Source organism: Oncorhynchus gorbuscha, linkage group LG24 (assembly GCF_021184085.1).
Source record: "Oncorhynchus gorbuscha isolate QuinsamMale2020 ecotype Even-year linkage group LG24, OgorEven_v1.0, whole genome shotgun sequence".
NCBI classification, from domain to species: Eukaryota; Metazoa; Chordata; class Actinopteri; order Salmoniformes; family Salmonidae; genus Oncorhynchus; species Oncorhynchus gorbuscha.
In genome coordinates, this window is record NC_060196.1 from 42,312,533 (window position 1) to 42,383,855 (window position 71,323).

Sequence of the window (71,323 nt, forward strand, 5' to 3'; positions counted from 1 at the left end):
TCACTGCTCTAGTCAATGCCCATAGAGACTTCACTCCTCTAGTCAATGCCCATTAGAGACTTCACTCCTCTAGTCAATGCCCATTAGAGACTTCACTCCTCTAGTCAATGCCCATTAGAGACTTCACTCCTCTAGTCAATGCCCATTAGAGACTTCACTCCTCTAGTCAATGCCCATTAGAGACTTCACTCCTCTAGTCAATGCCCATTAGAGACTTCACTCCTCTAGTCAATGCCCATTAGAGACTTCACTCCTCTAGTCAATGCCCATTAGAGACTTCACTGCCCTCTAGTCTAGTCAATGCCCATTAGAGACTTCACTCCTCTAGTCAATGCCCATTAGAGACTTCACTCCTCTAGTCAATGCCCATTAGAGACTTCACTCCTCTAGTCAATCCTCTAGTCAATGCCCATTAGAGACTTCACTGCTCTAGTCAATGCCCATTAGAGACTTCACTCCTCTAGTCAATGCCCATTAGAGACTTCACTCCTCTAGTCAATGCCCATTAGAGACTTCACTCCTCTAGTCAATGCCCATTAGAGACTTCACTCCTCTAGTCAATGCCCATTAGAGACTTCACTGCTCTAGTCAATGCCCATCAGAGACTTCACTGCTCTTAGCAATGCCCATTAGAGACTTCACTCCTCTAGTCAATGCCCATTAGAGACTTCACTCCTCTAGTCAATGCCCATTAGAGACTTCACTCCTCTAGTCAATGCCCATCAGAGACTTCACTCCTCTAGTCAATGCCCATTAGAGACTTCACTCCTCTAGTCAATGCCCATTAGAGACTTCACTCCTCTAGTCAATGCCCATCAGAGACTTCACTCCTCTAGTCAATGCCCATTAGAGACTTCACTCCTCTAGTCAATGCCCATTAGAGACTCAATGCCCATTAGAGACTCCTCTAGTCAATGCCCATTAGAGACTTCACTCCTCTAGTCAATGCCCATTAGAGACTTCACTCCTCTAGTCAATGCCCATTAGAGACTTCACTCCTCTAGTCAATGCCCATTAGAGACTTCACTCCTCTAGTCAATGCCCATTAGAGACTCCTCTAGTCAATGCCCATTAGAGACTTCACTGCTCTAGTCAATGCCCATTAGAGACTTCACTCCTCTAGTCAATGCCCATTAGAGACTTCACTCCTCTAGTCAATGCCCATTAGAGACTTCACTCCTCTAGTCAATGCCCATTAGAGACTTCACTCCTCTAGTCAATGCCCATTAGAGACTTCACTCCTCTAGTCAATGCCCATTAGAGACTTCACTCCTCTAGTCAATGCCCATTAGAGACTTCACTCCTCTAGTCAATGCCCATTAGAGACTTCACTCCTCTAGTCAATGCCCATTAGAGACTTCACTAGTCAATGCCCATTAGAGACTTCACTCCTCTAGTCAATGCCCATTAGAGACTTCACTCCTCTAGTCAATGCCCATTAGAGACTTCACTCCTCTAGTCAATGCCCATTAGAGACTTCACTCCTCTAGTCAATGCCCATCAGAGACTTCACTCCTCTAGTCAATGCCCATTAGAGACTTCACTCCTCTAGTCAATGCCCATTAGAGACTTCACTCCTCTAGTCAATGCCCATTAGAGACTCCTCTAGTCAATGCCCATTAGAGACTTCACTCCTCTAGTCAATGCCCATTAGAGACTTCACTCCTCTAGTCAATGCCCATTAGAGACTTCACTCCTCTAGTCAATGCCCATTAGAGACTTCACTCCTCTAGTCAATGCCCATTAGAGACTTCACTCCTCTAGTCAATGCCCATTAGAGACTCACTCTAGTCAATGCCCATCAGAGACTTCAGCTCTAGTCAATGCCCATTAGAGACTTCACTCCTCTAGTCAATGCCCATTAGAGACTTCACTCCTCTAGTCAATGCCCATTAGAGACTTCACTCCTCTCTAGCCTAGTCAATCAATGCCCATTAGAGACTCCTCTAGTCAATGCCCATTAGAGACTTCACTCCTCTAGTCAATGCCCATTAGAGACTTCACTCCTCTAGTCAATGCCCATTAGAGACTTCACTCCTCTAGTCAATGCCCATTAGAGACTTCACTCCTCTAGTCAATGCCCATTAGAGACTTCACTCTAGTCTCTAGTCAAATTAGAGCCCTAGTCAATGCCCATTAGAGACTTCACTCCTCTAGTCAATGCCCATTAGAGACTTCACTCCTCTAGTCAATGCCCATTAGAGACTTCACTCCTCTAGTCAATGCCCATTAGAGATGCCCATCAATGCCCATCAGAGACTTCACTCCTCTAGTCAATGCCCATTAGAGACTCAATGCCCATTAGAGACTTCACTCCTCTAGTCAATGCCCATTAGAGACTTCACTCCTCTAGTCAATGCCCATTAGAGACTTCACCTCTAGTCAATGCCCATTAGAGACTTCACTCCTCTAGTCAATGCCCATTAGAGACTTCACTCCTCTAGTCAATGCCCATTAGAGACTCCTCTAGTCAATGCCCATTAGAGACTTCACTCCTCTAGTCAATGCCCATTAGAGACTTCACTCCTCTAGTCAATGCCCATTAGAGACTTCACTCCTCTAGTCAATGCCCATTAGAGACTTCACTCCTCTAGTCAATGCCCATTCCTCTAGAGACTTCACTCCTCTAGTCAATGCCCATTAGAGACTTCACTCCTCTAGTCAATGCCCATTAGAGACTTCACTCCTCTAGTCAATGCCCATTAGAGACTTCACTCCTCTAGTCAATGCCCATTAGAGACTTCACTCCTCTAGTCAATGCCCATTAGAGACTTCACTGCTCTAGTCAATGCCCATTAGAGACTTCACTCCTCTAGTCAATGCCCATTAGAGACTTCACTCCTCTAGTCAATGCCCATTAGAGACTTCACTAGAGACTCTAGTCAATGCCCATTAGAGACTTCACTCCTCTAGTCAATGCCCATTAGAGACTTCACTGCTCTAGTCAATGCCCATTAGAGACTTCACTCCTCTAGTCAATGCCCATTAGAGACTTCTCCTCTAGTCAATGCCCATTAGAGACTTCACTTCACTCCTCTAGTCAATGCCCATTAGAGACTTCACTGCTCTAGTCAATGCCCATTAGAGACTTCACTCCTCTAGTCAATGCCCATTAGAGACTTCACTCCTCTAGTCAATGCCCATTAGAGACTTCACTCCTCTAGTCAATGCCCATTAGAGACTTCACTCCTCTAGTCAATGCCCATTAGAGACTTCACTCCTCTAGTCAATGCCCATTAGAGACTTCACTCCTCTAGTCAATGCCCATTAGAGACTTCACTCCTCTAGTCAATGCCCATCAGAGACTTCACTCCTCTAGTCAATGCCCATTAGAGACTTCACTCCTCTAGTCAATGCCCATTAGAGACTAGTCAATGCCCATTAGAGACTCCTCTAGTCAATGCCCATTAGAGACTTCACTCCTCTAGTCAATGCCCATCAGAGACTTCACTCCTCTAGTCAATGCCCATCAGAGACTTCACTCCTCTAGTCAATGCCCATTAGAGACTTCACTCCTCTAGTCAATGCCCATTAGAGACTTCACTCCTCTAGTCAATGCCCATTAGAGACTTCACTCCTCTAGTCAATGCCCATTAGAGACTTCACTCCTCTAGTCAATGCCCATTAGAGACTTCACTCCTCTAGTCAATGCCCATTAGAGACTTCACTCCTCTAGTCAATGCCCATTAGAGACTTCACTCCTCTAGTCAATGCCCATTAGAGACTCCTCTAGTCAATGCCCATTAGAGACTTCACTCCTCTAGTCAATGCCCATTAGAGACTTCACTCCTCTAGTCAATGCCCATTAGAGACTTCACTCCTCTAGTCAATGCCCTCTAGTCAATGCCCATTAGAGACTTCACTCCTCTAGTCAATGCCCATTAGAGACTTCACTCCTCTAGTCAATGCCCATTAGAGACTTCACTCCTGCTCTTAGTCAATGCCCATTAGAGACTTCACTCCTCTAGTCAATGCCCTAGAGACTTACTCCTCTAGTCAATGCCCATTAGAGACTTCACTCCTCTAGTCAATGCCCATTAGAGACTTCACTCCCTCTAGTCAATGCCCATTAGAGACTTCACTCCTCTAGTCAATGCCCATTAGAGACTTCACTCCTCTAGTCAATGCCCATTAGAGACTTCACTCCTCTAGTCAATGCCCATTAGAGACTTCACTCCTCTAGTCAATGCCCATTAGAGACTCTAGTCAATGCCCATTAGAGACTTCACTCCTCTAGTCAATGCCCATTAGAGACTTCACCTCTAGTCAATGCCCATTAGAGACTTCACTCCTCTAGTCAATGCCCATTAGAGACTTCACTCCTCTAGTCAATGCCCATTAGAGACTTCACTCCTCTAGTCAATGCCCATCAGAGACTTCACTCCTCTAGTCAATGCCCATTAGAGACTTCACTCCTCTAGTCAATGCCCATTAGAGACTTCACTCCTCTAGTCAATGCCCATTAGAGACTTCACTCCTCTAGTCAATGCCCATTAGAGACTTCACTCCTCTAGTCAATCTCCTCTAGTCAATGCCCATTAGAGACTTCACTCCTCTAGTCAATGCCCAAGAGACTTCACTCCTCTAGTCAATGCCCATTAGAGACTTCACTCCTCTAGTCTAGTCAATGCCCATTAGAGACTTCACTCCTCTAGTCAATGCCCATTAGAGACTCCTCTAGTCAATGCCCATTAGAGACTTCACTCCTCTAGTCAATGCCCATTAGAGCCTCTAGTCAATGCCCATTAGAGACTTCACTCCTCTAGTCAATGCCCATTAGAGACTTCACTCCTCTAGTCAATGCCCATTAGAGACTTCACTCCTCTAGTCAATGCCCATTAGAGACTTCACTCCTCTAGTCAATGCCCATCAGAGACTTCACTCCTCTAGTCAATGCCCACTCCTCTAGTCAATGCCCATTAGAGACTTCACTCCTCTAGTCAATGCCCATTAGAGACTTCACTCCTCTAGTCAATGCCCATTAGAGACTTCACTCCTCTAGTCAATGCCCATTAGAGACTTCACCTCTAGTCAATGCCCATTAGAGACTTCACTCCTCTAGTCAATGCCCATTAGAGACTTGCCTCTAGTCAATGCCCATTAGAGACTTCACTCCTCTAGTCAATGCCCATTAGAGACTTCACTCCTCTAGTCAATGCCCATTAGAGACTTCACTCCTCTAGTCAATGCCCATTAGAGACTTCTCCTCTAGTCAATGCCCATTAGAGACTTCACTCCTCTAGTCAATGCCCATTAGAGACTTCACTCCTCTAGTCAATGCCCATTAGAGACTTCACTCCTCTAGTCAATGCCCATTAGAGACTTCACTCCTCTAGTCAATGCCCATTAGAGACTTCACTCCTCTAGTCAATGCCCATAGAGCTCTAGTCAATTAGAGACTTCACTCCTCTAGTCAATGCCCATTAGAGACTTCACTCTCTAGTCAATGCCCATTAGAGACTTCACTCCTCTAGTCAATGCCCATTAGAGACTTCACTCCTCTAGTCAATGCCCATTAGAGACTTCACTCCTCTAGTCAATGCCCATTAGAGACTTCACTCCTCTAGTCAATGCCCATTAGAGACTTCACTCCTCTAGTCAATGCCCATTAGAGCTCTAGTCAATGCCCATTAGAGACTTCACTCCTCTAGTCAATGCCCATTAGAGACTTCACTCCTCTAGTCAATGAGACCCTAGTCAATGCCCATTAGAGACTTCACTCCTCTAGTCAATGCCCATTAGAGACTTCACTCTCTAGTCAATGCCCATTAGAGACTTCACTCCTCTAGTCAATGCCCATTAGAGACACTCCTCTAGTCAATGCCCATTAGAGACTTCACTCCTCTAGTCAATGCCCATTAGAGACTTCACTCCTCTAGTCAATGCCCATTAGAGACTTCACTGCTCTAGTCAATGCCCATTAGAGACTTCACTCCTCTAGTCAATGCCCATTAGAGACTTCACTCCTCTAGTCAATGCCCATTAGAGACTTCACTCTCTAGTCAATGCCCATTAGTCAATGCCAATGCCCATTAGAGACTTCACTCCTCTAGTCAATGCCCATTAGAGACTTCACTCCTCTAGTCAATGCCCATTAGAGTCAACTTTAGAGACTTCACTCTAGTCAATGCCCATTAGAGACTTCACTCCTCTAGTCAATGCCCATTAGAGACTTCACTCCTCTAGTCAATGCCCATTAGAGACTTCACTCCTCTAGTCAATGCCCATTAGAGACTTCACTCCTCTAGTCAATCTAGTCAGTCAATGCCCATTAGAGACTTCACTCCTCTAGTCAATGCCCATTAGAGACTTCACTCCTCTAGTCAATGCCCATTAGAGACTTCACTCCTCTAGTCAATGCCCATTAGAGACTTCACTCCTCTAGTCAATGCCCATTAGAGCTCTAGTCAATGCCCATTAGAGACTTCACTCCTCTAGTCAATGCCCATAGAGCTCTAGTCAATGCCCATTAGAGACTTCACTCCTCTAGTCAATGCCCATTAGAGACTTCACTCCTCTAGTCAATGCCCATTAGAGACTTCACTCCTCTAGTCAATGCCCATTAGAGACTTCACTCCTCTAGTCAATGCCCATTAGAGACTTCACTCCTCTAGTCAATGCCCATCAGAGACTTCACTCTCTAGTCAATGCCCATTAGAGACTTCACTCCTCATTAGTCAATGCCCATTAGAGACTTCACTCCTCTAGTCAATGCCCATTAGAGACTTCACTCCTCTAGTCAATGCCCATTAGAGACTTCACTCCTCTAGTCAATGCCCATTAGAGACTCAATGCCCATTAGAGACTCCTCTAGTCAATGCCCATTAGAGACTTCACTCCTCTAGTCAATGCCCATTAGAGACTAGTTGCCCATTAGAGACTTCACCTCTAGTCAATGCCCATTAGAGACTTCACTCCTCTAGTCAATGCCCATTAGAGACTTCACTCCTCTAGTCAATGCCCATTAGAGACTTCACTTCCTCTAGTCAATGCCCATTAGAGACTTCACTCCTCTAGAGTCTAGTCAATGCCCATTAGAGACTTCACTCCTCTAGTCAATGCCCATTAGAGACTTCACTCCTCTAGTCAATGCCCATTAGAGACTTCACTCCTCTAGTCAATGCCCATTAGAGACTCCTCTAGTCAATGCCCATTAGAGACTTCACTCCTCTAGTCAATGCCCATTAGAGACTTCACTCCTCTAGTCAATGCCCATTAGAGACTTCACTCCTCTAGTCAATGCCCATTAGAGACTCAATGCCCATTAGAGACTTCACTGCTCTAGTCAATGCCCATTAGAGACTTCACTCCTCTAGTCAATGCCCATTAGAGACTTCACTCCTCTAGTCAATGCCCATTAGAGACTTCACTCCTCTAGTCAATGCCCATTAGAGACTTCACTCCTCTAGTCAATGCCCATTAGAGACTTCACTCCTCTAGTCAATGCCCATTAGAGACTTCACTCCTCTAGTCAATGCCCATTAGAGACTTCACTCCTCTAGTCAGAGACTTCACTCCTCTAGTCAATGCCCATTAGAGACTTCACTCCTCTAGTCAATGCCCATTAGAGAGTCAATGCCCATCAGAGACTTCACTCCTCTAGTCAATGCCCACTCCTCTAGTCAATGCCCATTAGAGACTTCACTCCTCTAGTCAATGCCCATTAGAGACTTCACTCCTCCTCATTAGAGACTTCACTCCTCTAGTCAATGCCCATTAGAGACTTCACTCCTCTAGTCAATGCCCATTAGAGACTTCACTCCTCTAGTCAATGCCCATTAGAGACTTCACTCCTCTAGTCAATGCCCATTAGAGACTTCACTCCTCTAGTCAATGCCCATTAGAGACTTCACTCCTCTAGTCAATGCCCATTAGAGACTTCACTCCTCTAGTCAATGCCCATTAGAGACTTCACTCCTCTAGTCAATGCTCTAGTCAATGCCCATTAGAGACTTCACTCCTCTAGTCAATGCCCATTAGAGACTTCACTCCTCTAGTCAATGCCCATTAGAGACTCCTCTAGTCAATGCCCATTAGAGACTTCACTCCTCTAGTCAATGCCCATTAGAGACTTCACTCCTCTAGTCAATGCCCATTAGAGACTTCACTCCTCTAGTCAATGCCCATTAGAGACTTCACTCCTCTAGTCAATGCCCATTAGAGACTTCACTCCTCTAGTCAATGCCCATTAGAGACTTCACTCCTCTAGTCAATGCCCATTAGAGACTTCACTCCTCTAGTCAATGCCCATTAGAGACTTCACTCCTCTAGTCAATGCCCATTAGAGACTTCACTGCCTCTAGTCAATGCCCATTAGAGACTTCACTCCTCTAGTCAATGCCCATTAGAGAGTCAATGCCCATTAGAGACTTCACTCCTCTAGTCAATGCCCATTAGAGACTTCACTCCCTGCCCTAGTCAATGCCCATCAGAGACTTCACTCCTCTAGTCAATGCCCATTAGAGACTTCACTCCTCTAGTCAATGCCCATTAGAGACTTCACTCCTCTAGTCAATGCCCATTAGAGACTTCACTCCTCTAGTCAATGCCCATTAGAGCCTCTAGTCAATGCCCATTAGAGACTTCACTCCTCTAGTCAATGCCCATTAGAGACCACTCCTCTAGAGAGACTTCACTCCTCTAGTCAATGCCCATTAGAGACTTCACTCTCTAGTCAATGCCCATTAGAGACTTCACTCCTCTAGTCAATGCCCATTAGACTTCACTGCTCTAGTCAACTTCACTTCACTCCTCTAGTCAATGCCCATCAGAGACTTCACTCCTCTAGTCAATGCCCATTAGAGACTTCACTCCTCTAGTCAATGCCCATTAGAGACTTCACTCCTCTCTAGTCAATGCCCATTAGAGACTTCACTCCTCTAGTCAATGCCCATTAGAGACTTCACTCCTCTCAATGCCCATCAGAGACTTCACTCCTCTAGTCAATGCCCATTAGAGACTTCAGCTCTTCAATGCCCATTAGAGACTTCACTCTCTAGTCAATGCCCATTAGAGACTTCACTCCTCTAGTCAATGCCCATTAGAGACTTCACTCCTCTAGTCAATGCCCATCAGAGACTTCACTCCTCTAGTCAATGCCCATTAGAGACTTCTCCTGCCCATTAGAGACTTCACTCCTCAATGCCCATTAGAGACTTCACTCCTCTAGTCAATGCCCATTAGAGACTTCACTCCTCTAGTCAATGCCCATTAGAGACTTCACTCCTCTAGTCAATGCCCATCAGAGACTTCACTCTCTCTAGTCAATGCCCATTAGAGACTTCACTCCTCTAGTCAATGCCCATTAGAGACTTCACTCCTCTAGTCAATGCCCATTAGAGACTTCACTCCTCTAGTCAATGCCCATTAGAGACTCACTGCTCTCAATGCCCATTAGACTCCTCTAGTCAATGCCCATTAGAGACTTCACTCCTCTAGTCAATGCCCATTAGAGACTTCACTCCTCTAGTCAATGCCCATTAGAGACTTCACTCCTCTAGTCAATGCCCATTAGAGACTTCACTCCTCTAGTCAATGCCCATTAGAGACTTCTCTAGTCAATGCCCATTAGAGTCACTCCTCTAGTCAATGCCCATTAGAGACTTCACTCCTCTAGTCAATGCCCATTAGAGACTTCACTCCTCTAGTCAATGCCCATTAGAGACTTCACTCCTCTAGTCAATGCCCATTAGAGACTTCACTCCTCTAGTCAATGCCCATTAGAGACTTCACTCCTCTAGTCAATGCCCATTAGTCAATGCCCATTAGAGACTTCACTCCTCTAGTCAATGCCCATTAGAGACTTCACTCCTCTAGTCAATGCCCATTAGAGACTTCACTCCTCTAGTCAATGCCCATTAGAGACTTCACTCCTCTAGTCAATGCCCATTAGAGACTTCACTGCTCTAGTCAATGCCCATTAGAGACTTCACTCCTCTAGTCAATGCCCATGCCCAGAGACTTCACTCCTCTAGTCAATGCCCATTAGAGACTTCACTCCTCTAGTCAATGCCCATTAGAGACTTCACTCCTCTAGTCAATGCCCATTAGAGACTTCACTCCTCTAGTCAATGCCCATTCTAGTCAATGAGAGACTTCACTCCTCTAGTCAATGCCCATTAGAGACTTCACTCCTCTAGTCAATGCCCATTAGAGACTTCACTCCTCTAGTCAATGCCCATTAGAGACTTCACTCCTCTAGTCAATGCCCATTAGACTCCTCTAGTCTGCCCATCAGAGACTTCACTCCTCTAGTCAATGCCCATTAGAGACTTCACTCCTCTAGTCAATGCCCATTAGAGACTTCACTCCTCTAGTCAATGCCCATTAGAGACTTCACTCCTCTAGTCAATGCCCATTAGAGACTTCTCCCTCCTCTAGTCAATGCCCATCAGAGACTTCACTCCTCTAGTCAATGCCCATTAGAGACTTCACTCCTCTAGTCAATGCCCATCAGAGACTTCACTGCTCTAGTCAATGCCCATTAGAGACTTCACTCCTCTAGTCAATGCCCATTAGAGACACTCCTCTAGTCAATGCCCATTAGAGACTTCACTCCTCTAGTCAATGCCCATTAGAGACTTCACTCCTCTAGTCAATGCCCATTAGAGACTTCACTCCTCTAGTCAATGCCCATTAGAGACTCCTCTAGTCAATGCCCATTAGAGACTTCACTCCTCTAGTCAATGCCCATTAGAGACTTCACTCCTCTAGTCAATGCCCATTAGAGACTTCACTCCTCTAGTCAATGCCCATCAGAGACTTCACTGCTCTTAGCAATGCCCATTAGAGACTTCACTGCTCTAGTCAATGCCCATTAGAGACTTCACTCCTCTAGTCAATGCCCATTAGAGACTTCACTGCTCTAGTCTCATTAGACTTCACTGCTCTTAGCAATGCCCATTAGAGACTTCACTCCTCTAGTCAATGCCCATTAGAGACTTCACTCCTCTAGTCAATGCCCATCAGAGACTTCACTCCTCTAGTCAATGCCCATTAGAGACTTCACTCCTCTAGTCAATGCCCATTAGAGACTTCACTCCTCTAGTCAATGCCCATTAGAGACTTCACTCCTCTAGTCAATGCCCATTAGAGACTTCACTCCTCTAGTCAATGCCCATTAGAGACTTCACTCCTCTAGTCAATGCCCATTAGAGACTTCACTCCTCTAGTCAATGCCCATCAGAGACTTCACTCCTCTAGTCAATGCCCATTAGAGACTTCACTCCTCTAGTCAATGCCCATCAGAGACTTCACTGCTCTTAGCAATGCCCATTAGAGACTTCACTCCTCTAGGCAATGCCCATTAGAGACTTCACTCCTCTAGTCAATGCCCATTAGAGACTTCACTCCTCTAGTCAATGCCCATTAGAGACTCCTCTAGTCAATGCCCATTAGAGACTTCACTCCTCTAGTCAATGCCCATTAGAGACTTCACTCCTCTAGTCAATGCCCATCAGAGACTTCACTCCTCTAGTCAATGCCCATTAGAGACTTCACTCCTCTAGTCAATGCCCATTAGAGACTTCACTCCTCTAGTCAATGCCCATTAGAGACTTCACTCCCTCTAGTCAATGCCCATTAGAGACTTCACTCCTCTAGTCAATGCCCATTAGAGACTTCACTCCTCTAGTCAATGCCCATTAGAGACTTCACTCCTCTAGTCAATGCCCATTAGAGACTTCACTCCTCTAGTCAATGCCCATTAGAGACTTCACTCCTCTAGTCAATGCCCATCAGAGACTTCACTCCTCTAGTCAATGCCCATTAGAGACTTCACTCCTCTAGTCAATGCCCATTAGAGACTTCACTCCTCTAGTCAATGCCCATTAGAGACTTCACTCCTCTAGTCAATGCCCATTAGAGACTTCACTCCTCTAGTCAATGCCCATTAGAGATGCCCATTAGAGACTTCACTCCTCTAGTCAATGCCCATTAGAGACTTCACTCCTCTAGTCAATGCCCATTAGAGACTTCACTCCTCTAGTCAATGCCCATTAGAGACTTCACTCCTCTAGTCAATGCCCATTAGAGACTTAGTCAATGCTCCTCTAGTCAATGCCCATTAGAGACTTCACTCCTCTAGTCAATGCCCATTAGAGACTTCACTCCTCTAGTCAATGCCCATTAGAGACTTCACTCCTCTAGTCAATGCCCATTAGAGACTTCACTCCTCTAGTCAATGCCCATTAGAGACTTCACTCCTCTAGTCAATGCCCATTAGAGACTTCACTCCTCTAGTCAATGCCCATTAGAGACTTCACTCCTCTAGTCAATGCCCATTAGAGACTTCACTCCTCTAGTCAATGCCCATTAGAGACTTCACTGCTCTTAGCAATGCCCATCAGAGACTTCACTGCTCTTAGCAATGCCCATTAGAGACTTCACTCCTCTAGTCAATGCCCATTAGAGACTTCACTCCTCTAGTCAATGCCCATTAGAGACTTCACTCCTCTAGTCAATGCCCATTAGAGACTTCACTCCTCTAGTCAATGCCCATTAGAGACTTCACTCCTCTAGTCAATGCCCATTCAGAGACTTCACTGCTCTAGTCAATGCCCATTAGAGACTTTAGTCAATGCCCATTAGAGACTTCACTCCTCTAGTCAATGCCCATTAGAGACTTCACTCTCTAGTCAATGCCCATTAGAGACTTCACTCCTCTAGTCAATGCCCATTAGAGACTTCACTCCTCTAGTCAATGCCCATCAGAGACTTCACTCTAGTCAATCTAGAGACTTCACTCCTCTAGTCAATGCCCATTAGAGACTTCAATGCCCTCAATGCCCCTCTAGTCAATGCCCATCAGAGACTTCACTCCTCTAGTCAATGCCCATTCACTCCTCTAGTCAATGCCCATTAGAGACTTCACTCCTCTAGTCAATGCCCATTAGAGACTTCACTCCTCTAGTCAATGCCCATTAGAGACTTCACTCCTCTAGTCAATGCCCATTCAGAGACTTCACTCCTCTAGTTCACTCCTCTAGTCAATGCCCATTAGAGACTTCACTCCTCTAGTCTCTAGTCAATGCCCATTAGAGACTTCACTCCTCTAGTCAATGCCCATTAGAGACTTCACTCCTCTAGTCAATGCCCATTAGAGACTTCACTCCTCTAGTCAATGCCCATTAGAGACTTCACTCCTCTAGTCAATGCCCATTAGAGACTTCACTCCTCTAGTCAATGCCCATTAGAGACTTCACTCCTCTAGTCAATGCCCATCAGAGACTTCACTCCTCTCTAGTCAATGCCCATTAGAGACTTCACTCTCTAGTCAATGCCCATTAGAGACTCAATGCCCATTAGAGACTTCACTGCTCTAGTCTCATTAGAGACTTAGTCAATGCCCATTAGAGACTTCACTCCTCTAGTCAATGCCCATTAGAGACTTCACTCCTCTAGTCAATGCCCATTAGAGACTTCACTGCTCTAGTCAATGCCCATTAGAGACTTCACTCCTCTAGTCAATGCCCATCAGAGACTTCACTGCTCTTAGCAATGCCCATTAGAGACTTCACTCCTCTAGTCAATGCCCATTAGAGACTTCACTCCTCTAGTCAATGCCCATTAGAGACTTCACTGCTCTTAGCAATGCCCATCAGAGACTTCACTGCTCTTAGCAATGCCCATCAGAGACTTCACTGCTCTAGTCAATGCCCATTAGAGACTTCACTCCTCTAGTCAATGCCCATTAGAGACTTCTCTAGTCAATGCCCATTAGAGACTCTCCTCTAGTCAATGCCCATTAGAGACTTCACTCCTCTAGTCAATGCCCATTAGAGACTTCACTCCTCTAGTCAATGCCCATTAGAGACTTCACTCCTCTGCCCAGTCAATGCCCATTAGAGACTTCACTCCTCTAGTCAATGCCCATCAGAGACTTCACTGCTCTAGTCAATGCCCATTAGAGACTTCCTCTAGTCAATGCCCATTAGAGACTTCACTCCTCTAGTCAATGCCCATTAGAGACTTCACTCCTCTAGTCAATGCCCATTAGAGACTTCACTCCTCTAGTCAATGCCCATTAGAGACTTCACTCCTCTAGTCAATGCCCATTAGAGACTTCACTCCTCTAGTCAATGCCCATCAGAGACTTCACTCCTCTAGTCAATGCCCATTAGAGACTTCACTCCTCTAGTCAATGCCCATTAGAGACTTCACTCCTCTAGTCAATGCCCATCAGAGACTTCACTCTAGTCAATGCCCATTAGAGACTTCACTCCTCTAGTCAATGCCCATTAGAGACTTCACTCCTCTAGTCAATGCCCATCAGAGACTTCACTCCTCTAGTCAATGCCCATCAGAGACTTCACTCCTCTAGTCAATGCCCATTAGAGACTTCACTCCTCTAGTCAATGCCCATTAGAGACTTCACTCCTCTAGTCAATGCCCATTAGAGACTTCACTCCTCTAGTCAATGCCCATTAGAGACTTCACTCCTCTAGTCAATGCCCATTAGAGACTTCACTGCTCTAGTCAATGCCCATTAGAGACTTCACTGCTCTTAGCAATGCCCATTAGAGACTTCACTGCTCTTAGCAATGCCCATTAGAGACTTCACTCCTCTAGTCAATGCCCATTAGAGACTTCACTCCTCTAGTCAATGCCCATCAGAGACTTCACTCCTCTAGTCAATGCCCATCAGCCCTAGTCAATGCCCAGAGACTTCACTCCTCTAGTCAATGCCCATTAGCCTAGTCATGTCAATCAGAGACTTCACTCCTCTAGTCTGCCCTAGACTTCAATCAATGCCCATTAGAGACTCCTCTAGTCAATGCCCATTAGAGACTTCACTCCTCTAGTCAAGCCCATTAGAGACTTCAATGCCCAATGCCCATTAGAGACTTCACTCCTCTAGTCAATGCCCATTAGAGACTTCACTCCTCTAGTCAATGCCCATCAGAGACTTCACTCCTCTAGTCAATGCCCATTAGAGACTTCACTCCTCTAGTCAATGCCCATTAGAGACTTCACTCCTCTAGTCAATGCCCATTAGAGACTTCACTCCTCTAGTCAATGCCCATCAGAGACTTCACTCCTCTAGTCAATGCCCATCAGAGACTTCACTCCTCTAGTCAATGCCCATCAGAGACTTCACTCCTCTAGTCAATGCCCATCAGAGACTTCACTCCTCACACTGATTGAGATGTTTAAAATCAAATCAAATCAAATCAAATTTTATTTGTCACATACACATGGTTAGCAGATGTTAATGCGAGTGTAGCGAAATGCTTGTGCTTCTAGTTCCGACAATGCAGTGATAACCAACAAGTAATCTAACTAACAATTCCAAAACTACTGTCTTATACACAGTGTAAGGGGATAAGGAACATGTACATAAGGATATATGAATGAGTGATGGTACAGAGCAGCATACAGTAGATGGTATCGAGTACAGTATATACATATGAGATGAGTGTGTAGACAAAGTAAACAAAGTGGCATAGTTAAAGTGGCTAGTGATACATGTGTTACATAAGGATGCAGTCGATGATGTAGAGTACAGTATATACATATGCATATGAGATGAATACTGTAGGGTAAGTAACATTATATAAGGTAGCATTGTTTAAAGTGGCTAGTGATATATTTACATCATTTCCCATCAATTCCCATTATTAAAATGGCTGGAGTTGGGTCAGTGTCAATGACAGTGTGTTGGCAGCAGCCACTCAATGTTAGTGGTGGCTGTTTAACAGTCTGATGGCCTTGAGATAGAAGCTGTTTTTCAGTCTCTCGGTCCCAGCTTTGATGCACCTGTACTGACCTCGCCTTCTGGATGATAGCGGGGTGAACAGGCAGTGGTTCGGGTGGTTGATGTCCTTGATGATCTTTATGGCCTTCCTGTAACAACGGGTGGTGTAGGTGTCCTGGAGGGCAGGTAGTTTGCCCCCGGTGATGCGTTGTGCAGTCCTCACTACCCTCTGGAGAGCCTTACGGTTGAGGGCGGAGCAGTTGCCGTACCAGGCGGTGATACAGCCCGCCAGGATGCTCTCGATTGTGCATCTGTAGAAGTTTGTGAGTGCTTTTGGTGACAAGCCGAATTTCTTCAGCCTCCTGAGGTTGAATAGGCGCTGCTGCGCCTTCTTCACGACGCTGTCAGTTTGAGTGGACCAATTCAGTTTGTCTGTGATGTGTATGCCGAGGAACTTAAAACTAGCTACCCTCTCCACTACTGTTCCATCGATGTGGATAGGGGGGTGTTCCCTCTGCTGTTTCCTGAAGTCCACAATGTAATGTATTGTTGAGTTCTCTCTCTTTCTTGTGCTTTTGTGCATAGCCGTTAACAAGAGTTCTGTCTGTGGTGCTGAATGCACAGTGTACTTTTCCCTCTGTGTAGTTCATTGCATGTTTAATAATGAAAATACCTACCAAAAGGAGAACATGGATGTGGTTTATTTCTGTGCATGTTAAAAAAGTAAAATAAGTAGCATATCTGGATGTGATTTACAGTAGATTTACAATATCTGTCAACACAGTCATACACATGATGTATAATCCTGTAATATGATTCTGGCCTGCTATGGCAAAAGTATATCCTAATGTGGCCCTCCATGGGAAATAGTTGCCCATGCATGGTCTGTAGGCGAGAGATTCCAGATTCAGATTCTGGATGAGCCCCCTTTTAAAAGAGTATGCAGTAGTCTAGATAGTGTAGCCTCCTAATATACTCCATATAGCATGCCTACTAAATAGTTGCTGTACCTTGTCATTGCCACGATGGAAAAAGACGTGGAAAGTCTCGAATTAGCAAGAATTTGCACAAGCCTAGTACTATTGAATAGTCAACAAAAATGTTGTGGATTTCATATAAATGTTACATGTAGAACTATCTAATCATTTACATCAGGTGTACACTTTTTTTTTAAAGTACCAAACATGTTTAATCAAAGGAATCAATATAATGTAATATATACGGTTTATATTTCAATCCAACACATTCCTCTGCACTAGGTGGCGTGGTGAGCATTCCGGATTGTAATATCCAACCTTGAAAAATACATCCCTCACGTGCGCATGCGTATTTACAGAACGGAACGCGTTACTTCGTCGACCGGAAGCTTTGACGTCCTTTCTTAAGAGGACTGCCATAATGGTGAGTTGGCCATGAAGCTTGTGGATTTAGAAAATGTTATTAAATACAATTGTCCTTATTGTTAAGCTACCTCAGTCAATATGTAAATAGATAACGTATCGCTATATTAGTGATGATTAAAATACTCTCAATGGATTTTGGACATTATTGAAATGTCGGGTGTTCAGTCTGCTACAACGTGGTGTATAGGCCGGTAATCAGGCTAACGTTCGTTAGCCCAACCATGACAATTGCGAACGCATTAGAGTTGCTATATCTTATCCTCCGGACTTTTTTTTCAAGTTTGGTTTGTCGGTCCATTTTTGTATGTACGCTAGGTTGTGGGCTACAAGCTAGTATTCACCAGGACAGCTAACTAACCTTAACGTTAGTTAGCTAGCATGCTAATTCACGGTTAGCTAGTCTAGCGTTCACGGTTTTGTGGTTTTCCACAGGCTGTCTATAATAGCCATGTTAAAGCCAGATCACATTTGTAAAACATGTAGTCAGGACAACCCATCTAAATTCATTGGGTATAAGAAACTAGTGACCACACGCCCACTGAATGGTTTTGTTCACGATCGTCTTAGCTTGCTAGTTAGAGCGCCAGTAAACAACCCACATTATTTTCCTGCAGGTGTTCAAGCGCTACGTCGAGATTGGCCGCGTCGCCTACATCTCTTTCGGACCCCATGCAGGCAGCCTAGTGGCCATCGTCGATGTCATCGACCAAAACAGAGTAAGCATTGCATTGATGTCATCCTGACTATGCTAGAGCCCAGCTCTAAATTGGTACCTGTATCTTGTAGTCTACTAGCATTTGTATGTCTATCCTCCAACCCTTCTTCGTAGTCCTTTAATCAATTACCACATCTGTTAATTTCCCGGGACCACCCATACGTAGAATGTATGCACACATGACTGTTAGTCGCTTTGGATAAAAGCGTCTGCTAAATGGCATTTATTATTATATTAATTTAAGAATGGTTCAACTTGGTATCGGCATGTTTTGTTTATTTGAACTGATGGGTGTGTTTGTCTCAGGCGCTGGTGGATGGTCCCTGCACAGGGGTGAAGAGGCAGTCGATGCCTTTCAAGTGCATGCAGCTCACTGACTACGTCATCAAAGTACCACACAGGTGATTGAGAGGACACCATGTGTGTATTCACTAGGACCTAAACAGAAGCAAACTGAATGAAAGAGGGCGGGACCTACCCCTGTCCAATAGAAACCCGTTTGCAAAATATTCAGCTGTGGTTTGCACAAATAAATAAACCCAAGTCCTCAAGGCCTTGATTGGTGCAGTCAGTTGTATTACTGCTGGGCTGGTACAACATGCACACAGACACCTCAATGAATTGACTGTGGCAGCTGCTTTGTGTTTTCAAGTGAACTTTTTCTTATTGACTATTCTTGAGTCACAGACTTACAGTAACCACACAGAATATACTACCTCACAACATGCAATTGTTTTGCTACTACTGTAAAGTTAGGACTTTTCTGTGCATATTTGGGTCCCCTGGACAATAACCCTTCCTGTATTGCAGTGCTCGTCAGAAGTTTGTGAGACGCGCCTGGGAGAAGGCCCAAGTCACCGAGAAGTGGGCAGAAAGCAACTGGGCCAAAAAGATCGAAGCCAGACAAAAGGTACTGGTATTTTGTACATTTAGATTGACCATTAGCTGTTAGTTGAAACAGCAACTCCTCCTGGGATCCACGTGTTTCTGACAGAATGGCTCTGGGGTGGGGTCTGCTTATGGGTAGCAGTTGGTTTCTCAATGGCCGGGGTTAAACATATTTTGTCAAATGGGGCACGGAAACTTCAATAGGCTTTAGATGACTCGCTGCCCACACATTTGGGAACGACATCCTTATTGTATATACTGTCAATGCCTATGTGTCCCTTCGGTCTTGCTTGGGTTGTCTTTGGGGTTTTGTTCCGAGAGTAGGTCCTGCACATCTTTAATTGATTTACAATATTTCTATACATTTGTTGACCCTTTTGGGTGTGTGGTGGAGCATCCAAATACTACTTGATCATTGATTGTGGCCTAACTCATGAGAAGGTGTTTTGGCATGCTGTGCTACTGGATTGTTCCTCCAACTTAAAGTTAAATACCATTCAAACTATCTTTTGGTATTTGTTTAATTAGTCCACTGTTGATAGTCACTAAATGTTTTGTGTGTCCGCATTCAAGGTTTCGACGTGAAGAAATTTGAAAATACTGTGACACTTTCTGTATTTTTAAAGGTGTATATCTTATCTTCAGTGCTGACATGCCAAACATCTGGGGACTTTATCCACATTTGGACTAATGAAACAAATACCAAGAGTTTGGGTGGAATTTTCCTTTTTAAGCGTGATATCCACTAAACACCAAACAGAAGCAAATGGGACAAAACAGGGAGGGACCTTCTTGAATTTGTCGAATACATAAATGTCTTGATTTCTGTTGCAGACCGTTTTGATATAGTGCTACTAATCTCTGTCCCAGTTATATAACTGTTATGTCTCTACAGAGGGCCCAGATGTCCGACTTTGACCGCTTCAAGGTGATGAAGGCCAAAAGGATGGTGAGTGGAGAACATTTATTACATCAGATTGTTACTTATGTAGAGTATTTTGGTGTGCAAATTAAATGTACATCATGGTGGAAATGAATTGAATTTTAAGAAACTTGTCACTAATGATCCATGGATTTGCTGTTTATCTCCACAGAGGAACAAGATCATCAAGCACGAGGTGAAAAAGCTGCAGAAAGAGGCAGCGAAGAAGGCATGATCTAAAATAAATCCTCTGGTTGAATTGTTCTCCTTCGTCCTCTTGTATTTACTACTGCCCACCTGTCAATCACAGGACTATCTAAAAGCTGATGACACTCACCTCTTAACATTCTACACACTTCTGAATTCACAACGTTGCACCTCCACCCGGGTCTTCATGACATTGTTCTGAACATCCTCCAAGCCACTACCCACAGCGCAATAGTCAAATCACATTTTATTCGTCACATATGCCGCATACAACAGGTGGAAACCTTAACGTGAAATGCTTAATTACAAGACCTTAACCAACCATGCAGTTTTAATAAAATATTAACTACATTTAAATAACTAAAATTAAAAGGCTATATACAGGGGATACCGGTATCGAGTCAATGTGCAGGGAACAGCCAGTAGAAGTGTAAATGCAAGAGTCCGGATGGTCATTTGAGTAATTGTTCAGCAGTCTTATGGCTTGGGGATAGAAGCTGTTGGAGCCTGTTGGAACTAGACGTGTCGCTCAGGTACCGCTTGCCGTGCAGTAGCAGTGACAAGTCTGACTTGTCTGACTTGACTGGTGGTTACCAGAGTCATTCTGAATGGGTGCCAACTACTGTTTAGTCTTAAGTTAAACTAGAGTGGGTCGAAATAAGATTACATTGATAAAGTAGTCCATTTTAGTGGGAACAAGTTTGCCAGCATTATGTCGTACAACTTACTTACGGCATGGCAATGTCATTACCTAGCACAGTAAGTCAAACATAGCTAGCTAGCAATGCTACCGTTTACTGGCTAAAATCCGGTGTCCCCTAAAGTCAATCTGGCGATATCAAAATGGTGACAACAGGTTTTCCTTATAATTACAGTATTTGCCTCCTGTGAATGGCATTGTATTTCCAAGCCACTAATGCACTTTTGATAGTGTTCATCAGCGCTCGTTGACGGTGCATTGAGTAGAATGCTCAGATGGGTATCAGTCCAAACCAAACGTGACGAAACATGCAACCAATGAACAGCATTAAGACACTGCGACGACGAACCGTTAGAAGCAGTAGGTGGCCGTATTGTCTTCACTATAATATGGAATGACATTTTCTGCTAAATTCTACACTACACACTAGTCTGTGTGTTGAATCGCCACCCAGAATTTGATCTCTAATTTACCGTGGCCATCCCCTGCTGTTATCTGTTCATTGTGGTGTGTCAATGCTAAAGCCGCATCTGTCCAGTTTCAGAAGGGTGAAACGTAATATAACCTAGAATATAGAAATACCATGAAAAGAGATTGTGAATCACACACATTATAATTGTATAATCTGCATTGCAGATTTACAGACCTTCAAACAATTACAGGTCACAGAATCACAACTGTCTGGGCTGATGAAGACTGCTCGAATTATTTACTGTAAGGAAGGGCTCACTTGAATAACACGAATGATTAACAAATCACTACTTTAGTTGGCATGAAATTATGGTCGTTCATGTACAGTTTTCTTTACTAATTCAGTTGCGAGAGTATCTGTTTAAAATGGTAACTGGCACCGTGGTATATGGTATGAGAAAGGCCGCTGCTATTCTTTTTTCATCCACTAGGTGATGGTAGAAGATTGAGAAACGTCAACAAGCTAAAATTGGGTTTGTGGTACTATTCTAAGTGACCAACGCTGTTCACATATTGAGGGGTAGACTTGCCTTATTGAAAGTTTAAAGAATATTCTAGGGTTATGTTCAAGATCTTAAATGAATGCACCAGGGAGAAGTATATTGTCAGTAGCACTACCCTGCTGTGTGTGGGGCTAGATGAAGAGGGCGGGTTCTTCTGGACTACAGACGAGATGGGGGGGGTGATTGTTTGAGGGTGCTTCTCTCACCATCTCTGGTCAGGGTGGGAGGGATGGGGAACCAAAAATGGAACAATCTGAGATGCTGCTAGGCTCAGGATAATGAGGGGGGTGAGAACAGCTTCTATCTAACAGAAGATAAGAGATTGTTGGCCAATTTGACACATCCTCTAAAGATAGTGATCAGTTGGCAGTGTCTCGCTACTATGTGAAAGCTGCAGAACACGCTTGGTTCACTCAAGGTCTTCAAACGCCCTGTTTTTTTATATAGAAATACACTACATGACCGAAAATATGTGGACACCTGCTCGTCGAACATCTCGACATCGGTCGGAACTAGAAGCACAAGCATTTCGCTACACTCGCAATATCTGCTAACCATCTGTATGTGACCAATAAAATTTGATTCCATTCAGCTACAAGCACATTAGTGTGGTTGGGAACTGATGTTAGGTGATTATGCCTGGCTCGCAGTTGGTGTTCCAATTCATCCCAATGGGATACAGGTCAAGGCTCTGTGCAAGCCAGTTAAAGTTCTTCCACACCGATCTCGACAAACCATTTCTGTATGGACCTCGCTTTGTGCACGGGGGCATTGTCATGCTGAAACAGGAAAGAGCCTTCCCCAAACTGTTGCCTCAAAGTTTGAAGCACAGAATCATCTAGAATGTTATTGTATAGCGTTAAGATTTCCCTTCACTGGAACTAAATGGCCTAACCCGAACTATGAAAAACAGCCCCATAATCATTATTCCTCCTCCACCAAACTTTACAGTTGGCACGATGCATTCGGGCATTTAGCGTTCTCCTTGCAGCTGCCAAACCCAGATTCATCCTGCCAGATGGTGAAGCGTGATTCATCACTCCAGAAAACGCATTTCCACTGCTCCAATGGAGGCAAGCTTTACACTACTCCAGCCAACGCTTGGCATTGTGCCTGATGATCTTAGGCTTGTGTGCGGCGTCTTGGCCATGGAAACCCATTTCATGAAGCTCCCAGCAAACAGATCTTGTGCTTCCAGAGGCAGTTTGGCACTTGGTAGTGAGTATTGCAAATGAGGACAGACAATTTTTACACAATAAGCGCTTCAGCACTCTGCGGTCCCTTTCTGTGAGATTGTGTGACCTACCACTTCGCAGCTGAGGCGTTGTTGCTCATAGACATTTCCACTTCACAATAACAGCACTTACAGTTGACCAGGGCAGCTCCAGCAGGGCAGAAATTTGACAAACTGACTTGTTGGAAAGGAGGCATCCTATGATGGTGCCACATTGAAAGTCAGAGCTCTTCAGTAATGCCATTCTTCTGTCAATGTTTGTCGATGAGATTGCATGGCGGTGTGCTCAATTTTATACACCTGTCAGCAACGGCTGTGGCTGAAATAGCCAAATTCACTCATTTGAAGTGGTGCCCACATACATTTGTTTTTACAGTGCCTTCGGCAAGTATTCAGACCCCTTGACTTGTTCCAAATTTCGTTAGGTTAGCCTTATTCTACACACAATACCCCATAATGACAAAGCAAAAACAGGTTTAGAAATGTTTGCTAATTTATAATATATTTTTTTTAAAGACACAATTATTCAGACATTTTACTCAGTACTTTGTTGAACCACCTTTGACAGCGATTACAACCTCAAGTCTTCTTGGGTATGACACTACAAGCTTTGCACACCTGCTGCACAGCTATTTTGAGGACTCTCCAGAGATGTTCGATCAGGTTTAAGTCCATACTCTGGCTAGGTCACTCAAGGACATTCAGAGACTTGTCTTGAAGCCACTCCTGCGTTGTCTTGGCTGTGTGCTTAGGGTTGTTGCCCTGTTGGAAGGTGAACCTTTGCCCCAGTCTGAGGTCCTGAGAGCTCTGGAGCAGGTTTTCACCAAGGATCTCTCTGTATTTTGCTACGTTCAATTTTGCCCCGATCCTGACAAGTCCCCCAGTCCCTGCCGCTGAGAAACATCTCCATAGCATGATTCTGCCACCACCAGCTCTACGGACAATTCCTTTAACCTCATGGCTTGATTTTTGCTCAGACATACACTGTCAACCGTGGAACCTTATATAGACAGCTGTGTGCATTTCCAAATCATGTCCAATCAATTTAATTTACCCCAGGTGGACTCCAATCAAGTTGTTGAAACGTCTCAAAGATGATCAATGGAAACAGGATGCACCTGTGCTCAATTTCGAGTCTCATCGCAAAGGGCCTGAATACATATGTAAATACGGTATTTCTGTTTCTAATTTTGTGTATGTAGATTGCTGAGGATCTTTTATTTATTTAATCCATTTTAAAATAAGTCTGTAATGTAACAAAATGTTATGGGGGAAAACCAAATCACTTTGGATGTATTGTTGATGTTAAATTTACACTGACGTTGATGCCATCTACAAGTCAGCGCTGAGGCATTGACTGATCAAATCAAGCTCCTCGAAGGTATTTACTCTCATTAGATCACAGCAATATCATTCCACCACAGCTTCCCATGGTAATAGACGTATTGTAAATAGTAATTCTGTGCCTGTTAGTTTTTGCACTCTCAAGGAACCCACTTAGCGCATCTATGCTATTAATAGTTTTATGTCATCGTTTTGCTACATGTGCTCATAAGTATGGGTATAGTCATAGTAATCTTGTGCACATTTACCTGAACTCTACTATTAGCTCAATTTTTAATCCAACCAGGGAGCCTATTGTGGCTAGCATATCCAGTTCTGTTGACTCTTCTGTCACCATGGATACATGGGCTGTTTTCAAATCTCGCAGAGCGGTTGGATTGTAAAATGTAAATATGCGAATAATGTCTAAACTGGAATTTCTGGATGTCTATGTGCATGACACTAGCTGAGACGTTCTGGTTATCTCAGTGGCCTGGCTGAATAGTTTGATTATGGTTAAGGACGTTGCCATTGCTGACGATGTTAGACAAAAGCCCTGTTGCTGGCTTGCATTAGTGATACCGAATTGAAAAACTCACCTTTTTAAATGTCACCCCAGGAATTTCTTCATGATCTACATTATTCTGAGCTTTTTTTCTACTATATAACTCCATTCCAGACCCTGTTTGGAAAATAAAACATTTATCTTCCATTTTTACGTCTCTGACTGATAAAACAGGTCCCTTTTCAAGTCAAAACATTTTGAAATAAATGGTGGTCCTTCTGGTCTTGGCAACATACAGCCTCCAGTTGCCTCGATTAATTATCAGCCAACCTCACGTGACTTGGGGAATGGTAGTCAGGGTTTTTCTTTTTGGCAACTCACAAAAACAGAAGTTCTTACTGCCTTATTAGCTATTGACACGAAGAAGTCATTAGGGGCTGACAATTTGGACCCGTCTTTGCTTAAGTATGCAGTGCCCGTCATTGCTGCCTCAGTTACACACATTTTTTATTTAGTATCATGAAATATTCCAAAAGTGTGGAAAGCAGATCTTGTGCTACCACTCCACACGGGCGAGGATAGTAGTGATCTCGATAATTATCAACATATTTCCAGGTCCGTCTTGCGAAAATACTAGAATCATTGGTCAACAAACAGCTACATTATTTTCTATCTGTAAATTATATTCTTAATGCTTAATCAATCTGGAATCAGACCTGGGGTAAAGTCATTTTCTCTGATGAATCCCCTTTCCGATTTTTTTGGGGCATCTGAAAAAAAGCTTGTCCGGAGAAGACAAGGTGAGCGCTACCATCAGTTCTGTGTCATGCCAACAGTAAAGCATCCTGGGACCATTCATGTGTGGGGTTGCTTCTCAGCCAAGGGAGTATGCTCACTCACAATTTTTCCTAAGAACACAGCCATGAATAAAGAATGGTACCAACACATCCTCCTGAGAGCAACTTACATTTTACATTTACATTTAAGTCATTTAGCAGACGCTCTTATCCAGAGCGACTTACAAATTGGTGCATTCACCTTATGACATCCAGTGGAACAGCCACTTTACAATAGTGCATCTAAATATTTTAAGGGGAGGGGGGGTGAGAAGGATTAACTTCTCCCAACCATCCAGGTATAGTTTGGTGACGAACAACACCTTTTCCACAGCATGATGGAGCACCTTGTCATAAGGCAAAAGTGATAACTAAGTGGCTCGGGGAACAAAACATCAATATTTTGGGTCCATGGCCAGGAAACTCCCCAGACCTTAATCCCATTGAGAACTTGTGGTCAATCGTCAAGAGGCTGGTGGACAAACAAAACCCCACAAATTCTGACAAACTCCAAGCATTGATTGTGCAAGAATGGGCTGCCATCAGTCAGGATGTGGCCCAGAAGTTAATTGACAGCATGCCAGGGCAGATTGCAGAGGTCTTGAAAAAGAAGGGTCAACACTGCAAATATTGACTCTTTGCATCAACTTCATGTAATTGTCAAAAAAGCCTTTGACACTTATGAAATACTTGTAATTATACTTCAGTATTCCATAGTAACATTTGACAAAAATATCTAAAGACACTGAAGCAGCAAACTTTGAAAATTAATATTTGTGTCATTCTCAAGTTTTGGCCACGACTGTATAACTCACATTGTGTTTTGTATCAAAAAGTGGGTTGGGCCTCTTTGTATGTAAGGAGAGAGCAGCATTTTCTTGTGTTTATCTACAAAGCACTCATGCTGAAACTTCCTATGTATCTATCATAAGTAATTCAATTTAGACTTAGAAATGACCAAACCTGGTCTCCGGCTTGGACAACACTGGAGGCCCCTTCAGTCCTCAGAGAGTTGGGTGGTAAAGCTGCTTTTCATTTAATTTGCACCCTTTATGTGTTTAAAATATAGGGCTTCCGAGTGGAGCAGCGGTCTAAGTCACTGAATCTCAGTGCTAGAGGTGTCACTACAGACCCTGGTTCGATTCCAGGCTGTACCACAACTGGCTGTGATTGAGAGTCCCATAAGTGCGCACAATTGGGCCAGTGTTGTTTGGGTTTGGCCGGGGTAGGCCGTCATTGTAAATAATCATTTGTTCTTAACTGACTTGCCTAGTTAAGTAAATAATAACAATAATAATTGTCTTCATTTGTTAGTATGTTTGATTTATTTGTGCAGTGCTCATCTGTAAAAGAGACCCTAAAAGAGAACAGGACTTAAAGGACAACAACACCAAACCACTAATTCCTGTGTTAAACAGTGTTAAATAACTTTTTCTTTTTGTTTTCGTGAACAAATGTTTATTTTGTCTGTTATAACAAGGTTGGTAGAAATGTGGAAATTGTTGTGAAAATCAACGACAAGCAAGCAAACATAGCTACACACAATAATACCAAAGTCAATATCAGCATGTGAAGTAGCTAGCTAGCTGTAAAATGACCTAAACTAACTGCACTATCAATTTGGGGGAGTGTGTCTCACCGAGTTCAATTTGCAGTTCTCCGCCCAGAGCGAGTGCAGAGCATGTTGCTATGGTAACAACGACCCTTTCCCATGTTTCCCCACAGACACACAGGGCGCATTGCGAGATGGTACTTGAAGGAGAAACTGAGTTGAATAATTTGCTACACCGTTTAGATTGTGCACATCATCTAAATGAAATATATACACTGTCATGACAATATAAATGGATGGATGTGTTCTAGACAAGTATGCCCATACCATATACTGGCTGAATTGTTGATCTGGAGGTAATGACATGTGATGGTGTATCCTCTATTTGTAGTGACAAGAAACATGTAGTTATGACACGTTCCCTACACGACTTCCTAATTTTACAGATGGACCGTTTACAAGTTAAATCATGGAGAAAACTGTTTGGCTTTCACAAACAGGCTTTCACCAAATTGACAAGAATGTAATTATTTTTATTTCTGGAGGTGGATTATCCCTTTAAACTCTGGGTAACACCCTTTTGGATGCAGACAAACCAGGTTGAAAAACCCAGGTTCACAGTCAGGGCATTAACCTAACTAGCTTCAGGACTCTGCTGAATAAATGTCCCTGCCCCTACTTACTGATATCTCAGTGAAGTGTTGTAAATATTATATAACGGTCAGTTATTAGCCCTGCCAGGCCTGTTTTAGTTCACACTAACAGTCACAGGACACTATTAGGGCAGGGGGAGGGTCAGATGTGTGCTAGTTATTAGCCCTGCCAGGCCTGTTTTAGTTCACACTAACAGTCACAGGACACTATTAGGGCAGGGGGAGGGTCAGATGTGTGCTAGTTATTAGCCCTGCCAGGCCTGTTTTAGTTCACACTAACAGTCACAGGACACTATTAGGGCAGGGGGGGGGGGGGGTCAGATGTGTGCTAGTTATTAGTCCAGCCAGATCTCCTGTTCATTGCCCTTTCTAGGACAAGTAATTTTTGGTTAAAAAAGGCAGAACAAAAATGTATTGATAAAAAGTTAAGTCAGACCAACAGAGCACTCACATGGCTTGCAGAGAGACCTACTTCATGTAATTAAACAGATCTGACTCGTTAAGCACTGTACGAGGTGAATAATTAGAAGGCTAATCAAGTGTTCTCTAGTCATGGCCCTGGAGAGGAACAGAAACAAGATGGCATTGACAGACATAGTCACCCTGTTCCTAGCAAACAGTGTGTATATATATGTATTTTTTTAAAGTTTTGTTATTATTTTGTTGTTATTTCTTACATGATTTGTGCAGAGTGTTTATTGCATTATTACCTACAGCTGAGATAATCGCATCTCTGCATGTCTGGCAGACATATCAGTGTGGATGACGGATCACCACCTCAAGCTGAACCTCGGCAAGACGGAGCTGCTCTTCCTCCCGGGGAAGGACTGCCCGTTCCATGATCTCGCCATCACGGTTGACAACTCCATTGTGTCCTCCTCCCAGAGCGCTAAGAACCTTGGCGTGATCCTGGACAACACCCTGTCGTTCTCAACCAACATCAAGGCGGTGGCCCGTTCCTGTAGGTTCATGCTCTACAACATCCGCAGAGTACGACCCTGCCTCACACAGGAAGCGGCGCAGGTCCTAATCCAGGCACTTGTCATCTCCCGTCTGGATTACTACAACTCGCTGTTGGCTGGGCTCCCTGCCTGTGCCATTAAACCCCTTCAACTCATCCAGAACGCCGCAGCCCGTCTGGTGTTCAACCTTCCCAAGTTCTCTCACGTCACCCCGCTCCTCCGTTCTCTCCACTGGCTTCCAGTTGAAGCTCGCATCCGCTACAAGACCATGGTGCTTGCCTACGGAGCTGTGAGGGGAACGGCACCTCAGTACCTCAAGGCTCTGATCAGGCCCTACACCCAAACAAGGCCACTGCGTTCATCCACCTCTGGCCTGCTCGCCTCCCTACCACTGAGGAAGTACAGCTCCCGCTCAGCCCAGTCAAAACTGTTCGCTGCTCTGGCCCCCCAATGGTGGAACAAACTCCCTCACGACGCCAGGACAGCGGAGTCAATCACCACCTTCCGGAGACACCTGAAACCCCACCTCTTTAAGGAATACCTAGGATAGGATAAGTAATCCCTCTCACCCCCCTTTAAGATTTAGATGCACTATTGTAAAGTGACTGTTCCACTCGATGTCATAAGGTGAATGCACCAATTTGTAAGTCGCTCTGGATAAGAGCGTCTTGCTAAATGACTTAAATGTAAAATGTAAAATGTAAATATTAAATATGCTGGTGAGTGACAGCCTTTCAAACAGAAATTCAACTTTCCTTTATTTGTACCCCCAAGGCACTTCCACTCATCACAGGGGCTGCTCCAAGAGGCCGTGGGCTTTTAGTCCCCTTCCGGAGGCATGCATACAGTGCATTCAGAAAGTATTCAGACCTGTTGACTTTTTACACATTTTGTTACAATACAGCCTTGTGCTAAAATGTACTAAATTCATTCATATGATCCATTCTGTGTGATTATTTAGTAAATAAATAATTAAACCAAATGTTGTATTGCTGATTCAAATTGTTCGTGAAGATATCTGAAAGTTGTAAATTCTTGGTTGAGACTAAATAAGGTAAGGATTAAATATTGACTGCTATTGATGTAAAAGATTACCAGGTCTTTAAGAGTTTAACTACACTTTCTTGTTAATTATCTACCTGATTAGCTTATTCAGGTAATATTAATTACAGAGAAATTATTTCATAGAATAGCATATCCTATCACTTAATCCGGCATAGCCAAAGACACGACAACTGTTGTGTCATCAGCAAACTTAATGATGGTGTTGGAGTAGTGCCTGTCTGTGCAGTCATGAGTGAACAGGGAGTACAGGAGGGGATTGAGCACGTACCCCTGATGGGCCCCTGTGTTGAGGATCAGCGTGAGGGATGTGTTGTTACCTACCCTTACCACCTGGGGGTGGCCCGTCAGGAAGTCCAGGATCCAGTTACAGATGAAGGTGTTAAGCCCCTGGGTCCTTGGCTTAGTGATGAGCTTCGAGGGCAGTATGGTGTTAAACGCTAAGCTGTCGTCAAAGAATAGCTGTAGTCAAAGAATAACATTCTCACATAGGTGTTCCTTTTGTCCAGGTGTAAAAGGACAGTGTGGAGTACAATAGAGATTGCATAATCTGTGGCTCTGTTGTTGTGGTATGCAAATTGAAGTGGGTCTAGGGCTTCTGGGATAATGGTGTTGATGTGAGCCATGACCAGCCTTTCAAAGCATTTCTTGGTGACATGTGAGTGCTATGGGTCGGTAGTCTTTTAGGCAGGCTACCTTAGTGTTCTTGGGCACAGGGACTATGGTGGTCTGCTTGAAACATGTTGGTATTACAGACTCAGTCTCAGGTGGTCTGCTTGAAACATGTTGGTATTACAGACTCAGTCAGGGAGAGGTTGAAAATGTCAGTGGAGACACTTGCCAGTTGGTCAGCACATGCTCGGAGTACACGTCCTGGAAATCCGTCTGGCCCTGCGGCCTTGTGAATGTTGACCTGTTTTAAGGTCTTACTCACATCGGCTGCGGAGAGCGTGATAACACTCGTCTGGAACAGCTGATGCTCTCTTGCATGTTTTAGTGTTTACTTGCCTCGAAGCGAGCATAGAAGTTATTTAGCTCGTCTGGTAGGCTCATGTCACTGGGCAGCTCTCGGCTGTGCTTCCCTTTGTAGTCTGTAATAGTTTGCAAGCCCTGCCACATCCAACGAACATCGGAGTCGGTGTAGTACGATTCGATCTTAGCCCTTTATTGACGCTTAGGCTGTTTTTTGGTTCGTTGGGGGGCATAGGGGGATTTCTTATAAGCTTCCGGGTTGGAAGTCACGCTCCTTGAAAGCGTCAGCTCTACCCTTTAGCTCAGTGTGAATGTTGCCTGTAATCCATGGCTTCTGGTTGGGGTATGTACGTACAGTCACTGTGAGGACGATGTCCTCAATGCACTTATTGATAAAGCCAGTGACTGATGTGGTGTACTCCTTTGTGCCATCTGAAGAATCCCGGAACAAATGCCAGTATGTGCTAGCAAAACAGTCCTGTAGTCATAGCATCTGCTTCATCTGACCACTTTTTTATAGACCGAGTCACTGGTGCTTCCTGCTTTACATTTTTGCCAAATGGAGGGCGAGGGAAAGCTTTGTATGCGTCTCTGTGTGTGCAGTAAAGGTGGTCTGGATTTTCCCCCTCTGGTTGCACATTTTAACATGCTGATAGTAATTAGGTTAAACTAATTTAGGTTTCCCTGCATTAAAGTCCCCGGCCACTAGGAGTACCACCTCTGGATTCGCGTTTTCCTGTTTGCTTATGGCGGTATACAGATCATTGAGTACGGTTTGGTGCCAGCATCAGTCTGTGGAGGTATGTAGACAGCTATGAATAAAACGGATAACTCTCTAGGTAGATAGTGTGGTCTACAGCTTATCATGAGATACTCTACCTCTGGCGAGCAAAACCTTGAGACTTCCTTAGATATCGTGCAACAGCTGTTGTTTACATATATTGTTAGGCCCCCCTCCCCCTGTCTTACCAGAGGCTGTTGTTCTATCCTGCCAATAGAGTGTATAACCTGCCAGCTGTATGTTCTTAATGTTGTTGTTCTGCCATGACTCAGTAAAACATAGGATATTATAGTTCTTAATATCCCATTGGTAGGATATACATGCTTTCAGTTTGTCCCATTTATTTTCCAGCGATTTAACGTTAGCTAGCAGGACGAAAGGCAGAGACAGATTAGCCACTCGTCGCCTGATCCTCACAAGGCACCCTGATCTTTATCTGCGAAATCTCAGTTTCCTTCTCCAGTGCATGACGGGGATCGGGGCCTGGTTATGTGTCTGTAGAATATCCCTCCCATCTGACTCTTTGAAGAAAAATCTTTGTCTAATTTGATGTGAGAAATCACAGTTCTGATGTCCAGAAGCTCTTTTCGGTCATAAGAGATGGTAGCAGCAACATTATGTACAAATCAAGTTACGGACATTGCGAAAAACAAACAAAATAGCATGGTTGGTTAAGAGCCGATAAGACGGCAGTCATCCCCTCCGGCGCCATCATGAGCAGGTACAGAATAAGGCTGTAACATAATGGCTGTGATAGGAAAAAAACTGAGGATGGATCAACAACATTGTAGTTACTCCACATTACTAACCTAATTGACAGAGTGAAAAGAAGGAAGCCTCTACAGAAAGAAAATATATTCCAAAACATGCATCCTGTTTGCAAAAAAAACCTGATTCAGCCTGCTTTTCAGGGAGAGATGAATTCACCTTTCAGCAGGACAATAACCTAAAACACAAGGCCACAAATATACACTGTAGTAGCTCACCAAGAAAACTGAATGCTCCTGAGTGGCCGAGTTACAGTTTTGATTTAAATCTACATGAAAATCTGAATATGTTTGTATTTCCTTTATTTTATTTTTGGAATGTGTGTGCTTTGTTTTGTATTGTTAGGTATTACTGCATTGTTGGAGCTAGGAACATAAGCATTTCGCTGCACCTGCGATAACATTTGCTAAATATGTGTACTCGACCAATCCAGAAAAAGTAATGTTATTACAACTGTATAAAGTTGTTGCAATACCACCTATTTTTCTCCAAAAGTCATTCATCTACATCTGTTATTATGTTGAGAATAGAACAGCAGAACGTGTGTGTGTGTGCACATGCACTTATGACGATCCTTGTGGGTCCCGGATTTCCTCAAAAGTCCCCATAAGGATAGTAAAAACAAGGAAATCTCCTTTGTGGGGACATTTCCCAGGTCTCCACAAGGACAAATACGTTTTAGGGGTTAGGTTTAGGGTTACAATTAGGGGTAGGAGTTAGGGTTAGGGAAAATATGATTTTGAATGCATATCAATTTTAGGTCACCACAAGGATAGTAAAACATATACTGTGTGTGTGTGAGTCAAATCAAATTTTATTGGTCACACACATGGTTAGCAGATGTTATTGCGAGTGTAGCAAAATGTTTGTGCTTCTAGTTCTGCCAGTGCAGTAATATCTAACAAGTAATCTAACAATTCCACAACAACTACCTAATACACACAAATCTAAGTAAAGGGATGGAATAAGAATATGTACATATAAATACATGGATGAGCAATGACCGAGCAGCTTAGGCAAGTTGCAATAGATGGTATAAAATACAGTATATACATATTGAATGAGTAAAGTAGCATTAATAAAGTGTCGAGTATGTAGGTAACAGCCTCTGTTAGTGATGGCTGTTTAACAGTCTGATGGCCTTGAGATTGAAAATGAGCTTCGGTCTCTCGGTCCTAGCTTTGATGATCTCACCTTCTGGATGATAGCGGGGTGAACAGGCAGTGGCTCGGGTGGTTGTTTCCTTGATGATCTTTATGGCCTTCCTGTGACATGGGTGGTGTAGGTGTCCTGGAGGGCAGGTAGTTTGCACCCGGTGATACGTCGTGCAGACCACACCACCATCTGGAGAGCCCTGCGGTGGTGGGTGATGCAGTTGCCGTACCAGGCGGTGATACAGCCTAACAGGATGCTATCAATTGTGCATCTGTAAACTTTTGTGAAGGTTTAAGGTGACAAGCCAAATTTCTTCAGCCTCCTGAGGTTGAAGAGGCGCTGTTGCGCCTTCTTCACCACACTGTCTGTGTGGGTGGACCACTTCAGTTTGTCTGTGATGTGTCCCCCGAGGAACTTTAAGTTTGTGTGTGTATGTGAGAGTGAGGAGAGCAGAACAAGGAGAGCCCAGTAAGACCAACCCTTAGCTGAGGCTCCTCTGCTCTGCTATGTTGACTTTATCACCAAGGTTCCTCTGGCACAATGATGGCCAGGACTGGAATATTGGGAGTGGAGATGTTGAATGAATTACACTTCTTCCTCTCTGCTCTTTCACTCTACACATACTCACACTGCACCTGCATAAAGGCCTCTACAGTGTTTTGGGCTAGTAGTTTCCCATTTTGTGTTTATTTGCATTGATATGAGGGTGCTCGAGTTTTTATTCGATATGTCGTGTGTGTGTCAATTTAAAAACAGAAATACATCTGGTATGGTTTATTTGTTGTTGATGTGTGCAGGTTTACGTACTTCTGACGTCAGAGATGACTAGAACCGATGCGCCCCAAAGCAGAGAGCGAGAGAACTGCTGCATCTATCAGATTCACACACGGAAGCTTTGAATTAGCCGCAGTTATTTTCAGTGCTCAATCTAACTAAATCTAGTGCTATTGACAAGGCTGAAGACTGATGTTATCAGAGCACATTGTACAGCCTAGTTGCCTAATCCACGGTCGTTCTTCGAGGCAGTCTGCATTGAATGACTTATAACGAATGAACGCAGCGGGAAGGTCAGAATTAGCCTACATTGCAACTCACCGCAGCGCGGTAAGTCAACTAAATACCGTAACCGTCCACACACAGGTAGCCTATAGGATCTTTATGTATTTGCTTTTAGTGGCGTCCTTATGTTTTGTATCTGCCAAACAAGCCCATCAGCCTATACTGTGTAGACTATTAAAATTATACTGTACCTTTATTTGTGTATCAACACTGCGCTTGCCTACCTCGCCAATGCCATTGAAAAGCCATGGCTTTGCGGGTTTCTTTGTCGGTAACAAATAGCATTCACCATATAGCTTTGACAGCCTGTCACATTTTGGATGAGGAAGAAAGTGTTGACACATGCGTTGTCCTGTGTTGACATGAACACTGTGCCATAAAGGTCCAGACCTCTTGGCAGAGTGACACACTCAGATAGCCTACAGGGAGGCCAGATATTTTGTCCCCAAAATATAGTCACTTATCTCAATTATTTAGACTTCCAAAAATAGTAGCTAGGGTTCTGCAGTTGTTGTTTGTCAGCTTTGTAATGCCAGGCCAGGGTTGTTGATTTTTCTTCTTCCATATCCTATTAAATAAGAAAAACAATAATGATTAAATATTAGTAATAAATCATTATTAATAATGCAGTTATTATACAGTGAACAAAACATATAAATGCAAAATGTAAAGTGTTGGTCCCATGTTTCATGAGCTGAAATAAAAGGTCCCAAAAATGTTCCACATAAAAAGCTTATTTCTCTCAAATGATGTGCACACGTTTATTTACATCCCTGTTAGTGAGCATGTATCATTTGCCAAGATAATCCATCCACCTGACAGGTGTGGCATATCAAGAAGCTGATTAAACAGCATGATCATTACACAGGTGCACCTTGTGCTGGGGACAATAAAAGGCAACTCTAAAATGTGCAGTTTTGTCACACAGCACAATGCCTCAGATGTCTCAAGTTTTGAGGGAGCATGCAATTGGCATGTTGACTGCAGGAATGTTCACCAAAGCTGTTGCCAGATAATTTCATGTTAATTTCTCTACCATAAGCCGCATCCAACATCGTTTTTGGCAGTATGTCCAACCGTCCTCAGAACTGCAGACCAATGTGTATGGCGTCGTGTGGGTGAGCGGTTTTCTGATGTCAACGTTGTGAACAGAGTGCCCCATGGTGATTGTGGAGTTACGGTCTGAGCAGGCAAGATACAGACAACGAACACAATAGCATTTTATCGATAGCGATTTGAATGCACAGGGATATCCTGATGAGATCCTGAGGCCCATTGTCGTGCCATTCATCTGCCTCCATCACTTCATGTTTCAGCATGATAATGCACGGCCCCATGTTAGAAGGATCTGTACACAGACCTGCAAGCTGAAGATGTCCCAGTTCTTCCATGGCCTGTATACTCACCAGACATGTCACCCATTAAGCATGTTTCGGATCCTCTGGATCAATTTCATTGACTCATTTCTTTATATGAAGTGTAACTCTGTAAAATCTTTGAAATTGTTGCATGTTTCATTTATATTTCTGTTCAGTATATATTTGCTGACATTGTGGAGAGTGGTTGAAGTGTCTATTGGAAATGTAGACCCTGACCCTTGTGCGTACAGGGTAATCAATACACACTACTGGAACAGTTATACAACACCCTGCCTGCCCTACTGCTTGCCTGTCTGGTTGGAATGTGTCCTCACATTGAAGTAGCCTTGCCCTACCCAGGGCAGGGTTAGGGTTCATACCAGTAGTCTGAAATGTCCTTTCTTCCCTTGCCAAGTTCATCTGAACTGATCTGAGAATGTGAATGCAAAAAGGTGGATACGTGCACACACACGGACACACCTGAATAGTCACCTTTTTAGGAATGTTCTTGGGAGCAGTTCGGTCATGTCTCTGTGGTTCTTGGCACCAGAGCAGGAATTCCTGTAAGGGGAACATTTCGCCTATCTGGAAGAAGTATTGTATAATCAGACACATGCGTGTGTGTGCCTAAACCTTCTCTATGGTGGTTGGAAAGGTTCCTATGTGTGTGAAAATGATCAACTCTCTTTCTCCCCTGTCTTCCCACCCCCTTCCTCAATCTCAACCCGCACTTTCTTTCGCTCTCACAGGGCTGGAACGCAGACTGCACCATGAGTTCCAGTTCACTAGCAGAAGACTGATCTAAGATCAGAATCTAAAGCCAAATTCATCTTACGGCGGTAGAGGTCTCCCGTAGGCACAGATCCAGGATCAGTTCACCGTCCCAACTATCCAGACTCTAAAATGCAAAACTGATCTTATATCAGCATATAGGGCCAACTTCATCCCAATCCCCAGCATCCATGGCAGGGTTCAAGAGGGGTCACGATGGGAAGATCGCCGGGCTCTACGACCTGGACAAGACGTTGGGACGAGGACACTTTGCCGTGGTCAAACTAGCACGCCACGTCTTCACGGGAGAAAAGGTAGCTTGTCTGTCTGCCTGGTCTTTTCAAATCAAATTTGATTTGTCACATACACATGGTTAGCAGATGTTAATGCGAGTGTAACGAAATGCTTGTGCTTCTAGTTCTGACAACGCAGTAATAACCAACGAGTAATCTAACCTAACAATTCCACAACTACTACCTTATACACACAATTGTAAAGGGTTAAAGAATATGTACATAAAGATATATGAATGAGTGATGGTACAGAACGGCATAGGCAAGATGCAGCAGATGGTATAGAGTACAGTATATACATATGAGTAATGTAGGGTATATAAACATAAAGTGGCATAGTTTAAAGTGGCTAGTGATACATGTATTACATAAAGATGGCAAGATGCAGTAGATGCAGCAAGATGCAACGGTTTAAATGAGTACAGTATATACATATACATATGAGATGAGTAATGTAGGGTATGTAAACATTATATTAAGTGGCATTGTTTAACGTGGCTAGTGATACATTTTTACATCGATTTCCATCAATTCCATTATTAAAGTGGCTGGAGTTGAGTCAGTATGTTGGCAGCAGCCACTCAATGTTAGTGGTGGCTGTTTAACAGTCTGATGGCCTTGAGATAGAAGCTGTTTTTCAGTCTCTCGGTCCCTGCTTTGATGCACCTGTACTGACCTCGCTTTCTGGATGATAGCGGGGTGAACAGTCAGTGGCTCGGGTGGTTGTTGTCCTTGATGATCTTTATGGACTTCCTGTGACATCGGGTGGTGTTGGTGTCCTGGAGGGCAGGTAGTTTGCCCCCGGTGATGCGTTGTGCAGACCTCACTACCCTCTGGAGAGCCTTACGGTTGTGGGCGGAGCAGTTGCCGTACCAGGCGGTGATACAGCCCGCCAGGATGCTTTCAATTGTGCATCTGTAGAAGTTTGTGAGTGCTTTTGGTGACAAGCCGAATTTCTTCAGCCTCCTGAGGTTGAAGAGGCGCTGCTGCGCTTTCTTCACAATGCTGTCTGTGTGAGTGGACCAATTAAGTTTGTCTGTGATGTGTACGCTGAGGAACTTAACTTACTACCCTCTCCACTACTGTCCCGTCGATGTGGATAGGGGGGTGCTCCCTCTGCTGTTTCCTGAAGTCCACAATCATCTCCTTTGTTTTGTTGACGTTGAGTGTGAGGTTATTTTCCTGACTGGGAAGATACTGCATTTCTGGTCCAGAGGGAATACTACTGGTTCTAAATGTTTCTACTGGCAGTAAATTGATTGATTAATGTAAAGTAATTGATTGGCTAGCAATCCTGTAATTATTATTCCATATCAGGTGACACTTAAGTTCAGACTGGACCTTGTAGCCAGTGGCTATATGTCCTAGGAGAAGGATGATGATTCTGATGAAGAACATGATAATAATAATCATTATTTCCACTCCAGGTAGCCGTGAAGGTGATCGATAAGTCCAGACTGGACCCAGTAGCCAGAGCTCACCTGTTCCAGGAGGTCAGATGTATGAAGCTGGTGCAACACCCCAACGTGGTGCGTCTGTATGAGGTCATCGACACGCAGACCAAGCTCTACCTAATCCTGGAGCTGGGTGATGGAGGGGACATGTACGACTGCATCATGAAGCACGACGGAGGACTCACAGAGGAGGTGTGTGGTGGGTGGGGGAGTGTGTGGGTTTGGAGGGGTGTGTGTGTGTGTGTAAAAAGGACCAGACCCCTTGTGTGTGTGTGTGTAATGAAAAAGGACTACAGCAGCATTGTAAACACCCTACCTATAAAAACATAATATCATGATCATCATCACTAAAGCTGAAGATGTCTTAACTCCTCCCTCCAGGTGGCGAAGCGTTACTTTGCCCAGATCGTCCATGCCATCTCCTACTGCCACCAGCTCCACGTGGTGCACCGTGACCTAAAGCCAGAGAACGTGGTGTTTTTTGAGAAGCAGGGCCTGGTCAAGCTCACTGATTTTGGCTTCAGCAACAAGTTCCAGCCAGGGGAGAACCTGGCCACCTCCTGTGGCTCTCTGGCCTACTCTGCTCCAGAGATACTGCTGGGAGATGAATATGACGCACCCGCTGTGGGTGAGTGTCTGTTGGGGGAACTGTGTTTGTGTAGGGGGGAGGGAAGGAGGGTGTGTGTGTGTAGGAGTGTGTCTGTATTTGTATATATGAAGGGACTGATTTCAGACTGGCTTGTTGTGATTTATCAACAGTGGCAGGTTGTTATTGCAATCTTTACTTCAGAAAGATTTGAGACATACTGCCTTTTCTGTGTGGTGCTGTGATTTCTCTGTCTTTCTCTCCATCTCTCTCGCACTCTCTTTCTCGCTCGATTTCTGTCTTGCTTTGTGTGTGTGTGTGTGTGTGTGTGTGTGTGTGTGTGTGTGTGTGTGTGTGTGTGTGTGTGTGTGTGTGTGTGTGTGTGTGTGTGTGTTAAACTCCAGAATCCATAGTCCAGCGTGTGTTCTTCCCAGTGGGAAAAGTGCATACAGTCCTCTATCTGTCCCAGGTGAACTGCTAGATCCTCTAAGAGACCAGGCTAATAATGACCCTTACATGCAGTTGGCTTTTGGGTCAATTCCATTTCAAAGTCAATACAGTTAGAAAGTATACTGAAATTCCAAGACGACATTTTTTTTTCTAATTGAAAATGTGGAATTGGGATTTCTGTTTACTTCCTGTATTGACTGAATTGGTCCCAATAGATTGGACCCCAACCTTGCTTGGCAGACAAACTGGGACACTTTCACAACTATCAGACTACTAACAACAGAGGTGTTGCAGAGGGTAGTGCCTTAGCTGGTTATAGTATTAATAAATTAATATTAATATCACTTTATTGGGGCGGCAGATAGCCTAGTGCAGGTAGCCTAGTGGTTAGAGCATTGGGCCAGTAACCGAAAGGTTGCTGGATCGAATCCCGGAGCTGATCTGTCTTTCTGCCCATGAACAAATCAAATCAAATCTTATTTGTCACATACACATGGTTAGCAGATGTTAATGCGAGTGTAGCGAAATGCTTGTGCTTCTAGTTCCGACAATGCAGTAATAACCAACAAGTAATTTAACTAACAATTCCAAAACTACTGTTTTATACACACAAGTGTAGGGGGATAAATAATATGTACATAAAGATATGAATGAGTGATGGTACAGAGCGGCATAGGCAAGATACAGTATATACATATGAGATGAGTATGTAAACAAAGTGGCATAGTTAAAGTGTCTAGTGATACATGTATTACATAAGGATGCAGTAGATGATATAGAGTACAGTATATACGTATACATATGAGATGAATAATGTAGGGTATGTAAACATTATATTAGGTAGCATTGTTTAAAGTGGCTAGTGATATATTTTACATCATTTCCCATCAATTCCCATTATTAAAGTGGGTGGAGTTGAGTCAGTGTGTTGGCAGCAGCCACTCAATGTTAGTGATGGCTGTTTAACAGTCTGATGGCCTTGAGGTAGAAGCTGTTTTTCAGTCTCTCGGTCCCAACTGACCTCGCCTTCTGGATGATAGCGGGGTGAACAGGCAGTGGCTCGGGTGGTTGTTGTCCTTGATGATCTTTATGGCCTTCCTGTAACATCGGTTGGTGTAGGTGTCCTGGAGGGCAGGTAGTTTGCCCCCGGTGATGCGTTGTGCAGACCTCACTACCCTCTGGAGAGCCTTACGGTTGTGGGCGGAGCAGTTGCCGTACCAGGCGGTGATACAGCCCACCAGGATGCTCTCGATTGTGCAGCTGTAGAAGTTTGTGAGTGCTTTTGGTGACAAGCCACATTTCTTCAGCCTCCTGAGGTTGAAGAGGCGCTGCTGCGCCTTCTTCACGATGCTGTCTGTGTGGGTGGACCAATTCAGTTTGTCCGTGATGTGTATGCCGAGGAACTTAAAACTTGCTACCCTCTCCACTACTGTTCCATCGATGTGGATAGGGGGGTGTTCCCTCTGCTGTTTCCTGAAGTCCACAATCATCTCCTTAGTTTTGTTGACGTTGAGTGTGAGGTTATTTTCCTGATACCACACTCCGAGGGCCCTCACCTCCTCCCTGTAGGCCGTCTCGTCGTTGTTGGTAATCAAGCCTACCACTATTGTGTCGTCCGCAAACTTGATGATTGAGTTGGAGGCGTGCGTGGCCACGCAGTCGTGGGTGAACAGGGAGTACAGGAGAGGGCTCAGAACGCACCCTTGTGGGGCCCCAGTGTTGAGGATCAGCGGGGTGGAGATGTTGTTGCCTACCCTCACCACCTCGGGGCGGTCCGTCAGGAAGTCCAGTACCCAGTTGCACAGGGCGGGGTCGAGACCCAGGGTCTCGAGCTTGATGACGAGCTTGGAGGGTACTATGGTGTTAAATGCCGAGCTGTCGTCGATGAACAGCATTCTCACATAGGTATTCCTCTTGTCCAGATGGGTTAGGGCAGTGTGCAGTGTGGTTGAGATTGCATTGTCTGTGGACCTATTTGGGTGGTAAGCAAATTGGAGTGGGTCTAAGGTGTCAGGTAGGTTGGAGGTGATATGGTCCTTGACTAGTCTCTCAAAGCACTTCATGATAGCGGAAGTGAGTGCTACGGGGCGGTAGTCGTTTAGCTCAGTTACCTTAGCTTTCTTGGGAACAGGAACAATGGTGGCCCTCTTGAAGCATGTGGGAACAGCAGACTGGGATAGGGATCGATTGAATATGTCCGTAAACACACCAGCCAGCTGGTCTGCGCATGCTCTGAGGGAGCGGCTGGGGATGCCGTCTGGGCCTGCAGCCTTGCGAGGGTTAACACGTCACCAGGTGGCGTGGCGAGAATCTGTCTCCTCACCACGCGCTCTCACCACTGGTGTCCCCCAGGGCTCTGTTCTTGGCCCTCTCCTATTCTCGCTATACACCAAGTCACTTGGCTCTGTCATAACCTCACATGGTCTCTCTTATCATTGCTATGCAGACGACACACAATTAATCTTCTCCTTTCCCCCTTCTGATGACCAGGTGGCGAATCGCATCTCTGCATGTCTGGCAGACATATCAGTGTGGATGACGGGTCACCACCTCAAGCTGAACCTCGGCAAGACGGAGCTGCTCTTCCTCCCGGGGAAGGACTGCCCGTTCCATGATCTCGCCATCACGGTTGACAACTCCACTGTGTCCTCCTCCCAGAGCGCCAAGAACCTTGGTGTGATCCTGGACAACACCCTGTCGTTCTCAACTAACATCAAGGCGGTGGCCCGTTCCTGTAGGTTCATGCTCTACAACATCCGCAGAGTACGACCCTGCCTCACACAGGAAGCGGCGCAGGTCCTAATCCAGGCACTTGTCATCTCCCGTCTGGATTACTGCAACTCGCTGTTGGCTGGGCTCCCTGCCTGTGCCATTAAACCCCTTCAACTCATCCAGAACGCCGCAGCCCGTCTGGTGTTCAACCTTCCCAAGTTCTCTCACGTCACCCCGCTCCTCCGTTCTCTCCACTGGCTTCCAGTTGAAGCTCGCATCCGCTACAAGACCATGGTGCTTGCCTACGGAGCTGTGAGGGGAACGGCACCTCAGTACCTCCAGGCTCTGATCAGGCCCTACACCCAAACAAGGGCACTGCGTTCATCCACCTCTGGCCTGCTCGCCTCCCTACCACTGAGGAAGTACAGCTCCCGCTCAGCCCAGTCAAAACTGTTCGCTGCCCTGGCCCCCCCAATGGTGGAACAAACTCCCTCACGACGCCAGGACAGCGGAGTCAATCACCACCTTCCGGAGACACCTGAAACCCCACCTCTTTAAGGAATACCTAGGATAGGTTAAGTAATCCCTCTCACCCCACCCCCCCCCTAAGTTTTAGATGCACTATTGTTAAGTGACTGTCCCACTGGATGTCATAAGGTGAATGCACCAATTTGTAAGTCGCTCTGGATAAGAGCGTCTGCTAAATGACTTAAATGTAAATGTAAATGTAAATGTTTTACTCACTTCGGCTGCAGTGAAGGAGAGCCCGCATGTTTTGGTTGCAGGCCGTGTCAGTGGCACTGTATTGTCCTCAAAGCGGGCAAAAAAGTTATTTAGTCTGCCTGGGAGCAAGACATCCTGGTCCGTGACGGGGCTGTTTTTCTTTTTGTTATCCGTGATTGACTGTAGACCCTGCCACATACCTCTTGTGCCTGAGCCGTTGAATTGAGATTCTACTTTGTCTCTATACTGACGCTTAGCTTGTTTGATTGCCTTGCGGAGGGAATAGCTACACTGTTTGTATTCGGTCATGTTTCCGGTCACCTTGCCCTGATTAAAAGCAGTGGTTCGCGCTTTCAGTTTCATGCGAATGCTGCCATCAATCCACGGTTTCTGGTTTGAGAATGTTTTAATCGTTGCTATGGGAATGACATCTTCAACGCACGTTCTAATGAACTCGCACACCGAATCAGCGTATTCGTCAATGTTGTTGTTTGACGCAATACTAAACATATCCCAGTCCACGTGATGGAAGCAGTCTTGGAGTGTGGAATCAGATTGGTCGGACCAGCGTTGGACAGACCTCAGCGTGGGAGCTTCTTGTTTTAGTTTCTGTCTGTAGGCAGGGATCAACAAAATGGAGTCGTGGTCAGCTTTTCCAAAAGGAGGGCGGGGCAAAGCCTTATATGCGTCAGGGAAAAGATTGGCAATGATCCAAGGTTTTGCCAGCCCTGGTTGCGCAATCGATATGCTGATACAATTTAGGGAGTCTTGTTTTCAGATTAGCCTTGTTAAAATCCCCAGCTACAATGAATGCAGCCTCAGGATGGATGTGTGGATTCCAGTTTGCAAAGAGTGAAATAAAGTTCGTTCAGAGCCATCGATGTGTCTGCTTGGGGGGGAATATATATTCGGCTGTGATTATAATCGAAGAGAATTCCCTTGGTAGATAATGCGGTCGACATTTGATTGTGAGGAATTCTAAATCAGGTGAACAGAAGGACTTGAGTTCCTGTATATTGTTGTGGCCACACCACGTCTCGTTAGCCATTAGGCATAAGCCCCCTCCCCTCTTTTTACCAGAAAGATGTTTGTTTCTGTCGGCGCGAGGCGTGGAGAAACCAGCTGGCTGCACCGACTCCGATAGAGTCTCTCCAGTGAGCCATGTTTCCGTGAAGCAAAGAACGTTAGTCTCTGATGTCCCTCTGGAATGCTACCCTTGCTCGGATTTCATCAACCTTGTTGTCAAGAGACTGGACATTGGCGAGAAGTATACTGGGGAGTGGTGCACGATGTGCCCGTCTCCGGAGTCTGACCAGAAGACCGCTTCGTTTCCCTCTTTTACGAAGTCGCCTTACAAAGGCGACCCATTCCGTTGTCCTGGGTGAAAGGCAGGATCCGCTTCGCGAAAGTCATATTCTTGGTCGTACTGATGGTGAGTTGACGCTGCTCTTATATTCAGTAGTTCTTCTCGACTGTATGTAATGAAACCTAAGATGACCTGGGGTACTAATGTAAGAAATAACACGTAAAAAAACAAAACACTGCATAGTTTCCTAGGAACGCGAAGCGAGGCGGCCATCTCTGTCGGCGCCGGAAGTAGACGGAAGTAGATGGTTGGCAGTTAACCCACTGTTCCCCGGTAGGCCATCATTGTAAAATAAGAATTTGTTCTTAACTGACTTAGTTAAATAAAGGTTAAATAAAAACAATTATTGGTCAACACAAGGTCCAACCTAAATTTTACTTTAGCTTTCAACCCAACCCCTTTGAAAGACACACATGCAGAGGTTGGAACCCAAATTATTTTCCAATTGTTTTGTTCTGAACAGAACCATTATTTTTTTTGTTCCGTTCCGCTGTTCCGACCAGCAAAATAAAGTTCTGAACCGGTTCAAACCCAAAAACAAGTAACAATTTATTGTAACGGCTGTTGGAAGGAGAGGACCAAGGTGCAGCGTGGTATGTGTCCATATTTATTTAATGAACACTAAAATAACAAAGGAAACGACCGAAACAGTTCTGGCTGGAGCGGGTAAGCTATTTACATGCATTGGACAGACAAGTGTAGGGCACGAAATTCAACTGGAACTTTGTGGGTGGGGAGGGAGAGGGTGGAAAAGCAAGGTTGGCTTGAAGCGCTGAGCCTCTTGTTGTTTTGACACTTCAGTTCAGACTGGACCTTGTAGCCAGAGGCTATTATCTGAATTAGGCCCACAAAATTATACCTACGGAGGAGCGGCTTCTATGAAAGAACTTTGAATCTCTTTGAACTTCAAAGAGTTTGCATAGCTAACGTTGGAACAGAGCTAGCTAACTATGCTTTTTAAAATAACGATTCTGTTCCGGAACAGTATCGATTACTTTCGTTCTAGGATCTGAACCAGTTCCAACCCCTGATACATATACAGGTTTTGGAGAGAGGTGCGCCAGACTTTCCCCGTCGGACCCGGGATTTAAACTGCCAACCCTCTGGTTGCTCACACGCCTCTCTAACTTCTAGGTAACTATCCGGTCTATATCTCACTCTATCTATTATCTTCTGAATGGAGAAGAGGTAGATAACAACTCCCAAATCAAATATCAATACACAATGAAATTGGTTTCTACACCATTAATGTGTTTCTCCTAGCACCTCTGGTGTAACAGCACCTCTGGTGTAACAGCACCTCTGGTGTAACAGCACCTCTGGTGTAGCAGCACCTCTGGTATAACGACACCTCACAGAGGGACTAAGTGATGGATATAAAATGAAAAAGAAAGAGGGAAAACAAGAGGGGGAGGGGAGAGACTGAAAGGGGAAGAAAGAGAGCGAGAGAGACAAAGGGAATCAGTATTCATCCCCTGCACCCAGAGGCCCAGGCTTCAGACCCAGAAAGAAAGAAAGAAATAAAGAGAAAAAGAAAGAGGGAGCATTTCACATTTTTCTGACTGAGTGGAGACGCAGGGCCAGTTTCTGTCTTGCTCTCTATTTTATCCTTCTCTTTTGTGCTGAGCAGATGATCCGATTTGTGTTTGTAGTTGCTGACGCCTCTGGTTATGTGTGTGTGCTGTTGATATCACTCAGCAATGCGGTGATTGCTGAATGTAGCCCATCTGGCAGAGGTTGAGGGATGTCTAAGGAAATGGTAGGGGCACTGATTGTTATGGGGAGAGGGTTGTATCTTAACACCAGGCCTGTAATAGAGGATGCAGAGGGTGTTACATCACATAGCTGTCTCACTAATAGCAGTTCTAAAGCTAATAAGAGAGACACTGTGACAAGCTCTCTTTTAAATATGTATCCAAGAAACTGTCAGCCAGATGGTTTATAAATAAAGTTATCCAGAGGCTGTCAGCCCACGGGTTTATAAATAAAGTTATCCAGGAATTTTTTTGCCCTATGACAAGGTAATGAGGGACTGGGGGCACGGTTGCTAGAATACCTGGTGACGTGAAAACAGGCGATAGCAATGTTTTGTTGTCCTCTCTTACTGCAGTGTGTGTGTAGATAGTTGTTCTGTTAATGGTTGTTCTGAATAAGATAACTGTTTCATGTACTGTAACATGACATGTGTTAGAGACATTGAAGGATGAACATAAACCCACTTTGTGTGTGTGCCTGCATGTGTGTTGGTTCTTATGTGTGTGGGCGTGTATCCATGCATGAGCGGAACGTTAATGTGTGTGTGTGTGTGTGTGTGTGTGTGTGTGTGTGTGTGTGTGTGTGTGTGTGTGTGTGTGTGTGTGTGTGTGTGTGTGTGTGTGTGTGTGTGTGTGTGTGTGTGTGTGTGTGTGTGTGTGTGTGTGTGTGTGTGTGTGTGTGTGTGGTCAGGCAGATGCCCTAGGCCAGTGTGTGTATTTATGGAAGTGTCCTGGTCAGATGATTCATGCTTCTTCTGAGTAGGAGCAGGTTGTTCTTATGTAGGTCAGTGGAAAAAACATACAATACCATGCATCTCTTTCTTAGTCTCTGTATTTCTCCCTCAATCTTTTTTCCCTCTTTCTCTGTCTGTCTTTCTTACTCTCACTCGTCCTTTCTCTCTCTCTAACTGTTTCTCTGTTTCACAAGTGAAATGTAGCTGTAGCTATACACCTTTCTCCAGGTGTATGAAGGACCAATAAGAGGGGCTAACCTCTCTCTCTCTGTCTCTCTGTCTGTCTGTCTCTCTGTCTGTCTCTGTGTCTCTGTCTGTCTCTGTAGATATCTGGAGTCTGGGGGTGATTCTGTTCATGTTGGTGTGTGGCCATCCACCCTTTCAGGAGGCCAACGACAGTGAGACCCTCACCATGATCATGGACTGTAAATATACAGTAGCATCACACATCTCCTCAGCCTGCAGAGAGTGAGTCACACACATGCACGTACAGACACACTCCATTTGAAAGTACTCTGTAGCTGCTGCATATTTCATGCCCATAGATGTGTGAAGAGCGAGAGTGGAGAGCAAAGGGGATGAGAGGAGAGAGGGAATGTGGAGAGCAGAGGGGATGAGAGGAGAGAGGGAACGTGGAGAGCAGAGGGGATGAGAGGAGAGAGGGAACGTGAAGAGCAGAGGGGATGAGAGGAGGGAGGGAACGTGGAGAGCAGAGGGGATGAGAGGAGGGAGGGAACGTGGAGAACAGAGGGGATGAGAGGAGAGGGGGAACGTGGAGAGCAGAGGGGATGAGAGGAGAGGGGGAACGTGGAGAGAGAGAGTGGAGAGCAGAGGGGATGAGAGGAGAGAGGGAACGTGGAGAGCAGAGGGGATGAGAGGAGAGAGGGAACGTGGAGAGCAGAGGGGATGAGAGGAGAGAGGGAATGTGGAGAGCAGAGGGGATGAGAGGAGAGAGGGAACGTGGAGAGCAGAGGGGATGAGAGGAGAGGGGGAACGTGGAGAGAGAGGCATAGTATAAAAAGACAGTATCTCTCCTCTCCCTCTGCAGTAGTACCCCAGTCCCAGCCCCAGCCCCAGTCCCAGTCCCAGCCCCAGTCTCAGTCCCAGTTCCAGCCCCAGCCCCAGCCCCAATGCTGTGTTAAGTTGAGTGTATCTCAGATGTTTCCATTAAAACATCAGGCTAATCTATTTTTAACATTGTTCTGCTGCTGCTGCATTGAACAACAGCTCTCTGCAGTGTGTGTGTGTGTGTGTTCAGATGGCTTCTGACTAGGCTTGTCCTCATTATACATATCACACATCGCCAGGCTAGCCCTGTCAGGGGTAGTCATATCCGAGATGCAAAGCCGCTATTTATTCAAGTAGAACTGACAACTTTTTAGCAACATGAAACCTTACTCAAATCTGTTCATATATATCCCCACAAAGAATGTCAGCTTTTTTTATATATACTTTCGGATAATCGAGAACTTGAAAATGACCATATCTAAGTGTTCATAAGTTCATGTTTGGGAATAATGTGTGTATATATACTAAGGCATTTGTGAAAATTAGATAGCAATATAGCGTGGGAAAGCAGCCGTGCGTTTGGACGATTAAGACACTGCAATGAATAAAACCTAATAAAAACATCTGTCTTGTCCACGACTGGAGTCTACGCAGACCTGTGCGCCATAGCCAATCAGAGCTACATTAGGCCTATATGCAAATAAGCCATTTGGCACTCTAGCCTGCCATAATTCACTTTGAACTGGACTGTGTTTACAGGCAGTAGGACCTGCCATAATTCACTTTGAACTGGACTGTGTGTTTACAGGCAGTAGGACCTGCCATCATTCACTATGAACTGGACTGTGTGTTTACAGGCAGTAGGACCTGCCATAATTCACTTTGAACTGGACTGTGTGTTTACAGGCAGTAGGACCTGCCATCATTCACTATGAACTGGACTGTGTGTTTACAGGCAGTAGGACCTGCCATCATTCACTTTGAACTGGACTGTGTGTTTACAGGCAGTAGGACCTGCCATCATTCACTTTGAACTGGACTGTGTGTTTACAGGCAGTAGGACCTGCCATCATTCACTATGAACTGGACTGTGTGTTTACAGGCAGTAGGACCTGCCATCATTCACTATGAACTGGACTGTGTGTTTACAGGCAGTAGGACCTGCCATCATTCACTATGAACTGGACTGTGTGTTTACAGTCAGTAGGACCTGCCATCATTCACTTTGAACTGGACTGTGTGTTTACAGGCAGTAGGACCTGCCATCATTCACTATGAACTGGACTGTGTGTTTACAGGCAGTAGGACCTGCCATCATTCACTATGAACTGGATTGTGTGTTTACAGGCAGTAGGACCTGCCATCATTCACTATGAACTGGACTGTGTGTTTACAGGCAGTAGGACCTGCCATCATTCACTTTGAACTGGACTGTGTGTTTACAGGCAGTAGGACCTGCCATCATTCACTTTGAACTGGACTGTGTGTTTACAGGCAGTAGGACCTGCCATCATTCACTATGAACTGGACTGTGTGTTTACAGGCAGTAGCAACAGCGTGACTTTAGATGATTAGAACACATTCACCAAAAGCCAGAAAATACACCTGAATGGATTTCTGCAATTATGTAAATAACACAGGAGTCCTACTACATTTGGGAACTTCAGTCCTATTCGATCAAACAACCATGAAAAGGTAGGCTCTCTCCCCCTCTGTAACCTATGCACATCAACAACACCAAGATCAATAACTAATACTAGCCAGAGTGAGATGATCTAACGAGGGAACAATAGATAAACCCCCTCAAACTGCTTCAGCTAGTTGTCTGTCAAAATTGCACTGATAAACGATGGGGAATAGTAGCCTGCTCGTCCTTCTGCAGTTTGCAGACAACTGAATGGGAACTTGCCTGCCCGCCCATCCATTTGATCCATGCCAAATACATTTGATTGACAAATAAGAGATATGCTAACTGTGGATAACAGTTGTTCAAGTTCAGCATAGCAAGCTATCAAAACGATTCACATTTCATGCTAGCTAACCTGCATCTCTAGCTGTAGCTACAAAAAAACAATATGAGGGGAAAAAGTCAGTCACTCACCCACTCTCCAATGACATGACATTCTCCCAGCAGCTAGTTACCTAGCTAATGTTAGGCTCCATGTTTTTAGGTTGCTAAATAAATAGCTAGCTACATAAATAGATACACTATCCCAGGGGTGTTAAACTCAGTCAGTACACCTATGTACATATGATGCTGTATATAGCATTTTAACATATTAAAACAAAACATGTTTGTTCAGCCTTTGCTGCTATGCTTGCAGATGTGCATAATATGGTGCGACCCTAATAATTAAAAAAAATATTTAACTCCAAATAACAAAAACGAAGCAATAGGTTGTTGTAACGTTCAAACTTTAAAACATGTTTTTCATTTTTTCTGCACTGCATGGATCACCGTTGCGGTTGAATGCTCCATTGCTGTGTGGTGCTCTCAACGTGTATCGCCGTTGAGTAGCCAGCCAAGACTACTGCTCAAATGTTTCTAGAATAGACCTACATGTTTGTCCTTTGGATGGTGTTTTTTTGCAGGTTTTTGTTATTTGGTTATTCATTGTCGAGCTTTAAAAACCAAAGCCAGACTGCAATATTTTTAATAGTCTAGCTAGGAATGTGACATGTGTCTGTTCACTTTCCCTCAACTGCACACTGTAAACGGGACACACGAAAGCAGCGCAATTGAAGTTGAATTCACCGATGTAAGCGCTTCAGGCTGTAATTTCATAAAGTAGATAACTCAAATGTTGACTCCTTTATAATCGCTTGTGTTTGACACATGTGCACTAGCTTATTAGCCACGTTATGATTAACTTGTGATCGTTGCCCTTGATCTTTTGATTGTATTGATGTTCCCAGCCTTAGTTACATTCGTCCGTTTTAGTCCAAAATATGAAGTCATTGAAACTGAAACAGTGCATTCCGAATGGGTGGAAGCAGCAAACCATGTAAAAGGCTGTGATTTACAACCTGACTGCAATCTTTTTTGGACTACCAAGAAAAGGATTGGTGAATTCTATGATTCAGGCATTGAACTGCATCCATCTATTCTGCCATCAATGCCTTACCATACTTCAATTATTTTTGGGTCAAATAGAACCTATTTTTAAAACCTCTTATAAAGTTGGTTTTGAAGCATAAACTGGGAATTTTATATTTTTTACTGATTTTTATGATTGTCTGTTTCGTTTCATATCTGCAAAGTAATTAAAACGCTGCCAGTTCCACTTTAAGCCTTGTATTAAGATTTGATTTAACCTCTATAGTTACTATGGTAACCGAAATGTAATAATGAAATTACCATAATTAATTAACTGCACCTTCATCTCCCTCACTCCTCTATTTTTCCATCTCTCCTTCTCTCTCTCCAGTCTGATTGACTGTATGCTGCAGAGAGACCCTAAGAGGCGGGCCACTGTGGAGCTGATCCAGGGCCATGATTGGCTGCAGGGAGTCGACCCCTCCCCTGCCACCAAGCTGACCACACCCCTGGTGTCGTACAGGAGCCTATCAGAGGAGGAGCACGGCAGTATCATCCAACGAATGGCACTAGGTGGCATCGCAGACAGGGACACAGTCACAGAGTAAGACACGCACACACACAAAATGAACGTACTGTAATTCTACAAAGGCCTCTCCTTTCCATTTCTGTTCACACAGTCCTGTCATTAGGTTGTGATGATCATTATTAGTGACTGTCATGTCATTAGCTTCTGGTAATGATGATTATTAGTGACTGTCCAGTATCACTGTCCTCTCGCATCACTATGCCAGCTGGCGTGACGCTAAATTGCTTCCCCACTGTCGTCATCAGCTTATTTATCATTAGCAGCCCTCTGAGTGCCTGTTCTGCAGCTGGTGTCGCGTTAAATTGATTCCCCACCCCTGTCTTCTCCGTTGGACTGACCGCAGTCATCGCAGTTTCAGTTCTGATCTGCTTGTGTGTGTGTGAGATTGGTGAGGGTAGCTAGTAGTTATGGTAATCTAGTATATAAAGTATGTTCTGAACGTGTCCTCTCTCTCTCTCTCTGCCTTTCTTTCTCTCTCTCTCTCTGCCTTTCTTTCTCTCTACCTTTCTCTGTCTCTCTCTTTCTCATTATCTCTCCCGCTCACCTCCCCTCTCTCTCTAGAGCCTTGGAGTCTGACCAGTATAACCACATCACAGCTACATATTTCCTGCTGGCAGAGAGGATACTGAGGGAGAAACAGGAGAGAGATCAGAACAACCACACATGGTCCAGTCCCAGCCACAAGGCCCAGTTCAGGTACTGTAAATATAAACACACACACAACGCAGAATGTTGTGGGCTGCGTTTCTGTCAGTCTGCACTGCACTCAGCCCAAGGGGGGCTGCTGCTGTCACAGTAAATAAACAAGTAGAGACAGAGAGGGAGGGAGCTGCCACAGTAAATGTTGTTAAAACTCTCTGTTCCCTCTCTCTGCTTAACCCTCTTCAGGCAGTCTTGGCCCACCAGAGTGGACGTGCACCAGGACATGGGGGATGGTTTGGGGGGTACCCTCATCTCCCACCCAGGGGGCCCCCAGTCTCCCGCCCGCAGTGCTGAGAGCCTGGTCCACCACGGACCCAGACCCAAAACATCCCTACTGGAACTCAACCACAGACGGTTAGACAATAACACACAACCCACACACACTCTGACCCTCCAGGCTGATGACACACACACTACAAACAAAGCACTCCCTCCTGTCGGTTCAACCAGAGAGCACCAGGACAGGGGCCTCCGGCCTCCAGTCAAGCCCCACTCCATCCCCCTCAGGCTGGGCTCCCTGGCCTCCCCCACCCCCTCTAAACCACGGAGCCCCAGCCTCTTCAGCCTGGATGAGGAGGAGGAAGATGAGGAGGAGGACGAGGAGGATTCGTCTCCCTCGGTTCTCCCTTCTCAGGTGGTTCTCCGGCATAACGTTGTCTCATCTTCATCCTCTCCTTCCTCTGTCTCTAACCGACTGACCTCTCGTAAGAGTGCACCTGTCCTTAACCAGATACACGAGGAGGAGGAAGTAGAGAAGGATGACAATGAGAAGGAAGGAATGATAGAAGGAAAGAAGTGTGTGTTCAAGCCAGAACAAGCTTTCCTCAGCCTCCACAGTGGGATATTGACGTCGTCAGGTGTGTCGTCCCCAGCAACGGTTACCAAGGTGGCAACAGTTGCCATGGTGTCTCCCACCTCAGAGAGGAGAGATGACAATGACTCTGTGAGCCAGAGGAGACCTGACATGGACACAACAGGACCAACACAAGGAAGACCTAGCTTTGCCAGTGGTGGGGGAGACAGAGGTTGGAGTGGGGGAGACAGAGGAAGAGAAAGCCCCTCTGCTGATAGTACAGGGGCGGGACTAGGCTCGGCCAAAGCAGCCAGCGGATTGGTGGAGAGCCTGAAACTGATGAGCATATGCCTGAGCTCCCAGTTCCACAGCCTGACAGCTGGGGGAGGAGGGGTAAGGGGGGGGAGCTTGGACCACCAGGACCAGCCAGTGTGGAGGATGTGTATGGGGGGCTCTACCGGCAGCCTGGATAAGGTCTCTCTCCTAGGGGGTCCGTCGCCCGGAGGGACCCACCACCTCCAGCACCACCCCCTTGACCACTTCGCTGACCCACAGTTCGAGGCCCCGTCCTCGGGTACACTGAGGCTGAGTGAGCTGGACCTGGCCAGGGAGCATCACCAGAACCTGAAGAACAGAGTGCTACAGATGCCTCTCAGTGATAAGACTATGTCAGTCAATATACACAGGAGCCCCAAAGAGGGTCTGCTCTGTCCCCCTTCACCGCACAGCTGCTGCCAAGTCATATAGACCACATCTATCACCCTCTCCACCCCCCCTCCCCCTTCATGAGGTGGAACAAGATACTTATAGTTGCACAATGACAATCTTTAGTTCATCCATGTTTTTAGACAATCCTATTTCAGTTATTTTAATGCTGACTGAAAATAGGTGGGGACATGACATCGTGTTGTGAATGAAATTAGTTTAAAAGATAATATCATATTAACCATCAGGGCATCTGCTGTAATTGATTGAAATGCAGTCTGTTACAACTACATTATATGGCATCTTCTCTTCACACACTCTCCATTCGTGACTCTGTAAATATGTTTAAATACAAAGTAGTACTTTAGTAGTACAGTGCTTCCAGTAGAGCTGTGACGAGTTCTAGTCAGACCCTGACCACTATCAGGGTTGGGCTCAATGCCATTTCAATTCAGTCAATTCAGACAGAATTTTGTCATAAAGAAGAATTGAGGAAAATTGGACTTGGAATTTCAGTTTACTTCCTTATTTGACTGAATTGAAATTAAATTGACCCCAACCCTGACCACTACAACCCCGTAGAGTGTTCCAAGCCAAGACATTAACAGTATCACCCCTGCAAGTGTTGCTCTGTTGTGATGGTGTTTGACATATTCTTGTGCGATATCTAAGTATGTAGATGCCAGTGCATGTGTTCTATTGTACAAGACGACCTCTAGAGTTTAAACATCCACCCGGGGACTGTTCCAGGAAGCAGGATCAATGATTTAGCCAGCTAACTGTCCTAAATATTCTAAAATAACATATTTTCCAGAAATATAGATTTGAAATTAGCATGGTGTAATTGACTTGACATCCAACAACAGTTTAGCTTTCAAAATGAACCAGAAAAATTAAGATGTGTGTGTGTGTGTATATATATATATATCTGACTGTTTTTAAAGTTAGCTGGCTAAATGAATGACACTGCTTTCTAGAACACCCTACCTGTACTGCACTATGACACTGTAAAGGCCTAAAACTATGTCACTCCGCCTCACACAACAAATTGTACATCAACAACAACCACAACAATATATATTCCAATAGATATGTATTGAGCCTATGTACTGTACTGTATGTATATGGTAATGTATAAAAATAAACTGATGTGAATAAGAATTATGTTAATTTTGTTATGTTTCTTTCTTGTTTGTGTAACAGGGGTGAATATTATTCGCTTCCTTGCTCACCCTTCCTCAACCAGGAGTGATCTTACTTCCTCTGCCTCGCTAACACACGTCACCGACCACTTGACAATGTCTTGGCCAGTTGTGCCACCGAGAAGGTATCGAGTAGAGACATTTTAAGTTGGAAAGTGAGGTTTGCGTTACAATATAACTGTTACATTTGGATGTTTTCTTGTGTTGGGTTGGTGTTTTAATCTTTGCTGACATATAACCAAGCACAGACTGCTACTGCAGATAACAAAGATGAAATGTATTGAAAGGCAGAGTAAAAGAGAGAGAATAGAAGAAAGAGAGAAAGATACACCACGTGAAAGTGTGCCTGAATTGAAAGGACAAAATGTGAGTTGGAGCGAAAAGGAAGAGAGAAAGAAAGAGAGGGAGAGAGACAGATGGAAAGGAAGAGAGAGAGAGATGGCGGGAGAGAGAGACAGATGGAAAGGAAGAGAGAGTTGGTGGGGGAGAGAGAGATGGAATAGAGAGAGATGGTGGGGGAGAGAGACAGATGGAGAGGAAGAGAGAGAGATGGTGGGGGAGAGAGACAGATGGAACGGAAGAGAGAGTTGGTAGGGGAGAGAGACAGATGGAATAGAGAGAGATGGTGGGGGAGAGAGACAGGTGGAAAGGAAGAGAGAGTTGGTGGGGAGAGAGACAGATGGAAAGGAAGAGAGAGTTGGTGGGGGAGAGAGACAGATGGAATAGAGAGAGATGGTGGGGGAGAGAGACAGATGGAAAGGAAGAGAGAGAGATGGTGGGGGAGAGAGACCGATGGAAAGGAAGAGAGAGTTGGTGGGGGGAGAGAGACAGATGGAATAGAGAGAGATGGTGGGGGAGAGAGACAGATGGAAAGGAAGAGAGAGTTGGTGGGGGAGAGAGACAGATGGAACGGAAGAGAGAGTTGGTAGGGGAGAGAGACAGATGGAATAGAGAGAGATGGTGGGGGAGAGAGACAGGTGGAAAGGAAGAGAGAGTTGGTGGGGGAGAGAGACAGATGGAAAGGAAGAGAGAGTTGGTGGGGGAGAGAGACAGATGGAATAGAGAGAGATGGTGGGGGAGAGAGACAGATGGAAAGGAAGAGAGAGAGATGGTGGGGGAGAGAGACAGATGGAAAGGAAGAGAGAGTTGGTGGGGGAGAGAGACAGATGGTGGGGGAGAGAGACAGATGGAAAGGAAGAGAGAGTTGGTGGGGGAGAGAGACAGATGGAATAGAGAGAGATGGTGGGGGAGAGAGACAGATGGAAAGGAAGAGAGAGTTGGTGGGGGAGAGAGACAGGTGGAATAGAGAGAGATGGTGGGGGAGAGAGACAGATGGAAAGGAAGAGAGAGTTGGTGGGGGAGAGAGACAGATGGAAAGGAAGAGAGAGTTGGTGGGGGAGAGAGACAGATGGAATAGAGAGAGATGGTGGGGGAGAGAGACAGATGGAAAGGAAGAGAGAGTTGGTGGGGGAGAGAGACAGATGGAATAGAGAGAGATGGTGGGGGAGAGAGACAGATGGAAAGGAAGAGAGAGTTGGTGGGGGAGAGAGACAGATGGAAAGGAAGAGAGAGAGATGGCGGGGGAGAGAGACAGATGGAAAGGAAGAGAGAGAGATGGTGGGGGAGAGAGACAGATGGAAAGGAAGAGAGAGATGGAAAGGAAGAGAGAGAGATGGTGGGGGAGAGAGACAGATGGAAAGGAAGAGAGAGAGAGATCATGGGGGAGAGAAAGAGATGGAAAGGAAGAGAGAGAGAGATCATGGGGGAGAGAGAGACAGATGGAAAGGAAGAGAGAGAGATGGTGGGGGAGAGAGACAGATGGAAAGGAAGAGAGAGAGATGGTGGGGGAGAGAGACAGATGGAAAGGAAGAGAGAGATGGTGGGGGAGAGAGAGACAGATGGAAAGGAAGGAGGAGAGAGAGAGAGAGCGAGATGGAAAGGAAGAGAGAGAGAGATGGAAAGGAAGAGAGAGAGAGATGGAAAGGAAGAGAGAGAGACAGATGGAAAGGAAGAGTGAGAGAGAGAGAGATGGAAAGGAAGAAAGAGATTGTGGGGGAGAGAGACAGATGGAAAGGAAGAGAGAGAGAGAGATGCAAAGGAAGAGAGAGAGACAGATGGAAAGGAAGAGAGAGAGAGAGAGATGGAAAGGAAGAGAGAGAGAGATGGTGGGGGAGAGAGACAGATGGAAAGGAAGAGAGAGATATTGTGGGGGAGAGAGACAGATGGAAAGGAAGAGAGAGAGATGGCTGGTGAGGGAGACTGATGGAAAGGAAGAGAAAGAGATGGTGGGGGAGAGAGACATGGAAAGGGAGCGAGAGAGATGGTGGGGGAGAGAGACAGATGGAAAGGAAGAGCGAGGGATGGAAAGGGAGAGAGAGAGAGATGGAAAGGAAGAGACAGAGAGAGATGATGGGGGAGACAGACAGATGGAAAGGAAGGAGGAGAGAGAGAGAGAGCGAGATGGAAAGGAAGAGAGAGAGAGATGGAAAGGAAGAGAGAGAGACAGATGGAAAGGAAGAGAGAGAGAGAGAGATGGAAAGGAAGAGAGAGAGAGATGGTGGGGGAGAGAGACAGATGGAAAGGAAGAGAAAGACATGGTGGGGGAGAGAGACATGGAAAGGGAGAGAGAGAGAGATGGTGGGAGAGAGAGACAGATGGAAAGGAAGAGAGAGAGAGATGGTGGGGAGAGAGACAGATGGAAAGGAAGAGAGAGAGAGATGGTGGGGGAGAGAGACAGATGGAAAGGAAGAGAGTTGGTGGGGGAGAGAGACAGATGGAAAGGAAGAGAGAGTTGGTGGGGGAGAGAGACAGATGGAATAGAGAGAGATGGTGGGGGAGAGAGACAGATGGAAAGGAAGAGAGAGTTGGTGGGGGAGAGAGACAGATGGAATAGAGAGAGATGGTGGGGGAGAGAGACAGATGGAAAGGAAGAGAGAGTTGGTGGGGGAGAGAGACAGATGGAAAGGAAGAGAGAGAGATGGCGGGGGAGAGAGACAGATGGAAAGGAAGAGAGAGAGATGGTGGGGGAGAGAGACAGATGGAAAGGAAGAGAGAGATGGAAAGGAAGAGAGAGAGATGGTGGGGGAGAGAGACAGATGGAAAGGAAGAGAGAGAGATCATGGGGGAGAGAAAGAGATGGAAAGGAAGAGAGAGAGAGATCATGGGGGAGAGAGAGACAGATGGAAAGGAAGAGAGAGAGATGGTGGGGGAGAGAGACAGATGGAAAGGAAGAGAGAGAGATGGTGGGGGAGAGAGACAGATGGAAAGGAAGAGAGAGATGGTGGGGGAGAGAGAGACAGATGGAAAGGAAGGAGGAGAGAGAGAGAGAGCGAGATGGAAAGGAAGAGAGAGAGAGATGGAAAGGAAGAGAGAGAGAGATGGAAAGGAAGAGAGAGAGACAGATGGAAAGGAAGAGTGAGAGAGAGAGAGATGGAAAGGAAGAAAGAGATTGTGGGGGAGAGAGACAGATGGAAAGGAAGAGAGAGAGAGAGATGCAAAGGAAGAGAGAGAGACAGATGGAAAGGAAGAGAGAGAGAGAGAGATGGAAAGGAAGAGAGAGAGAGATGGTGGGGGAGAGAGACAGATGGAAAGGAAGAGAGAGATATTGTGGGGGAGAGAGACAGATGGAAAGGAAGAGAGAGAGATGGCTGGTGAGGGAGACTAATGGAAAGGAAGAGAAAGAGATGGTGGGGGAGAGAGACATGGAAAGGAGCGAGAGAGATGGTGGGGGAGAGAGACAGATGGAAAGGAAGAGAGAGATGGAAAGGAAGAGAGAGAGATGGTGGGGGAGAGAGACAGATGGAAAGGAAGAGAGAGAGAGATCATGGGGGAGAGAAAGAGATGGAAAGGAAGAGAGAGAGAGATCATGGGGGAGAGAGAGACAGATGGAAAGGAAGAGAGAGAGATGGTGGGGGAGAGAGACAGATGGAAAGGAAGAGAGAGAGATGGTGGGGGAGAGAGACAGATGGAAAGGAAGAGAGAGATGGTGGGGGAGAGAGAGACAGATGGAAAGGAAGGAGGAGAGAGAGAGAGAGCGAGATGGAAAGGAAGAGAGAGAGAGATGGAAAGGGAAGAGAGAGAGAGATGGAAAGGAGAGAGAGAGACAGATGGAAAGGAAGAGTGAGAGAGAGAGAGATGGAAAGGAAGAAAGAGATTGTGGGGGAGAGAGACAGATGGAAAGAAGAGAGAGAGAGAGATGCAAAGGAAGAGAGAGAGACAGATGGAAAGGAAGAGAGAGAGAGAGAGATGGAAAGGAAGAGAGAGAGAGATGGTGGGGGAGAGAGACAGATGGAAAGGAAGAGAGAGAGATGGCTGGTGAGGGAGACTGATGGAAAGGAAGAGAAAGAGATGGTGGGGGAGAGAGACATGGAAAGGGAGCGAGAGAGATGGTGGGGGAGAGAGACAGATGGAAAGGAAGAGCGAGGGATGGAAAGGGAGAGAGAGAGGATGGAAAGGAAGAGACAGAGAGAGATGATGGGGGAGACAGACAGATGGAAAGGAAGGAGAGAGAGAGAGAGAGAGCGAGATGGAAAGGAAGAGAGAGAGAGATGGAAAGGAAGAGAGAGAGACAGATGGAAAGGAAGAGAGAGAGAGAGAGATGGAAAGGAAGAGAGAGAGAGATGGTGGGGGAGAGAGACAGATGGAAAGGAAGAGAAAGACATGGTGGGGGAGAGAGACATGGAAAGGGAGAGAGAGAGATGGTGGGAGAGAGAGACAGATGGAAAGGAAGAGAGAGAGAGATGGTGGGGAGAGAGACAGATGGAAAGGAAGAGAGAGAGAGATGGTGGGGGAGAGAGACAGATGGAAAGGAAGAGAGTTGGTGGGGGAGAGAGACAGATGGAAAGGAAGAGAGAGTTGGTGGGGGAGAGAGACAGATGGAATAGAGAGAGATGGTGGGGGAGAGAGACAGATGGAAAGGAAGAGAGAGTTGGTGGGGGAGAGAGACAGATGGAATAGAGAGAGATGGTGGGGGAGAGAGACAGATGGAAAGGAAGAGAGAGTTGGTGGGGGAGAGAGACAGATGGAAAGGAAGAGAGAGAGATGGGTGGGGGGAGAGAGACAGATGGAAAGGAAGAGAGAGAGATGGTGGGGGAGAGAGACAGATGGAAAGGAAAGAGATGGAAAGGAAGAGAGAGAGATGGTGGGGGAGAGAGACAGATGGAAAGGAAGAGAGAGAGAGATCATGGGGGAGAGAAAGAGATGGAAAGGAAGAGAGAGAGAGATCATGGGGGAGAGAGAGACAGATGGAAAGGAAGAGAGAGAGATGGTGGGGGAGAGAGACAGATGGAAAGGAAGAGAGAGAGATGGTGGGGGAGAGAGACAGATGGAAAGGAAGAGAGAGATGGTGGGGAGAGAGAGACAGATGGAAAGGAAGGAGGAGAGAGAGAGAGAGCGAGATGGAAAGGAAGAGAGAGAGAGATGGAAAGGAAGAGAGAGAGAGATGGAAAGGAAGAGAGAGAGACAGATGGAAAGGAAGAGTGAGAGAGAGAGAGATGGAAAGGAAGAAAGAGATTGTGGGGGAGAGAGACAGATGGAAAGGAAGAGAGAGAGAGAGATGCAAAGGAAGAGAGAGAGACAGATGGAAAGGAAGAGAGAGAGAGAGAGATGGAAAGGAAGAGAGAGAGAGATGGTGGGGGAGAGAGACAGATGGAAAGGAAGAGAGAGATATTGTGGGGGAGAGAGACAGATGGAAAGGAAGAGAGAGAGATGGCTGGTGAGGGAGACTGATGGAAAGGAAGAGAAAGAGATGGTGGGGGAGAGAGACATGGAAAGGAGCGAGAGAGATGGTGGGGGAGAGAGACAGATGGAAAGGAAGAGCGAGGGATGGAAAGGGAGAGAGAGAGAGATGGAAAGGAAGAGAGAGAGAGAGATGGAAAGGAAGAGAGAGAGAGATGGTGGGGGAGAGAGACAGATGGAAAGGAAGAGAAAGACATGGTGGGGGAGAGAGACATGGAAAGGAGAGAGAGAGAGATGGTGGGAGAGAGAGACAGATGGAAAGGAAGAGAGAGTTGGTGGGGGAGAGAGAGATGGAATAGAGAGAGATGGTGGGGGAGAGAGACAGATGGAGAGGAAGAGAGAGAGATGGTGGGGGAGAGAGACAGATGGAACGGAAGAGAGAGTTGGTAGGGGAGAGAGACAGATGGAATAGAGAGAGATGGTGGGGGAGAGAGACAGGTGGAAAGGAAGAGAGAGTTGGTGGGGGAGAGAGACAGATGGAAAGGAAGAGAGAGTTGGTGGGGAGAGAGACAGATGGAATAGAGAGAGATGGTGGGGGGAGAGAGACAGATGGAAAGGAAGAGAGAGAGATGGTGGGGGAGAGAGACCGATGGAAAGGAAGAGAGAGTTGGTGGGGGAGAGAGACAGATGGAATAGAGAGAGATGGTGGGGGAGAGAGACAGATGGAAAGGAAGAGAGAGTTGGTGGGGGAGAGAGACAGATGGAACGGAAGAGAGAGTTGGTAGGGGAGAGAGACAGATGGAATAGAGAGAGATGGTGGGGGAGAGAGACAGGTGGAAAGGAAGAGAGAGTTGGTGGGGGAGAGAGACAGATGGAAAGGAAGAGAGAGTTGGTGGGGGAGAGAGACAGATGGAATAGAGAGAGATGGTGGGGGAGAGAGACAGATGGAAAGGAAGAGAGAGAGATGGTGGGGGAGAGAGACAGATGGAAAGGAAGAGAGAGTTGGTGGGGGAGAGAGACAGATGGAATAGAGAGAGATGGTGGGGGAGAGAGACAGATGGAAAGGAAGAGAGAGTTGGTGGGGGAGAGAGACAGATGGAATAGTGAGAGATGGTGGGGGAGAGAGACAGATGGAAAGGAAGAGAGAGTTGGTGGGGGAGAGAGACAGGTGGAATAGAGAGAGATGGTGGGGGAGAGAGACAGATGGAAAGGAAGAGAGAGTTGGTGGGGGAGAGAGACAGATGGAATAGAGAGAGATGGTGGGGGAGAGAGACAGATGGAAAGGAAGAGAGAGTTGGTGGGGGAGAGAGACAGATGGAATAGAGAGAGATGGTGGGGGAGAGAGACAGATGGAAAGGAAGAGAGAGTTGGTGGGGGAGAGAGACAGATGGAAAGGAAGAGAGAGAGATGGCGGGGGAGAGAGACAGATGGAAAGGAGAGAGAGAGATGGTGGGGGAGAGAGACAGATGGAAAGAAGAGAGAGATGGAAAGGAAGAGAGAGAGATGGTGGGGGAGAGAGACAGATGGAAAGGAGAGAGAGAGAGATCATGGGGGAGAGAAAGAGATGGAAAGGAAGAGAGAGAGAGATCATGGGGGAGAGAGAGACAGATGGAAAGGAAGAGAGAGAGATGGTGGGGGAGAGAGACAGATGGAAAGGAAGAGAGAGAGATGGTGGGGGAGAGAGACAGATGGAAAGGAAGAGAGAGATGGTGGGGGAGAGAGAGACAGATGGAAAGGAAGGAGGAGAGATGGAGAGAGAGCGAGATGGAAAGGAAGAGAGAGAGAGATGGAAAGGAAGAGAGAGAGAGATGGAAAGGAAGAGAGAGAGACAGATGGAAAGGAAGAGTGAGAGAGAGAGAGATGGAAAGGAAGAAAGAGATTGTGGGGGAGAGAGACAGATGGAAAGGAAAGAGAGAGAGAGAGATGCAAAGGAAGAGAGAGAGACAGATGGAAAGGAAAGAGAGAGAGAGAGAGATGGAAAGGAAGAGAGAGAGAGATGGTGGGGGAGAGAGACAGATGGAAAGGAAGAGAGAGATATTGTGGGGGAGAGAGACAGATGGAAAGGAAGAGAGAGAGATGGCTGGTGAGGGAGACTGATGGAAAGGAAGAGAAAGAGATGGTGGGGGAGAGAGACATGGAAAGGGAGCGAGAGAGATGGTGGGGGAGAGAGACAGATGGAAAGGAAGAGCGAGGGATGGAAAGGGAGAGAGAGAGAGATGGAAAGGAAGAGACAGAGAGAGATGATGGGGGAGACAGACAGATGGAAAGGAAGGAGGAGAGAGAGAGAGAGCGAGATGGAAAGGAAGAGAGAGAGAGATGGAAAGGAAGAGAGAGAGACAGATGGAAAGGAATGGAAAGGAGAGAGAGAGAGATGGAAAGGAAGAGAGAGAGAGATGGTGGGGGAGAGAGACAGATGGAAAGGAAGAGAAAGACATGGTGGGGGGGAGAGAGACATGGAAAGGGAGAGAGAGAGAGATGGTGGGAGAGAGAGACAGATGGAAAGGAAGAGAGAGAGAGATGGTGGGGAGAGAGACAGATGGAAAGGAAGAGAGAGAGAGATGGTGGGGGAGAGAGACAGATGGAAAGGAAGAGAGAGTTGGTGGGGGAGAGAGACAGATGGAAAGGAAGAGAGAGTTGGTGGGGGAGAGAGACAGATGGAATAGAGAGAGATGGTGGGGGAGAGAGACAGATGGAAAGGAAGAGAGAGTTGGTGGGGGAGAGAGACAGATGGAATAGAGAGAGATGGTGGGGGAGAGAGACAGATGGAAAGGAAGAGAGAGTTGGTGGGGGAGAGAGACAGATGGAAAGGAAGAGAGAGAGATGGTGGGGGAGAGAGACAGATGGAAAGGAAGAGAGAGAGATGGTGGGGGAGAGAGACAGATGGAAAGGAAGAGAAAGACATGGTGGGGGAGAGAGACATGGAAAGGGAGAGAGAGAGAGATGGTGGGAGAGAGAGACAGATGGAAAGGAAGAGAGAGAGAGATGGTGGGGAGAGAGACAGATGGATGGAAAGGAAGAGAGAGAGAGATGGTGGGGAGAGAGACAGATGGAAAGGAAGAGAGAGTTGGTGGGGGAGAGAGACAGATGGAAAGGAAGAGAGAGTTGGTGGGGGAGAGAGACAGATGGAATAGAGAGAGATGGTGGGGGAGAGAGACAGATGGAAAGGAAGAGAGAGTTGGTGGGGGAGAGAGACAGATGGAATAGAGAGAGATGGTGGGGGAGAGAGACAGATGGAAAGGAAGAGAGAGTTGGTGGGGGAGAGAGACAGATGGAAAGGAAGAGAGAGAGATGGGGGAGAGAGACAGATGGAAAGGAAGAGAGAGAGATGGTGGGGGAGAGAGACAGATGGAAAGGAAGAGAGAGATGGAAAGGAAGAGAGAGAGATGGTGGGGGAGAGAGACAGATGGAAAGGAAGAGAGAGAGAGATCATGGGGGAGAGAGAGAGATGGAAAGGAAGAGAGAGAGAGATCATGGGGAGAGAGAGACAGATGGAAAGGAAGAGAGAGAGATGGTGGGGGAGAGAGACAGATGGAAAGGAAGAGAGAGATGGTGGGGGAGAGAGAGACAGATGGAAAGGAAGGAGGAGAGAGAGAGAGAGCGAGATGGAAAGGAAGAGAGAGAGAGATGGAAAGGAAAGAGAGAGAGATGGAAAGGAAGAGAGAGAGACAGATGGAAAGGAAGAGTGAGAGAGAGAGAGATGGAAAGGAAGAAAGAGATTGTGGGGGAGAGAGACAGATGGAAAGGAAGAGAGAGAGAGAGATGCAAAGGAAGAGAGAGAGACAGATGGAAAGGGAGAGAGAGAGAGAGATGGAAAGGAAGAGAGAGAGAGATGGTGGGGGAGAGAGAGAGATGGAAAGGAAGAGAGAGATATTGTGGGGGAGAGAGACAGATGGAAAGGAAGAGAGAGAGATGGCTGGTGAGGGAGACTGATGGAAAGGAAGAGAAAGAGATGGTGGGGGAGAGAGACATGGAAAGGGAGCGAGAGAGATGGTGGGGGAGAGAGACAGATGGAAAGGAAGAGCGAGGGATGGAAAGGGAGAGAGAGAGAGATGGAAAGGAAGAGACAGAGAGAGATGATGGGGGAGACAGACAGATGGAAAGGAAGGAGGAGAGAGAGAGAGAGCGAGATGGAAAGGAAGAGAGAGAGAGATGGAAAGGAAGAGAGAGAGACAGATGGGGAGAGAGAGAGAGAGATGGAAAGGAAGAGAGAGAGAGATGGTGGGGGAGAGAGACAGATGGAAAGGAAGAGAAAGACATGGTGGGGGAGAGAGACATGGAAAGGGAGAGAGAGAGAGATGGTGGGAGAGAGAGACAGATGGAAAGGAAGAGAGAGAGAGATGGTGGGGAGAGAGACAGATGGAAAGGAAGAGAGAGAGAGATGGTGGGGGAGAGAGACAGATGGAAAGGAAGAGCGAGGGATGGAAAGGGAGAGAGAGAGAGATGGTGGGGGAGAGAGACAGATGGAAAGGAAGAGAAAGAGATGGTGGGGAGAGAGACATGGAAAGGAAGAGAGAGAGAGATGGTGGGGGAGAGAGACAGATGGAAAGGAAGAGCGAGGGATGGAAAGGGAGAGAGAGACAGATGGAAAGGAAGAGAAAGAGATGGTGGGGGAGAGAGACATGGAAAGGAAGAGAGAGAGAGATGGTGGGGGAGAGAGACAGATGTAAAGGAAGAGAAAGAGATGGTGGGGGAGAGAGACATGGAAAGGGAGAGAGAGAGAGATGGTGGGGGAGAGAGACAGATGGAAAGGAAGAGAGAGAGAGATGGTGGGGAAGAGGGACAGATTGAAAGGAAGAGAGAGAGAGATGGTGGGGGAGAGAGACAGATGGAAAGGAAAAGAAAGAGAGATGGCGGGTGAGAGAGACAGATGGAAAGGAAGAGAAAGAGAGATGGTGGGGGAGAGAGACAGATGGAAGAGAGAGAGAGAGATGGTGGGGGAGAGTGACAGATTGAAAGGAAGAGAGAGATATTGTGGGTGAGAGAGACAGATGGAAAGGAAGAGAGAGAGAGATGGTGGGGGAGAGAGACAGATTGAAAGGAGGAGAGAGATATTGTGGGTGAGAGAGACAGATGGAAAGGAAGAGAGAGATGGCAGGTGAGAGAGACATATGGAAAGGAAGAGAAAGAGAGATGGTGGGAGAGAGAGACAGATGGAAAGGAAGAGAGAGATGGTGGGGGAGAGAGACAGATGGAAAGATAGAGAGAGATATTGTGGGGGAGAGAGAGATGGAAAGGAAGAGAGGGAGAGATGGCGGGTGAGAGAGACAGATGGAAAGGAAGAGAGAGATGGTGGGGGAGAGAGACAGATGGAAAGAAAGAGAGAGAGAGATGGTGGGGAAGAGAGACAGATGGAAAGGAAGAGAGAGAGACATGGTGGGGGAGAGAGACAGATGGAAGAGAGAGAGAGATGGTGGGGGAGAGAGACAGATGGAAAGGAAGAGAGAGAGAGATGGTGGGGGAGAGAGATGGAAAGGAAGAGAGAGAGATGGTGGGGGAGAGAGACAGATGGAGAGGAAGAGAGAGAGAGATGGTGGGGAGAGAGAGACAGATGGAAAGGAAGAGAGAGAGAGATGGAAAGGAAGAGAGAGAGACAGATGGAAAGGAAGAGAGAGAGAGAGAGAGAGAGAGAGAGAGAGAGAGAGAGAGAGAGATGGAGAGGAAGAGAGAGAGAGATGGTGGGGGAGAGAGACAGATGGAAAGGAAGAGCGAGAGATGGTGGGGGAGAGAGACAGATGGAAAGGAAGAGCGAGGGATGGAAAGGGAGAGAGAGAGAGAGAGAGATGGTGGGGGAGAGAGACAGATGGAGAGGAAGAGAGAGAGCGAGAGAGAGATGGAAAGGAAGAGAGAGAGACAGATGGAAAGGAAGAGAGAGAGATAGAAAGGAAGAGAGAGAGAGATGGTGGGGGAGAGAGACAGATGGAAAGGAAGAGAGAGAGAGATGGTGGAGAGAGAGACAGATGGAAAGAGAGAGAGAGAGAGATGAGTGGGAGAGAGAGACAGATGGAAAGAGAGAGAGAGATGGAAAGGAAGAGAGAGAGACAGATGGAAAGGAAGAGAGAGAGAGATGGTGGGGGAGAGAGACAGATGGAAAGGAAGAGAGAGAGAGATGGTGGGGGAGAGAGACAGATTGAAAGGAAGAGAGAGAGAGATGATGGGGAGAGAGACAGATTGAAAGGAAGAGAAAGAGAGATGATGGGGGAGAGAGAGACAGATGGAAAGGAAGAGAGAGAGATGGTGGGGGAGAGAGACAGATGGAAAGGAAGAGAGAGATGGTGGGGGAGAGAGACAGATGGAAAGGAGGAGAGAGAGAGAGATGAGATGGAAAGGAAAAGAGAGAGAGAGATGGAAAGGAAGAGAGAGAGAGATGGAAAGGAAGAGAGAGAGACAGATGGAAAGGAAGAGTGAGAGAGAGAGAGATGGAAAGAAGAAAGAGATGGTGGGGGAGAGAGACAGATGGAAAGGAAGAGAGAGAGAGATGCAAAGGAAGAGAGAGAGACAGATGGAAAGGAAGAGAGAGAGAGATGGATGGGGAAAGGAGAGAGACAGATGGGGGAGAGAGACAGATGGAAAGGAAGAGAGAGATATTGTGGGGGAGAGAGACAGATGGAAAGGAAGAGAGAGAGATGGCTGGTGAGGGAGACTGATGGAAAGGAAGAGAAAGAGATGGTGGGGGAGAGAGACATGGAAAGGAGAGAGAGAGATGGTGGGGGGAGAGAGACAGATGGAAAGGAAGAGCGAGGGATGGAAAGGGAGAGAGAGAGAGATGGAAAGGAAGAGACAGAGAGAGATGATGGGGGAGACAGACAGATGGAAAGGAAAGAGAGAGAGAGAGAGATGATGGGGAAGAGAGAGAGACAGATGGAAAGGAGAGAGAGAGAGAGAGATGGAAAGGAAGAGAGAGAGAGATGGTGGGGGAGAGAGACAGATGGAAAGGAAGAGAAAGACATGGTGGGGGAGAGAGACATGGAAAGGAGAGAGAGAGAGATGGTGGGGAGAGAGACAGATGGAAAGGAAGAGAGAGAGAGATGGTGGGGGAGAGAGACAGATGGAAAGGAAGAGAGAGAGATGGTGGGGGAGAGAGACAGATGGAAAGGAAGAGAGAGATGGATGGGGGAGAGAGAGACAGATGGAAAGGAAGGAGGAGAGAGAGAGAGAGCGAGATGGAAAGGAGAGAGAGAGAGATGGAAAAAGAGAAGAGATGGAAAGGAAGAGAGAGAGACAGATGGAAAGGAAGAGAGAGAGAGAGAGAGATGGAAAGGAAGAAAGAGATTGTGGGGGAGAGAGACAGATGGAAAGGAAGAGAGAGAGAGAGATGGAAAGGAGAGAGAGAGACAGATGGAAAGGGAGAGAGAGACAGATGGAAAGGAGAGAGAGAGAGATGGTGGGGGAGAGAGACAGATGGAAAGGAAGAGAGAGAGATTGTGGGGAGAGAGACAGATGGAAAGGAAGAGAGAGAGATGGCTGGTGAGGGAGACTGATGGAAAGGAAGAGAAAGAGATGGTGGGGGAGAGAGACATGGAAAGGGAGAGAGAGATGGTGGGGGAGAGAGACAGATGGAAAGGAAGAGCGAGGGATGGAAAGGGAGAGAGAGAGAGATGGAAAGGAAGAGACAGAGAGAGATGATGGGGGAGACAGACAGATGGAAAGGAAGGAGGAGAGAGAGAGAGAGCGAGATGGAAAGGAAGAGAGAGAGAGATGGAAAGGAAGAGAGAGAGACAGATGGAAAGGGAGAGAGAGAGAGAGATGGAAAGGAAGAGAGAGAGAGATGGTGGGGGAGAGAGACAGATGGAAAGGAAGAGAAAGACATGGTGGGGAGAGAGACATGGAAAGGGAGAGAGAGAGAGATGGTGGGAGAGAGAGACAGATGGAAAGGAAAGAGAGAGAGATGGTGGGGGAGAGAGACAGATGGAAAGGAAGAGAGAGAGAGATGGTGGGGGAGAGAGACAGATGGAAAGGAAGAGCGAGGGATGGAAAGGGAGAGAGAGAGAGATGGTGGGGGAGAGAGACAGATGGAAAGGAAGAGAAAGAGATGGTGGGGAGAGAGACATGGAAAGGAAGAGAGAGAGAGATGGTGGGGGAGAGAGACAGATGGAAAGGAAGAGCGAGGGATGGAAAGGGAGAGAGAGACAGATGGAAAGGAAGAGAAAGAGATGGTGGGGGAGAGAGACATGGAAAGGAAGAGAGAGAGAGATGGTGGGGGAGAGAGACAGATGTAAAGGAAGAGAAAGAGATGGTGGGGGAGAGAGACATGGAAAGGAGAGAGAGAGAGATGGTGGGGGAGAGAGACAGATGGAAAGGAAGAGAGAGAGAGATGGTGGGGAAGAGGGACAGATTGAAAGGAAGAGAGAGAGAGATGGTGGGGGAGAGAGACAGATGGAAAGGAAGAGAAAGAGAGATGGTGGGGAGAGAGACAGATGGAAAGGAAGAGAAAGAGAGATGGTGGGGGAGAGAGACAGATGGAAAAGAAGAGAGAGAGAGATGGTGGGGGAGAGAGACAGATTGAAAGGAAGAGAGAGATATTGTGGGGGAGAGAGACAGATGGAAAGGAAGAGAGAGAGAGATGGCGGGTGAGAGAGACAGATTGAAAGGAAGAGAGAGATATTGTGGGTGAGAGAGACAGATGGAAAGGAAGAGAGAGATGGGGGAGAGAGACAGATGGAAAGGAAGAGAGAGAGATGGTGGGGAGAGAGACAGATGGAAAGGAAGAGAGAGATGGTGGGGGAGAGAGACAGATGGAAAGATAGAGAGAGATATTGTGGGGGAGAGAGAGATGGAAAGGAAGAGAGGGAGAGATGGTGGGGGAGAGAGACAGATGGAAAGGAAGAGAGAGATGGTGGGGGAGAGAGACAGATGGAAAGAAAGAGAGAGAGAGATGGTGGGGAAGAGAGACAGATGGAAAGGAAGAGAGAGAGAGATGGTGGGGGAGAGAGACAGATGGAAGAGAGAGAGATGGTGGGGGGAGAGAGACAGATGGAAAGGAAGAGAGAGAGAGATGGTGGGGGGAGAGAGATGGAAAGGAAGAGAGAGAGATGGTGGGGGAGAGACAGATGGAAAGGAAGAGAGAGAGAGATGGTGGGAGAGAGAGACAGATGGAAAGGAAGAGAGAGAGAGATGGAAAGGAAGAGAGAGAGACAGATGGAAAGGAAGAGAGAGAGAGAGGAGAGAGGAGAGAGAGAGAGAGATGGAAAGGAAGATGGAGACAGAAGAGAGAGAGAGATGGTGGGGGAGAGAGACAGATGGAAAGGAAGAGCGAGAGATGGTGGGGGAGAGAGACAGATGGAAAGGAAGAGCGAGGGATGGAAAGGGAGAGAGAGAGAGAGATGGTGGGGGAGAGAGACAGATGGAAAGGAAGAGAGAGAGAGAGATGGAAAGGAAGAGAGAGAGACAGATGGAAAGGAAGAAGAGAGAGAGAAAGGAAGAGAGAGAGAGATGGTGGGGGAGAGAGACAGATGGAAAGGAAGAGAGAGAGAGATGGAGAGAGAGAGAGAGAGAGAGAGAGAGGAGAAGGAGAGAGAGAGAGAAGAGAGAAGAGAGAGAGAGATGGAAAGGAAGAGAGAGAGACAGATGGAAAGGAAGAGAGAGAGAGATGGTGGGGGAGAGAGACAGATGGAAAGGAAGAGAGAGAGAGATGGTGGGGGAGAGAGACAGATTGAAAGGAAGAGAGAGAGAGATGATGGGGAGAGAGACAGATTGAAAGGAAGAGAAAGAGAGATGATGGGGGAGAGAGAGACAGATGGAAAGGAAGAGAGAGAGAGATAGATGGTGGGGAAGAGAGACAGATGGAAAGGAAAGAGAGAGAGATGGTGGGGAGAGAGACAGATGGAAAGGAAGAGAAAGAGAGATGATGGGGGAGTGAGACAGATGGAAATTAAGAGAGAGAGAGATGGTGGGGGAGAGAGACAGATGGAAAGGAAGAGAGAGAGAGATGGTGGGGGAGAGAGACAGATGGAAAGGAAGAGAGAGAGAGATGGTGGGGGAGAGAGACAGATGGAAAGGAAGAGAGAGAGAGATGATGGGGGAGAGAGACAGATGGAAAGGAAGAGAGAGAGATGGTGGGGGAGAGAGACAGATGGAAAGGAAGGAAGAGATTGTGGGGGAGAGAGACAGATGGAAAGGGAGAGAGAGAGAGATGAAAGGAAGAGAGAGAGACAGATGGAAAGGGGAGAGAGAGACAGATGGAAAGGAAGAGAGAGAGAGATGGTGGGGGAGAGAGACAGATGGAAAGGAAGAGAGAGAGATGTGGGGGAGAGAGACAGATGGAAAGGAAGAGAGAGAGATGGCTGGGGAGAGAGACAGATGGAAAGGAAGAGAAAGAGATGGTGGGGGAGAGAGACATGGAAAGGGAGCGAGAGAGATGGTGGGGGAGAGAGACAGATGGAAAGGAAGAGAGAGAGGGATGGGGGAGAGAGAGACAGATGGAAAGGAAGAGACAGAGAGAGATGATGGGGGAGACAGACAGATGAAAGAGAGAGGGAGAGAGAGACAGATGGAAAGGAAGAGAGAGAGAGATGGAAAGGAAGAGAGAGAGACAGATGGAAAGGGAAGAGAGAGAGAGAGATGGAAAGGAAGAGAGAGAGAGATGGTGGGGGAGAGAGACAGATGGAAAGGAAAGAGATGGTGGGGGAGAGAGGTGGAAAGGAGAGAGAGACAGATGGTGGGGAGAGAGACAGATGGAAAGGAAGAGAGATGAGATGGTGGGGAGAGAGACAGATGGAAAGGAAAGAGAGAGAGATGGTGGGGGAGGAGACAGATGGAAAGGAAGAGAGATGGAAAGGGAGAGAGAGAGAGATGGTGGGGGAGAGAGACAGATGGAAAGGAAGAGAGAGAGAGATGGTGGGGGAGAGAGACAGATGGAAAGGAAGAGAGAGAGAGATGGTGGGGGAGAGAGACAGATGGAAAGGAAGAGAGAGATGGTGGGAGAGAGAGACAGATGGAAAGGAAGAGAAAGAGATGGTGGGGAGAGAGAGATGGAAAGGAAGAGAGAGAGAGATGGTGGGGGAGAGAGACAGATGAAAGGAAAAAGAAAGAGAGAGATGGTGGGGGAG

The 71,323-nt window shown here is 46.1% G+C and overlaps 2 protein-coding genes across 4 annotated transcripts; both read left to right on the forward strand.

Annotated features, from left to right (window-relative positions):
- Window positions 1-16,951: 16,951 nt before the first annotated feature.
- On the forward strand, window positions 16,952-19,886 carry rpl14 (ribosomal protein L14). Its single transcript, XM_046326825.1, has 6 exons — window positions 16,952-17,095; window positions 17,712-17,813; window positions 18,119-18,213; window positions 18,623-18,722; window positions 19,596-19,649; window positions 19,795-19,886. Exons 1-6 carry the CDS (start codon window positions 17,093-17,095, stop codon window positions 19,855-19,857), a joined length of 417 nt encoding a protein of 138 aa, XP_046182781.1. The 5' UTR covers window positions 16,952-17,092; the 3' UTR covers window positions 19,858-19,886.
- A 3,971-nt stretch (window positions 19,887-23,857) lies between these two features.
- On the forward strand, window positions 23,858-54,280 carry LOC124013089 (SNF-related serine/threonine-protein kinase-like). Of its 3 annotated transcripts, none has more exons than XM_046327243.1 (8): window positions 23,858-23,900; window positions 36,473-36,808; window positions 38,215-38,433; window positions 38,623-38,869; window positions 46,893-47,034; window positions 51,003-51,215; window positions 51,762-51,896; window positions 52,089-54,280. In XM_046327243.1, exons 2-8 carry the CDS (start codon window positions 36,686-36,688, stop codon window positions 53,440-53,442), a joined length of 2,433 nt encoding a protein of 810 aa, XP_046183199.1. In that variant the 5' UTR covers window positions 23,858-23,900; window positions 36,473-36,685; the 3' UTR covers window positions 53,443-54,280. The 3 variants fall into 3 exon arrangements, with proteins under 3 accessions (XP_046183199.1, XP_046183198.1, XP_046183197.1); XM_046327242.1 differs by lacking the exon at window positions 23,858-23,900 and adding an exon at window positions 23,942-24,118; XM_046327241.1 differs by lacking the exon at window positions 23,858-23,900 and adding an exon at window positions 34,152-34,410.
- The last annotated feature ends 17,043 nt before the right edge of the window (window positions 54,281-71,323 follow it).

Excerpts from the sequence above, each read along its gene's own strand:
- rpl14 (XM_046326825.1), top strand. Across the intron at positions 18,214-18,622 it reads GTCATCAAAGTACCACACAG|TGCTCGTCAGAAGTTTGTGA; the intron begins GTGATTGAGAGG and ends CCTGTATTGCAG. Across the intron at positions 19,650-19,794 it reads TGATGAAGGCCAAAAGGATG|AGGAACAAGATCATCAAGCA; the intron begins GTGAGTGGAGAA and ends TTATCTCCACAG.
- LOC124013089 (XM_046327243.1), top strand. The coding sequence starts at position 36,686 with ATGGCAGGGTTCAAGAGGGGTCACGATGGGAAGATCGCCGGGCTCTAC. Across the intron at positions 38,870-46,892 it reads ATATGACGCACCCGCTGTGG|ATATCTGGAGTCTGGGGGTG; the intron begins GTGAGTGTCTGT and ends CTGTCTCTGTAG. Across the intron at positions 51,216-51,761 it reads GACAGGGACACAGTCACAGA|AGCCTTGGAGTCTGACCAGT; the intron begins GTAAGACACGCA and ends CTCTCTCTCTAG.